The following is a 72,089-nucleotide window of genomic DNA, read 5'->3' on the forward strand; positions in this document are numbered from 1 at the left end:
TGAACAATTTCATGTCTTTTGCTCGATTAATTTACTATTTTCGTGATTAGAGGCACGGTGTGAAAGGAGGAAAAAAGGCAGGAGGAAAAATACAGGAGGAAACGGATGATTTTCGGAGGAAGGTGGGGAGACAAAGCGATATTCGCTTCCTCTTCTTGGAAGTCCGCAGCGTGTTCGGGGCGGATAGGACATCTTCGTTCCCTAATGTCCCTCCATAGACTCGCCTGCAACCCGAAAATATTGCAAAGAAAACAATTAATGCTCCTTTCCATTGAATTATTATGAGTGAATTACTGACTGTGATTACATTTGCTACCGGCTCGCTCCCGCGGGCTCCCTGCGGTCCCCTCAAATCGTATTTCAGCCCGATGCAGGGAAACGGGTCCTGTCCTGGGCTACGTCTGAAAAGGAGATGTGACTGCCCCAGGGCGTCCCTTTTCGGGAGAGGGGGATTTTTCATTGCTAATGAAAAACATACATTCCCATATTATTATTTATATTTTAACAATTATCCTGGTTTGTTAAATTTTTTTTTTAAATGACATGTAGAAAGAGAGGGGGAAAAAAAGGAAAAGAAAAAGAGAAATTGTGTGAATTCTATTTGTAATATAGGACCAGGTTAGATGTTCTGTTCCTTTTGTTATTCTTATCTATCCATCTATCTATCTATTTATTATTAGTAATATTATATCCTACAGAAAGGGCAAATCTAAGATCTCGCCAGCGTTTCCCACAACTCCTGACTTTTTCCTTATTTTTTTTTCTTTTTATTCCCCCCCTCTTTTTCTCTGGCTGTGATTCTTTCCATGGAGGCGCCGAGGGGAGCGAGGCCGGGGCTGGCGGTGCTGGCAGAGCTCGGTTCCCGCTCCTGGACCCGCGGCCGCCCGCGCGCAGCTCCGCGGGGACCGGCGGGGACCCGGCCTGGGCTCCTGCTCCAAAGCGCCATCGATTTTTAGGCAAACTCCCGCGTCCTCTCCGTCGGAGAAACGGGAAAGCGAGGGACTTGTGAGACAAGTTTTTCTGCTACTTTAAAGGTGACCTTTGGTGACAGTTCCCTCACTTTCTCTTTTCCCACCCGAGGACTTTTTTTTTTTTTTTTTTTTTTTTTTAAGTTACGTGGGACATTAACTTATCCCCAAACGTGGGCCTGTCTCTTATACTGCTCTTCGCAAGTCCCTTTAGCCTAGAAAAGATTGCAACGCAAAGACATTTTTCCTTCTTTAATGACAAAATAAAACTGAGTGTTCCTCATGGCGCTCTTCCTTGGGGAAAAAAAAATCTATGTACAGAAACGCTTTGAAGAAAGGCAAAATACTTCCATACCTGTCGAGAAAAGCGGGGTGCAATTTACCCGCAAATTTCGCCTCTTCTACCCGCGCCCCTCCAATTTATAATAAATAAACAATAATAAATAAATAAATAAATAAATAAATAAATAAATAAATAAGCAAGCCCCGGGCGCCCCCTCCCTGCCCGAGACCCAGGCGAAGAAGGGCACGGAAGGAAACTTTCCCTTCTCTGCTTGTGTTACCTTTGCCTGGATGTGTAATGAAAATCCTCGGAAAATGTTACATAACACGAGGATACCCTTTTGGACCACAAGTTTCCAGAAAAGGCTGCGGGGCGCCGCGGCGCTGAAACGTTATCCCAGGGGGAACGACAGCGCGGCCGCCCTGATCCCCGCCGCCCGCCGGGACGGGCTGCGCGCCCGCGGGACCCTCCGCCCCCGCGCAGTCGGAGCCCTGGCCCGGGCGGGGGGAGCGCGAGCGGCTCCAGGGCCCAGGCCGCTTCCCGCGGCMGGGACTCGGACTGAGCTGGTGTGGGATATAACGGGGAAAAGCGCGCAGGTTGCCCCGTGCGCAAGGCGGCCCAGGAAAAGGGGAGCCCGGGAAGGGGAGGAGAGCTGGAGGGGGGCACCCCAATTCATTTCCCTGTCGTTGTCCCAGTGCAAGCCCATCGCAACTCGGAGGGGAGGCGGGTGGGGGGGCACGAGGGCTGTGCAACTCCCCCCCCCCCGACCCAACTCCAGGAAGAACTCGGGGGTGCGTTATATTATATTTTATTCATCCCCCCCATTATTATTTTTAATAGCCCAGATCTCGCGATAAGGCAAATCTGGCGAGAGCTGGACTCCTCTCCCCTCCCCCGCCTACACAAGGAAAAATTAAAAAAGAAAATAAAGAAAAAAAATAAAAGAACAAATAAATATCCTCCGACCCCATCAGCTCTCGGTATCGCGGATGGCACCCGCGAGGGCCAGCAGGACACGGGGCACCGCTGCCCGGGGAGCGTGTGGAAGAGAAAAGGCTCGAAATCCACTCCCCCTCTCCAATCATTCCCAGCTCTTCCCAGGGAGCCGGGCCCGGCCAAAGGCAGCGCGGGGACCGCATCGCCGGGGCCCGTGCCCTTGTCCCCAGCGCAGCGGCCGCGGCTGCGGCTCCTCGTCCTCTTAGCGCCACTGCGGGCAGAGGGCAGCCGGGGGGAAGGGGGCCRTTACAGGGGGAACATCGGGATTTGGGCCATGGATACGAAGAGGGTTGGGGGGGGTGTCAGAGGACCCCCCCGCACCGCTCCGCGCCCGCCCGCGCGGCCTCGCCGGGTGCGCAGCGCCGCCGCGCTGGCGGCCGCGCAGTTGGGCTGGGTGGGTGGGAAGGGGTGCTGGGACGGGGGGGTGTTGGTGTTGGAAAACGGTCCAGTTTTTCTATGGAAAAAGAAAGAAATAATGAAGGGGGAGAGCGGCTGCGGCGCGGCGGCGCKAGGGAAGTGGGATTATTGCCTTAATTTCGGACAATGCAAAGCGGAGGAGGTAAAAACAAAACTCGCTCCATTCTACACAACAAAATGTAATTTATACCCGGGGATGCCTGTCCACTGAGATTTACATCATTTGCTGATAGCGATCACACTTATTACTTTTCTTCAAAGACTTCCCCCCAACAACTAAAAAAAAAAAAAAAAAAAAAAAAAAGAGGGCATTTGTGCTAAATTGCCCAATGCTAGTGTGATAACTGTCAAAAGTTTGACATCAAAGGGAGCTAATATTATTCAGTTACCAGAGGAGCTGTCTGTCCAAATAAGAATATCTTAATTACTGAATCACAACGGTAGAAAAGGGAACAGATCTGAAAAGGAGAGGGGTTGGGGGGGGGCAGCTTTCAGTCTGTTCCTTTTTGATGAACCATCTATATTAGGCCACTGTGCGATTCTTAATCATGTTTAGTGGTTTATACCCTTTCTCTCTCCTCATCGGTCCTCTGAACTTTATAACTATATGTAAACACGTTGTCAGTTTGAAAATAATCTTCTCTGGGTTCTTATTAGAAGAAATTTCAATCTTCTTCAGTTCTAGATTAGGCAGTCTAGTTTTCTCTATCGGTGAATGGACTGGGGTTTCTTGGACAATAATGTGCCAATTGTTGATGGTTTGTGACCCATAAAATGTGAGGGTGACTATTCTGGCTTTGGTATGTAATTATGCAAAACACTTTCTATAAAGGCTTGCCATCTGATCTAATGACAGTCCCTGCGGTCTATTTCAAAAAGGGAGGGTCTCTATATACAGCTCCTGAGAGAAAGAAAAGTAACATTTTGTTTTAATACAACTTTTATGGGAAAAAATGGATAAATACAGAAACAGCTGAATACATAGGCAGGCGTGTTCGCGGCGAATTAAACTAATGGCGAGTTATTTTAATAAGTTAATCATAGCAACACCGTGGGGCTCTAGGAGAGAGGTAGGAAAAACAATGATATTAAATCCCTCGACATTATACATATATACTATATGTACACATGTAATATATGTTTAACTTCTAAACATCTCCAGCGAGCTGGGCCAGGGGGCCGCCCGCTCCAGCCCTCCCAGCTCGGGGGGTCCCCGCTCACTGTCGCTCACTATGGATATTTCCTCCTTTTCCTTTTTTTTTTTTTTTTTAGCTGCGAGCTCCTACCTTGGCTAGCCCGTGCAAATTAGCCGGGCACTTGCAATGACACCTATCATGCCATTAAATAGACGGGTATTTTCACCTGATAAGTTAACGCCGGCAAAATAAATAACCAAGGCTGGCGCGGGCAGCTCCGTCCCCCTCCATAGAGCCTGGGGACAGACAGGATGTCCTACAAGCAGGTRAACGGGAAGGCGGTGGGGAGTCTTGGAAGATCTTTTGAAACAGAAGCGAAAAAGTTAAAAGTATTTCATTTGCCCCATTTCTCCCCCCTGCTTATTTATTTATTTTCTCTGGAGGAGGACCACGAAGGGACTTCGGCTGCTTCCAAATGACATTATAGCTACGTCACGGGACAAAACATAAACAGCGCTGCCAATTTAAATTGATGTATAAAGATTAATGGGAGATGAAGCATACTAACAACCTGAATTATAATGGCAGTAATAGTTGTTATTTCTCCTAGGCATGTATACAGATAGCCATGGGGAGCAAACCCTCCATTGTTAGAATTTTATCTCGCCACATAGGACGTGTGTGTCCATCGTGACATGTTTAATTCCCCCGTGGACTAAACTAATATAATAGAAAGAAAGAAAGAAAGAAAGAAAGAAAGAAAGAAAGAAAGAAAGAAAGAAAGAAAGAAAGAAAGAAAGAAAGAAAGAAAGAAAGAAAGAAAGNGAAAGAAAGAAAGAAAGAAAGAAAGAAAGAAAGAAAGAAAGAAAGAAAGAAAGAAAGAAAGAAAGAAAGAAAGAAAGAAAGAAAGAAAGAAAGAAGCAACAAAATATCAACATGCCACAGAGCGAAAGGAGGAATAGATAATTAGAAGCAAAAGAGGCGCAGGTAATTATGATCTGAAATTAAATATGATGTTTAAGACGTCTCCTTTGTACTGCGGTGAAGATTTCAGATTCATACACATAATAAACACTCAGGTTGTCATCTGGAGGTGCAAATCTGAAAGATATTCCAACAAATGAAGTGCTGGCAGAGAGAGGTATAAAGAGATCTCCGCCTGTCAGGGGTCAGACAGCCTGAGATTGCTTCTGGAGATCTTTTGAAAATTTCACACGATTGAAGGCTTAGGGGCTTTGCTGCGTTCGCATTTCAAACTCAGATCAGCGGGATCACAATCAAAAATAGAGGTCTGGAAAATTTTGATGCAAAGATGGCCACAGGCTTCAGTGATTTTTTTTTCTTCCCTCCCAGACAGACACTCTGACACGACTATGATCCCTGGGATGACAGAGTTGTCAGAAAAGAAAGAGAAAATAGCATCTTGTCTTGTAACTTCCTATCAGTCAAAAGGAATTTAGGATCCTCTTTCCAATAAAAGGGAGCGAGAGGGAGCACGAGGGGGTGAGGGGGAAGACGAGGCTTTCTTATCAAGCAGAGAAAAGTGAGGAGAGTCCTGTGTTTTATAATTAATACAGCTCACCTAAATGTTTCTGATCTCTTCCTTTTACATTCCTCCCACCCCATCACCTCCTCTCCTCTACAATTTCAATTTTAGATCAATTCGTGTCCTTCCAGAAAGTGTGGAGAAGTGATACAACATTGACGACATGTATATTCATGCCCAATATTGTATCATTCTAGCTTATATCCTCACATAAAATAGATTACACTTTCTTTCTTTTCTTTTTTTTTTTTTTAATTCAGCTTATTGTTTTTTTCTTCAGGGTATTTTTTTTTCCTCAAAGACTTTACTGATTTATCTAGGACATTAAATCGTTCTGAGAAATTTGTTTAAAGGACAGAAAAAAAGTCAGAACAACAGACAGAAATAGAAAATAACAATAATAAAAAGTGTCGCTTCGAGAACTGAGGAACAGCACAAGATAAACAAGTGGGATTTGTGTTAAAACATATTCACTACCTTCTACCTATAACTCCTTTGGAAAGGTCAGGTGCGACAGGAAGTGTTTTATCATCTTAGCTATTTCGAATTAATTGCTATTGATTTGTTGACCAGGCTGAGGAGTAGTTAACCGAGCTCGGCTCTAATTGTGGAAGTGGCTGAAAGGAGCGACGTGAGCAACTTTCGGAAATGAACGGGCAGGATTCGGGAGTTGTAGCTTCGCAGGATTTTTTTTTCTTCCCTAATTAGCTCCGAGGGGAACATTTAGGCGCCTCAGATCAGAGGGATATTTTCGCCCCCGTATTTTACTCTTAGGTTCTATGGGAGACAAATTTTAAGAAAGAGAAAAAAAAAGACTTCCATATTTCTAGATTGATTTATATTTTTAATTATTTAACTAACCCTTTCCAGACATCGGGTGYGGTTCCTCAGGTAAAGAGAGGCAAAGAAGCAGCAAAAATGCATTTTGGCCAATTGATTCTAGATATTTTCTTCTCCGTGAAAGAGAATGATTACTTGAAAAGAAAGATGAAAGTACGATTTTTTTTTTCTTTTTTTTCCCCCGTGGAAGGAATGAGGCAGAATTTAGGCTCAGTTGAGTAAGCGCTTAAATAAAAGATAACCACCCCGCAGCTTTGGGAGGAGAAAATATTTTCTCTTAAACAACTGAGATCAGGAGATTTGCATTAGTGAAGTAATGATAAGTTATCCAGTATTCAAAAAAGAAAAAAAAATTTCMTTCCCCTCCTCACTGAATTTGACAGCGGTACCTTTGGTAAATGACATCTCAATAAAACATCTTTTCCTCCGTGCCATCTGATGTAATCAATTAATTATCAAATAACCTTCCATTTCGTGCGGATCCCACCTTCTCAAAATGAAGAATTATATATATTTTTTTTTAGCAGAAAAAAAAAAAAAATCGACTAACTCGCGGATCCTAAGAGAAAGTTTCGAGACAGGCGTTTCAAGTGCCCTTGCTCGGGTGTGACTATTTCACTATGTTGTTGCAAAAATGATGCCTCTCGATTTGGGGGGGGTATTTACTGAATAAAATAAACAACTCTGCAGGACTTAAAATAAAATAACTCGAATTAATGTGTTGGTTTAAAACACTATCAAAAACATCTTTTTTTTTCCTGTCTTTTTTCTTCCTTGTGTTCATGCTTTCCTGTCYGTACCTGGATTGTGACGCGTTTGTAAATCGGGTTCAATGGAGAAATAAAGACAGAGAGAAGAACGAGGGAGTTATAAACAAGCAAGATTAAAGACGTTTGAGGTTGAGGGAGAAGGGGAAAAATCAATATATAAGAACTATTTTCCGCCTTATCAGAAAAATAAAGTTTTTTTAAAAAATTATTTTAGATATGTACAACATAGAATACAGTTCCTGCTGAGTTTCCGCTTTAAGATGAATCACCTATATTTGGGAGAATAAAATAAATTTTTAAAATATATTTTAAATAGCCCTGTGTGTGTGACTATCGAGCTGCCCTGCCCCGAAAAGTAGCACGTCTCTACGCGCATCGTCTATAATAAATATATATATGAATATATTTATGTATTTATTTCTGAATATGCCCCGTCCTGCTCTGGGGAGCTCGTACCCAGCGAGAGGCGAGGAAAAGTCGCAAACGAAGTTTGCAGAAGGGAAGCATTGCGATTCCGGGCGACTGCGCGAGGCAGAAGTTCAGCTCGCGAACTGTTGCTTGGGAATAGATAAAAAATTGAAATATTAAACAGATGTCCTGCGAGCCGGCCGGTGGCTGCTGGACTTCCCTGGCGAGCTCCCCTCCTGCGGATTTTCGCCGAGGCTGGCAGGGGGGGAAGGTGCAGAATTTGTATTCCTCTCACCCATGGGATGGACAAGATTGTCCTGACAACTGCAAAACGTCGGGGCTGGGACCTTTGTTCTGGAGCTGGAATTGAAATTTGGGGATGGCGACTTGTGCTTTCTTTTTGAAGAGAAGCAGGACGATCTGCTGCTGGCGAGATTTTGCTCAATAAAGTTTCCAAAGATGCAAAGACTTTTTTTTTTTTTTTTTTTTTTTTTTCTCCTAAACGTTGGAGGGACAGTGTCGCTATTAGCTCGCTAATAAACGTGGAAATTAATGAAAACCCTTCTATTATATCCAGTCCGTTTGGCGAGGGCATCCCTAACCCGAAGCAGGAGCGAGCGAGAGAGCCCGATACCGCCTCCCTTTCTCAGGGAAATCCACCTGGATGTCCCTTTCCTTCTCTTTAAAAAATGTATAAAGGARCGTATATATTTTTTATATGTACATACACATGGAGTGGTTTTTTATTTATTTTTATTTTTTTTTGAATGGGGTATGTTTTTAATACCCCGCAAAGGGCTGCGCCCCCACGCAACCCTCCTCACCTGCCGAGGGGAGCTCCGCGGCCCCCAGCGGCTCCTCGGCCGGGTGCAAGAAACCCACCGATTATTTGGATTGGGCAGAACCCGCCTCCTTTAACGCCCTTTCGCATCCTGCCAAATAACCCAAATCCTCCTTAAACCTTGAATTGCAACGGGAGGCGGCAGGTAATATTGCCATTAACGGGGAGAAAAAAAAAAAAAAAAAAAAAAAAAAAGCTGCGTTTGAACTATGTGGGAGATTTCCTCGTGTTTTTTAGGTGGGGGATTTAGGGCTTCTCTCGCACCCAAGCTCTATGCCCACACCTTGCAACCCTGCTGAGCAGGATCCTCTCCTTGCCCGCACGCACTTCGTCCCAAAGCATGCGTAACATACGCCTGCGCGTATGGCCTGTAACGCACGCACCGCTTCGAGTGGGCTCATCACGGCAGCGGGGCTTCTTAAAAACACATATAGGCAGGGTAAATATAGGTTCAGGTGCGGCTACGTGCCGCTCCGGCCCCGTGCGCCCGCCCGCGGAGCGACCGCACCTGCGCTCGGAGGGGTGCGCGGGGCTGGGGCTGGGGCTGGGGCTGGGGTGAGGGATTTGGGGGCTGCCGGAGGGGGAATGGTCAGAGTTATTCCCAGGCAGCGAGTAGCGCTGCGCAGATTTCACATGATCTCCCTAATTCCGCGCTTTCTATTTTATGATTTCTTGCCAGCATCTCAGTGTGTTTCTGTTTAGATATACTAAGCTCCTTGAAATTAATTAACCTGTGGTCAGCGACAAAAAAAGTAATACTGGTTAAGCTATATTCCTTTACAACGTTTGGTCACAGTTAGTTACAGAATTTTCCAGCTGTGAAGATGATGTACACTATTTACTGTAATTGAATTGCTGTTATAACACCTTTCAAGAGGAAAAGTGATACATGACAAAAGTTTAGCCGGCGCGGGGCCCCTTTCCCCGCCAGCCCAGGTTCTCTGCAATAAAAACCTGCGCTGGGCCAGGACTCCCTGGGGGCGGCCGGCCGGGGGGGTCCCAAACGGGGAACGCGGCAGCTTCATCCCGGGGGATAGGGGCTTTTTCCCGCCCCTGGGAAGCCCGCGGAAAGCAGCGCAGCGGGAGCCCGCCCGTGTCCAGCGCATCCCGCCGGGAAAGGCTGAGATCGGTCCCCGGCTGCACGGGGCAGCCCAAACACTGCCCATCCCCGCGGCATCGCGGCGTTATCCCAAACCCCGCTGCTTCCCAGGCTCCTGCAACCCGGGGCGTGCTCTGAGCAGCGGGAGCCGGGATCCATCTCTATCTGGAAGCAGGAAAAAAAAATAAATATATAAATAAATAAAAGCAACCCTTCTCCTGTTTGGGGAGGCAATCGGATTTATTCCTTTCCAACTCGTAATAGATTCTCTAGAGCATCAGAGCGATTATTTTATAAAGTAAATTCAAAGCAGGCTGTTCATTAAATCCCATTATTATTTAAAGGGAACGATCAGTTGGGAAAAAAAATCTATCTAATTTGGAGGAAGAAAAACACACACACACATTTTAAACAATTTCTGTAACTTTTGCTACCTTTGGCGTTTTTGGCAAGAGAACAAATAAAACCACGGACTAGTTAGAAGTGTTTTTTTCCCCTTCTCTCTCTCTTTTTATTCCCCCTCTTCTCAGTGCCACATAACAGCCTTTCCTCCTTCAACTTCAAAGAGAGCTGAAAGGACAAACATTCTGATACAGCTAATAATACATGGGGAGAAAGAATTTGCATTCCTTAGCAAATATAAGTGCTCATTAATAGAATCTTGTATTTGGCTAAGAACATCTTGCCGGTACTGCTGGGAGACAGAAAAGTGTTCACGCGGGGAGGGGGGGTTGAGGAAGAGTTTTGATTGACGGTGAAGGAGCTGCATCTTCCCCCTTTCCCCCAGTAACGTATATTAGGTCAACGATTACTATTAGGAAAATAATAATAATAATCGTAAAGGAACAGATGGGGACAGAGTGCCCTGCGACTTCTGAAAGGCACAGCAAGGACTTGCTTCCTATGAATTCATCGAGATAAGGTGAATTGGGCTCTTAGGCCGTGTGCCTGCTCTCGGCTGGCTCCGAGGGCAGGAGAGGGACGGGACGGAGGAGCAGGGACTGGGACCAGGGGACTGGGACCAGGGAGCGGACCCAGCCCCGCGCTGCTGCCCTCACCCGCTCCGAGTCCAGTTTCCCCCTCTCTGGGCCGCACAGCCCTGGCTGGAGACGCTCTGCAGCTCCAAGGCTTTTGCACAGCTGTGGAGCCCCTTTTCTGGTGCCATGCCAGGGGCACAGCCCTCTATCGGAGCTGCACCCCTACTATGTGCCCCCTGGCATTCTTATTTATTTATTTATTTATTTATTTATTTATTTATTTATTTATTTTCATCAGAGTTTCGCACACATCCTCTCATCCTTCGGATACTACCACTAGGAGCTACTTTTCTTGGAGCAGGGACTTCGGTAGGATCTAAACCAGGTTACTGCTCGTGGTTAAAAAGAAAAGTCTGGCCGTGGGTCCATGTGGCTGAGAGCTCACTGGTGGAGAAGCTGGACCTGAACTGTAGCACTTAGTTTTAAACATCTTGTAATTGGCAGCATTGAAAAGGCAGAAAATTTATGCTGAACTATTATTTTAAAGGATCTCTCCAGTTTATTATCATTTCAGCCCTCAACATCAGGTTTGGATATCTTTCTGGTAACTAACCCCTAATTCAACCCCAGGGTTCACAGCAGAAGGTATATACTGATTAAGAATATTGCCCTCCCCTGAGTGTTATATACAGCACAGCAAACTTTGTTGCCTTTAGCCCCGTTCTGGCTTTCACACTTTCAGGTTTATTTAATGACGTTATCTTTGCCTGGGAGCTTCTTTAGCTTTGGTTAGGCTAGGGAGGAGTGTTTTTTGGACATGTATGTGAGTGTATTTGCATTACCCGAACACAGCTGAACACAATTTGCCTGTGACTTTAGTGGGACCATATTTCATCAGAGATGCACATGAATGTCAAAGGAGCCATGCTAGTAAAGCTTCACATGTGGTTCTCGGGGGGAGCAGAAACTTGGGCTTCAAAGAAATCCTGTGTTTTATTAGCATAATCTGTAGAAATTGTCTSCCAGCGGCTGCATGTTGGTTTAGGCCTAGCGGTCACTGGTCTAATAACCTTCTAACTGAGGCTGGGATTAAAAAGTCAAAAGTTTTTCGTTCATTCAGAAAGCAGGACCCTCCGCCTGACCACACTGATGTCCAGGTTGACCTTTTGCTCTACCCTAGTGGTTCCCAACCGGTGCTGGCCCAGAGATAACAATATCAAGCAAGGAATATACTGTCTTTTTTTTTTTTTTTTCTTTTTTTTTTTTCCCTCTCTTCTCCCCATCCTTTTTCACTCCTATGACTGTGGGTCACCTCAGAGGGTCCATAAGGTTGACAAATTACCAACCCTTTTGTTTCAGGGTCTCCCCGAAACCTGCCTGTCAGCTTTGCTCCGGGGCTGTGCACCCAGGAACCCTTCCTGGTGGGCAGCCCAAGGYCCCGGAGCTCCGGAGCAGCTGCAGCAGGGGACAGCCCCAGGGTGAGGAATGCACATCCTCAGCCATGAAAAAAAATGTTTCAGATGCAATTACTTGGACATCTGTTTCATCAAAAAAAAAAAAAAAAAGCAATTCTAATGAGACATGCTAAGAGATTTTAGTATGTTGATAGACTACTTCCTGCTCCTCATACCTGGAATAAACACACTCCCAAGCTATTGGCCTCTAGGAATGACTTTTTCTTTTYTTTTTTTTTTTTTCCCCTGGATAATTCCTTTTCTTCACACAGAGCACTGGAGTGTCAGTATCGTGCACTTGATGCTTTTCAGTGCTCTCTAACAGCTTCGTGCCATTGCCAGCCTTTAATTTACCCACAGATTCCTGCTTCTCCAGGCTGCAGGTCTGTCTACACTAGGTTCCCTCAATACAACGACGTCCTTCTGCACAAGCTATCATTTTTTAATGTAACAGTTCTATGAGGGCAAGAGTCTGCTTTGCTTCCTGCTTAATCTGGCCAGGGAATCTGTTTTCCCCCTTGGGYTTGTACTGTAAAGTTTATCTCCTCCAAAGGTCTCCCTGTCCTTCAGGGAGCATGCCAGGGGAGCCTGCTCTGCTTGCTCTTTGGCACATCAAGACCATTTTGGCATCATCTGTCACCTGCCCTAACCTGCTGCTGCATCCTGAGTCATAACCACGTACATTGGCTGCCTTGTCAAGTGATGCTCTCCCTAGCTTTTCATGGGATCTTCCTAGATTTTTTTTTTTTTCTCATTTAATAAGCAGTGACCAGAGATGCTGCATGTGTGGTTGGGATTTTAACAGATGAACTTCATAGCAYTGCCTGTGAGTGGGTGATTGCCTTCCCCCAGGCTCTTCCCATCCTGTTCCTCGCAGCTGTCGGGTCTGGTGCCCTGAAAATGGCCCATTTCCAGAACTCTTAGTCAGTATTGGTCATGGTACAGTCTCTTCTGGAAGAGGGAGTCCAAGCTGAAGCAGCTGAAAACAGAACTTGTTTTGCTGTTGGCATAGTCATGGATGTGGACTTCCCATACTTTGTTTTTAGAAGTATTTTTTCCAGCTCTCTTGCTATTTTTTCTAAGCCTCCCTCTCACAAAATGTGCTGATACTACAGGAAATTGTCACCCATCTGTCCTTTYCCTAGACAAGGAATATACATATAGATGCTTATATGTATATGTAATTGCAAAAAGGAGAAGAAAGGGTCAGGTGTTGCTATGGAAAGAGACTGTTAATCTGCAGCAGAACTGGTAGCACAGGAGGTAAGAGACTTCACCTGTGCAAAATGAGCCTTTAAAAGGAAGCTGGTGACTAGCTCAGCCTTGCTCCAGGAGACACCTGCCCCAGGTTTGATAATTTGATAATTTGTTCCTCTCATTATCTCCCTTTGCAGATGGCTAGGTTTTCGTTTATCAAAATGTATCCTTCTCTAGGACTAATTCTGAAAGCCCATTTTCACAAGGCATTGATGTGAATACTTTGCAAAAACACTTAATGTACAGATTCCAGGCAGATATAAATTGCTGCAACTTTCTCCAAAGTCCTGTGATGATTTGTGCTAGCTGAGCATCTAGGCATGCAGATAAAACACCTTTTCACCCCCTGTTCCCTTTTAAAAATTGTATCCAAAAGGTAAGGAGTGGGAGGTGTGGGGAGAGAAGAATCTGTTTTTTTCTGCCCACATCTGTTCTGTTAAAATTACGTTCCTGTAGCCCTTGAAGCTTGTGCTGCCGTCTCTGTGCCATCATGTTTCCGAGCTGGACTTCCTCTGGCATCCTCAGTGCCACCAGCCTGTGGCACGTGAAACCATCTCTGCTCCTATTTACTCCCTGATAAAGGGAACTTCTTCTCTTCTTTACAGGGCAAGACACAATGATGGCAAAGTGATGAAATGGAGATGCCAGTCCACCCAGTGCCAAAGGTGGCATGGGCTTTACCATCAGCTGGCCAAGGGAGCTGCCTTTAACCCACCGATTGGCCTTTCTCCTTTTAAACCACGGGAGATGCATTATCCAGCAGCCACATCTTGGCTGCATTTAAAAGCAGGGGAATAAAAAGCAGATTCCCCAGCAGAGTTGCTTGCCTGCAAAATTCAGTTTGTGTCCCGGTCTGGCTCTTTTTGCATCTGACAGAAGTTATCTTCCCGTATGTGCTCTTCAGCTGCCTGAGAGCTGTGTCCTGGGATGACTCCTCCCGCAGATGGAAAGTGGACTTAAATTTTTCCTTTAATACAGGCYTTTCCACTCCCTGCTTTTTTCTTCCCTCATTGACATCAGTCTTGACRTTTGGTGATACCTTTCCCGGTCCCTTTGAAGATGCCCCGTGGACCACGCAGGCTGCTCGAGGGGATGTGAAGGAGCTTGCCCAACACCATGTGCATCAAGGCCACAGACCTCGTGTTGCACACACATGTATTGACTCAGGTATGCAAACAACATTTTATTTTGCTGCCACTCTCCATTTCAGTGTGTGTGTATATATATATCTATGTATATTTGTTATCCTTTGCCAAGGAAATATGAGGGTCACTGCCTGAGGGAAATATGRGGGCCACTGCTTATAGAGAATAAGAATTGGTGGCTTGGAATTAAGTAYTGACATTTTTATTTGTCTCTCCTATCTCTGGCATAGAGGTTTTATTCAAAATTAGCTGTTTATAGTATTTTTATATAGTTGTGAACTATAAAATCATGACAAGAAATCATCAAATCTGCTTCTTGCCTCTTTTGAATTTTTTTACACTCTCAAAATATTCCTTTCTCATCTGTATTCACTTGTAGGCAAACACACAGATATATGTTGATATACAGAGGGGGAAAAAAAGAAAACACGGAATGAAGGTGGGATTTTGCTGCCTACTCAGAAAGCACAACTGGAACAAGGGACATCTGCCTAATTCTGCTACAGCTTCTGGGAATAAATTCAACTAGTTGCCCATGACTCCTCACTGTGTGTCTGGGCTGAAGAACCAGCATCTGGAAAACAGGTACAGAGTCTCCAGCTACACTAGCCCAAAGCTAACTTAATGGTTAGCTTCTCCGGTGACTGCTACATTAAGGCTCTTCCTCTTCCCCTCTGCTTCAGGAGAAACAATTTCAGTTGAGCACAAGGAATGCTGAGAGGCAAAAGGCAGAACACTTGCAAATATGTGAAGGGTTTTGCTGATCAGAGTTCATCGCTCCAGTTAGTCATTATTTCATAGCTCAGGAGAAATGCAGCCTCGGTGTTCTCTAAGTGATGGGCGCGGGGTAGCAATCATAGGGGCACCGGTGAACTTCCTGATATTAAGACAGCTAAAGTGCTGTTCAGCTGTAATCCAATCAACAAGGCACTACTCTTAAGCCAGCAGCACAGCAAGGCAAGCTGAGCTGATGATCATTCARGGCAAGCTACCTGCAACTCGGTGAGAACCAATAATAATAATAAAAAGAATTCACCTATCAGAAATTTGGGGATAAAGGTCAAGATATTTTGTGATGTGTGATTATAGGTGGTCATTGGTGGTAAACACAGGATTGGTGGGAAGGGGAGGCAGCTGATGAGCAAGAGATCATGGTGTGCTTGGGGCAGACAAAAGAAGAGCCAGGAGGAAATGCATTTTTTTGAGCAGAAAGATTAATTAGTGAATGGAGCTGATTTTTTGCAGCACAGAACATGTTTTCTTTGTAAATGGACCTGAAAAGAACCAAGATAGAGTTGCTGGGCTATGCCTGTCTCCTGGTTTGTTACTGGGAATCTGTGTCTTATTCCCTAGAGATGTAAGGGGGCTACAGTGTCCTTAGTCCTATTGGTAAATGTGTGCCCACTTGAAAAATAAAATAAAAAATTAATATATGGGAAACTTTCCCTTTCACCTTTCCATGATAATGTATGGCTTGTTAAATAGTTTCCATCCAGATGACTGGGAGCCCTCACTGAGGACAAAAACTTTAGCAGTCCAGGATAAAATTAGAATGATGAGGGAAAGAATGTATCATTATCTTCTACCATTTTATACAATAGTATAGAATGATGTACTTATACTTCACATCCAGTGTCCATTTTAAACTGGGTAACAACCTAGGAGATATATAGATGCTGCATTTAACCTATTTGGGATCATCTTGACAAATTTTCTTTCTTGAGGATTGTCCTTGATGYGAAAAGGAGAGATTGTTGAAAAGGAGAGATGTTTATACTGAAGGAATGTCATAAAGAGAGGCCAGTAAGACTGGAGGGAAAATAGCATTGCAGATGATGCAGATAAAGAAATGGTCTAAGACGGTMCCTAATGAAAAAGAAACTGAGATATAACATAAAGGAATGATATATATATATACATTAAAGAAAGCATATGGACAACAGGAAAGTGAAGTTGAGAGTTATGACTTTGAAGGATGAGAAAAGGCAGCACAAAGGATGTTAAGAAGACAGGCACAAGATGTCGAGAAAAGTGATTTGTCATTTGGTTTTGGGGATGGAGTGACAGATGGGAGGCTGCAGTGAGGAAGGCTGAAGCTGTAGGGAGATAAAGGGAGCATATATGAGTTGTGTGGAGTCTCGAGAGCAAGCTGGACCTCTGAATAGTTGTGAAGGAAAGTGATGGTCATTCGCCTGTGCACGTGAAGCGGGAGACTGCTAATGTCTATGATGACAGATGATGGGAGCTGGATATGGAGAATATCTGAGAAGAAAGCGTGCTCTGGGTCCTTGGTGTGACATGGGAGGGGTGATTTTGGTTTTGCTCTCACCATGCAGCCCCTCAAAATCTGGGGGCCATCTGGACATTAGTCCTGTCCCTTGCACAAGCTGTCGGTGGCACCGAGGGATTGTTCTGGCAGCCAGGACTTGCTGGCGCATCCGAGAGCTGCTGCGCTCACGGCCAGGAGGGCAGATGGTGTCGGATCCACCACAATGGCTCTGCACCACCTGGTGTCCCCCTGCACGGGGGCTCCCACAGAGCCAGGTGAGCCTGGCTTCGGGCACGGCTGTGTCACTCAGTCGCATGGCTTAGAGCTTCTACACTGTGTCGTGACAAGTGTGACAATGAAACACCTTTGAGACTATGAGCCTTGGTGCAAGCATTCATGACAACACAGTTGGCCAACAAGGGACACAGCCGTCTCGGGCATCACCAGAGCAATGGACGGAGATGGCTGCCAAGCTAGGAAAGGGCAAACTTGGATGACATAATGTCCTCCGAGACACAGGTATTTGCAGTGATTTGTTTCTTCAATCATATCTCCTCAGCATTGCCTTTGATAAAAGTAGACCTAATGTATAAATTAAAATTTGGGCTGGTATTCTGAACTGCTCAAACAATAGATATGAAGAGGCATCATTGGCAAAGTCAGTCGTTCCTGCTCATAAACACCTACACATCAAGAATTAGTTTATTATATGTTATCTCTTGATTGAAATAACCCAATATCAATATAAGTTTGTTACAGTACATATGGTAATGAAGGTCAGAAAATTAAATACTTGCAAGGAGCAAGGTGACTGCATGAGTTTATGAAAGGTTTGAACATGAATTTTCTACATGATAAATCAGTTCCCTAAGCATCAATTTATGGAGACATTCAGTAAGGGAAAGACAGGAGGAGAAAAAAAGATTCAGGACTGATGAATGCACAGCTTTTATTATTGTTTTTTGATTACACACTGTGAGACTCTACCTAAWATGCCAGTATTTAATGCGTTATCTATAAAAACACAAATATATATGTATCTGTGCTGGACTAAGAGAAGACAGAGAGTGGCTAAAATTTAGGTTAGAATTTAGTGGACTACAAAACTATTTCTCTTTATTCCAGAAAAAAGGGATCTGCCCATTACRCAGTGTATGGTTGTATACCCTGCTTTGGAACTGCACGAATATGACAATTTAGGAAACCTATTTAAATGAATTATCTGACATGTATGGCATGTATACTGGTCATGGACCACGCCAAATCTCTCCTGTGGATCGTGAAAAAAAAATACTGACATGATAAATGGGATATTTTACCTGAAAGAACACTGTAAGTCTGGTGACTAGACTGTGGTTCAGGAAAGAATGTTACCATCACAAATATTATTAAAGTTACTTAAAAATGAATAATCTGAAGAGGAAAGAGAGATGTGGCAAAACCTGCTAGTAATAAAATTAGAAATAGAAAAATTGCTTATCCAGCTGGTAAAACCCTGATGGAGGGTGAAACCTAGCAAAAAATAAGCACCAAATTTAGAGGCGCCCTAAATATATCTGGAATATATCTGACAGACAACAAGAACTAGTGCCACTAAGGAAGATCAATCTATAAGTGAATTGAAACTGTCTAGTTCTACTCCGTTCTAAATAGATTTATACCCTGCAGAGGTTCCACATTGCTGGCACCACTGCGCTGAGTGGTGACCCAGTCTTACCTTTGTTCACACCAGTAAGGGAGACTTTCAGAACAGTTTTATTTTGTACTTCCAAGATATGTCCCCTCCAAAGGGACCAATGGCAGTTCTATAATMATTAATAAACCAAGTTTCAGTGGTATTAAATGGATTCATGGGTTGGGTGGCTTCAGCACTCAACATTTATCAATTTCAAAACTTGAACTTTTTAAAGCAATGCTTGTGATTAACTCCTGTAAATACAGTTTCTGGATGTCCATTAATGAAAGACATTCTGGTTCTCATTAAAAGCAGGGAAAGTGTGTATGCAAAGCAAAAATGTACTAGTGGAACTTCAGTTTATTCATGCTTGTCCTGCACAAGGAGATGAACCCAGCTTTTTTCAGTTTGAGTTTTCATGCACTCGTGAARTGCTGTTGCATCTGGAGTTAAACTTGGCATTGAAGACCCCAAAATGTGTATGTGAATTTCCTCATGGTTAGTACCGAACTTATGGGTCTCAGTTTAGAGAYGCCTTTGAGAATATGAGAATATTGAAAAAAACAGCAGATCACTCTCCTACTGAAATTTCCAGTTAGCAACGTGCCTAGAGGCTTGGCTAGCTTGCTGGAATTCATTTCTGGGTTTTAAAGACAGCAGTATTGCTTTCCACTCCCCCCAAAAACCCTAGGCATAAGAAGAGAGATATTTTCTTTTTGAGAAAAGAGAGTGAACACAAATTCAGCATTGATAAGCTACCCTATCTGACTTGTGTTGATGTGTTCACAAGTCATCGCGTGCTCTCCTTGTTAAACTCAAGGAGAATCTCCTCTGATAGAATGTGGGCCTATCTTTTTTTTTTTTTTTTTCTTTTTTTATTTCATTGTTTTGAGTAGCAGAATTTCTACAGATGCTCGCTTCTGCCCTGTTTACTTCAGAAAAAAAATTGTCTTATTGATCCTGAGTACACACTTCGTGCAACTTCTGGTGGTTCAAGGTAAGGAGCTTGTGTATCAGACAATACACCTTGCTTCAACCCACCCTGCTCTGGAATTTCTGTTCACATAGAAGGGCATCCTCACACCAGAGTCAAGTCTAGTGTCTCCTTCAGTTGTCTGAAGACACATAGTAGAATTTTTTTCTTGAGCTGTGGCMAATTAAATTCAGTTTAATAGCTCTAACCATTTATGTGACAGGTTTAATGTTCAAAGGGCTTATAAATACACTAATTGCTGTTCAGAATGCTCCCAAGGGATATCTTAGCCTTATTACATCCTCATTTTATTGATAGGGAAACTGAGGCAAAGAAGGGAAGTGATTTGCTCAGGACAAGTGATTGGAGTCCTCGCCAAATTGCCCAGGAGAATTCTAATGCTGTGCATTTTAAAGTATGGGAAAAAAACCCTACATTTAATGATTAAAATAGGSGAGTAACTAGCTATATTAGGCTTGTCTTCTGAATTTCAACAAAATAAGCAGTAAGGACCTCAGAGGTGACCATTCTTTGAATCTCTGCTTCATCCTCACATTTTGTTTAAGCTTCCTCCTATTTCTATTAAGCTTCTTGCATTTAACAGCATGGTGCTATTACCGTGGCACCTGGAATTTTGGCAAAAGTGGATGCTACACTCAGAGGAGGCTCTTTTATTTACAAAAGGAATTGCCTGTCCCGTAGTGACTTCAGGGAGCATTCAGGGTTGGAGATGGGAAGAATTAGGCCATTCCCAAGACTCCAAATTGAGTTATCTGGCCATAATGGCCATGCTCCAATGCCAGAACCATACAACTATTACMTGCCCTGGAGGGATTTGCAGGAAGATGTTGAGTTAAATGAAGTTATCCAGGCCGCAATTGCTATATATGTGTGTCTTCTGGTCCTCTTCTGGGTACCATTCATGAAATGCCAGTGACTCTTTCCCTGCTYGTTCTTAAGAGCAAAGCTTTGTTGGGTTCAGGGCAATATGCATTAATTTGAGAAATGTAATGCCTTCGAAGAATCGCCAAGGAACAATTAGAAAATAGAGGGGCAGAATGGTGAGAAGAAGCCAAAACAGGAGACCTATGTATGTAGTTCCAACATCAAAGGAGTATTACCTGGGCTTTTATCTCCTCTCCCTCTTGTGAGTCAAAGGTATGACATGTTACTGCATAATTTAAGCATTTTCTATTTTGAAAGCTTAAACGTCAATGTAGTTCATCTGGTGTTCGTTTCTGTTGTGCCATTCCAGGCTTGTACTTGGGCAGTGTGTCTTTCCAGATTTCATGTGGTTATTGCCCTCTTGCCTTTGATAGGTATTTGTCTGAAAGCCTCAAGGATTCATTTTGGATGCAAATTCATGCATATGCTGTGATGGTTTGCTTTGAATACAATGTCCAATGAGGTACAGTACTTTTATATATATATATGTGTGTGTATATATATATATAGCATTTTTATGTCCTACTTTACTGTGGTTTTACCATCCTCTTCTCTGTCAGGTGTAGGATGGTCTGCTTGCATCTAGACACATTGCAGTTTTTGGAGCTGTCTGTAAAGTAGCCACCTAGAAAAGAACATAGCTCTYTTCTTTTTCCATGTTTCTTTCTTTAGAATGAACTTTAAGGATTATTGACAAATCTGTTTGAAAAAGAAGCATGAAGAAAAACCTTATTGGTCCATCTTGTGGCAAAAAGCGGGTATTTCTTTGCTCATTTGAATGTTAGTGGATTATTTACGCTGGTGCAATGTTTTGAAGAGATAAAATGCTCCCCACTGTGCTACATGCAAATCTCTGGAATGTAAACATAAATAGTTGTTGAACATTCATAATCAAAGACATTTTTTATAATTATTGTTGGATAGTTCAGTCCTCTAATAGCATCATCTGTTGTAAATCAGCGTAGCTCTACCAAAGTCTGCAAAGCCCCTGCTGACTTGTACCAGATGGGACTCAAACCCTTCACTCCAAGTTGAGCCCTTCTGGAGGGAAGGAAAAAAATCTGATAGTCCTTGAATATGAAGTTCTCTGTTAATTCATGGRAAGGTAGAGCAGCAGGGACTTCATCCCCACCTCTATCCCAGCCCTTACATGGAGACAGTATTTCTGTGCTCCAAGGAAACAGTTTCTCTGCCAAGTTAATCCTTGGCCTGTATGCTCAGATTATCACCGAGATTTGTCAGATAATGAATGCTCTTTATAATGTGAGGTCTGATATTTGGACAAAGACCACCAGCTCTTTAACACAGGCCATCAAACAGCTGTTGGGTGCTAAGAATTTTCTGTGATTCACAGCCTGTGCTGTATTTTTAGATATCTAAAGGTGAAGGGCTTGATATCCTGTTTTCTGCTCCTGGTGCGATCTTCTTTTACTGTCATTCAGCATTATCTTTTCTCCAACATTTTACACTACATAAAGCATTTTTCTAAGTTATTCTAACACCTGATTCTACTTCASCTGAAGTCAAAAACTGGAATCTTATCCCTTTGGTACTCTGCAGACCAACTTCTATCCAAGTTAGTATAATAGATAATATTCAAGTAACTTTTTTTTTTTTAACAAATGGACTTAGACTACATCATCCTAATAGCTGTTGGTGGAGACTGCCCATTAGACATATGCTTGAGCTATGACAATATTTCCAAATCAGCAGTGCTATTAATTGGCATATAGAGTATTTTGTCTAATGGCTATAAGACAAAATGTGTTTGCATAAAATAGAAGATGGACAGGTAAAGGATGTTTTCACGTCTTTTGGATGCTGATAGCAAAAATATCTGATAAATACTGATTAATTACATCTTAAGACTGCTCACCTAAACTTCATGGAGAAGTAAGATTTTAGAGAAGTGAGGAATATCCACATACATTTTATAAATGTATTCACCTTTCAGATAATTAAATTTGTATCAACTTTTTCAAGTTTGTTTGCAAGTTTTTTTTCCCTGCTGTGTTTTTGATGAGATCCTCCAAAAGAGACGTCATTGTTCTGTAAGCTTGCGGTGGAGTGAACTTTTTCGCAAGAAGTCTGAGCTACTGTTAGTAGCTACTGAGGAGCTTTAAGTCCGATGTGGGTTTAATGTTGTGATGAGTGCCATGGCAGAACAGTCTAACAATATAAGTCTGTTGGACATGTCGTCTGGGCTGTCACGTTCAATTTGCACATGACCTCCTGGCCAAAAAATGGGAAAGAAGTGGTAGAATGTGGAACTGAAAGCTTATATTATTGCTTTGACAGCTTCACTCATCTAGAAGTAATGCAAAATGCAATTTATATTTATACTCTCTGACCTTCTGTACAGAGAGGGAAACTATCTAATGATGGGCCATGGTAGCAGAGAAAGAAACAGATCTCAATACAGCTGGAATTTGTCTACTTTTTTTTTCTTTTGCTTTTCAACCATTCAATTACAGTCAAAAGATAAATGAAACATGAAGAGTGCATTGGTTAGGTAGTGACACAATTATTTTATAGTGAGTAGCTTCTGGCTTTGAGCCTTGGCAAAGGTTGCCATGCAYGCCTTGTTTCACTAGATACAGATAATCTGCTTGCTCCCACCGGACATATCCCCTCTGCTCATAGGTGTGTCATCATAGAGAAAAAAAGACACCAGCAACTCAGCAACACTCTTCTTCTGTATTTAAATATTCTTGAGAGAGACTGACACTCTAATCCTATTAAGTGCGATAAATCAAGTCAGGTCTAATTGTAAACATGACTTTTTTTTTCCTTACTTTTGTGGAAAACAGACAAGCAGGGAGAARGCACCATCTTCTTTATCCAAGGACCAGTACATGGGTTTGTATCTTCCTAGGAAGAATTAAAAAATGGAGAAACATAGCAATAATATCAAGATAGAGCAGACTATACTTGAGGACCCATAGCAAGATCTATCAGGGCAGGTATCCACAACTCGGCATCCTTCAGAGGACTTCAGTCATGGCAGTTTGTASCAGCTCCATTTGGCTCAAAAATTCAGCCTCCAGCTGCATCTTATTTAAATAGATACAGCATGCAAAGAGAATTTATTTTCAGGACTAGGCATGAAGAGGATATAATGGACACAGAAAGCAGGGAGATACAGTGTTTATACAACCCAGTACGTTTTGGACATTGCTCTGACTTGGACACTTCTTCCTGCTTATTCATTCTACCTTAAACCTAAAGTTCACTTAAAGTCCATTGAAATCAATAGTGAGAGTTTCACTAGATTGTTGTAGGCAATGAAGCAAGCCTAGAGTTAAATGTTCACATAAACCAGTTGTCATTTTCTTTTCTGTCTTTTTATAGTCTGAAGTGACAGAATTCTATGGGTAGTTGTATCTTTTGGTTTGTTTTTATGATTAAAAAGGACTGTTATTAAACAAAAGTTTCAACCATRTATCCAACCTTTAGGAAATTCTTTTTTTGTAAATACTGTAATGATGAAATGCTGACTGATTCAGAATAGTGGAGATTCAATGTATACCTCCTCTTTCTATAGGACTGTTTCCCAGCAAGAAGTAGTACTTTGTCCAGACTATTGAAGTTATCCTAAAGGTTAAAAGCCTCTTAGCTCTGCATTCTTTTGGAGAAGAATATAATTATAATATACATATAATAAGGTGATATGAACGCTTATAATATACATATAACAAGGTGATATGAACACAYTGCTTTCTGGTGGGGGGATTTAGGTGAGCTGGGTTAAGCAATGGGCCGCCCATGGGGCCTGTGATCTCTGGGGCAGCTCTGGGCAGCAGTGGGGCAGGTCTGGGTGTGGGGTGGGTGCATAGGGACCCTTGCCACAGTGAACCCTGTGGTGGGTGCCCAGGGTTACGTCAATCCCCACATCCTCCTGGGCTCCTTTGCCTGGGCAGCTCTGGAGCTGGGAGCGAGCTAGACACCAGCTCTTCCTCTTCTGCTGTTTTTCTTTTTTTTCCTCCAACTAGAGGAAAGAGAATGAGTTATAAATAAATAAATAAAATGCCTGGATCAGAAAGCAAGCTTAGGGCTGACTCCTGCTGCTGTCACCAGGGGTTTCGCCCTTGGAGGAGAGGGACGAGGCCTTTGGTGGGGATGGGAGGGAAAGGTCACTGCGGGGGGCCTGGCAGCCTCTGGCCCCGCGGCTGGGGTGGGAAGCGCTGCCCGCGGCCTCCCCTCCGCTCGCCCTCTGTGCTGCTTTTTCCAGCTGAGTCACTGAATCAGAGAAACAAGCGGGTTGAGCTGGCATTTTGGAGAGGAAAAAAAGAAAAAAGCAACCCCGCTTTGTCTGTTCCCTTCGTTATTTTTTTTTTCTACCAAGCTGYTGGAGTGAAGCAGTTAATAGTGATTTTTTTTTCCAAGCGTTTTTAATCCACAACCCTGCCCTGTACCTGCCCTTATAATCCCCTAGCATGTGCTGGTGACATCACATGGCCATCAGCTCCCAGCTCCCGTCCCTGTGACTGTCATTAACTGTTGCAAGCAAATGAAAAATGACTGGGAGACTCGGTGGCTCCCACCAGTGACCTTGGGTATTATTAGAATGACCTCTCTGTGGCTTGACCATAAAAAAAGAAAAACCTTTCTTGATATCATCACAAGGGCTGGGGCCGAGCCAAGGCTGTTTGCGGCAAGGAGCGGAGGAAGCAGTTAAAGAAAGCGGAGTAAATGTTATGCAAAGATGCAGCCACTATAAATACTTGATGAGAGGAGCGTCCGCGGCAATGGACCCCGTGCCCAGACATGCCAGGCAGCATGTACCTGCCTGGCCTTATTGTTAACCCACCTCCTGTTTGCTGTTGATTTGCTTGTATTTTTTTTATTTTTAATTATTTTAGTTTTGAAAATAGAATCCCGCTTTAACCCTTAAGCACTCCTTGGCCTCACACACCCTGTTCTGGAGGACTTTTTGCCTTCCTACACACACCTCTGTGAGCAGAGGGTCTAGAAGAGTGGGGAGGCTGCACGCTGTAATGCATAAGTCTTTTCTTTATGTATCTATCCGTACACCTGCCTTATGTGTACATGTATCTATTTGGATACACACTCATGTATATATGTGACACRTGGTTATAAATACACGTGTTTAGGCTTTTCTATTGATCTGCATGTATACGAGCATGAACCTGTTAAGAGARCATGCCTAATATTGCAGCTGTCATGATACCTTCTATATGACATACACATAGAGCTAGCATATGCATCTAGCATGTATGCATATGCATCTAGCATACAGCGTATATAAGCAGTGTTTCCTGCATCACGCTCTGATAACCTTAACTGTCGCTGTAGCTGGGCCCATAATTATGAGGCTGTTGGCCATGCTCTTGATGCCATCCTGGCAGTGGCTCAAGGGCAGGCAGGGATACCGAGGCACGAGGCCGAACTGGGATATCCCCTTGTCTCTGGGGAAGGGACCTTCTGTGGCCATATGGGTCCCCAAGGGGATAGCGGGGACACACCAGCTTCTGACCACCCCCAGCAGCTTTGCTATGAAATGGTTAAGCCTCGGGAGGTGCACAGAAGCTATCCTCACCCTGCTGTCCTGCCTCGCTTCGCTGAGATCTGATGTCCTCTAGACTTCTGACCCCCCCCCAAAAAAAAAAAGCACTTTACACTTTATTACAGGTTATGAAAAGTTGCAGAAAGACATGGAGAACCCAATAAGAAGAAACCGCAAGTGGACTCGGGCGGAGGTGGCGGAATGCTCTAGATGTTTTGGAGACAGAGSGAGGATGACTTCAGATGATAAGTGTGAGCAGAAGCACTGATATGATCGACTCGGACCAGCACTGCCTGAGCTGAGCGCAGGCACCGGCACCAGCACTGACTCCCTTCAGTACATGTGGAGGAGCTGCCCTCCTTCAACTTATTTATTTATTTATCTGTTATTGAAATTAGGCTTTCTAACTTTCCAGAGAGCTTTTTCTCCATCTCTCCCCTCCCCATCCGGCTGTGTGTCCTGGGGTCCTTCCTGAGCCCAGGACAGCCTGTGTGTGACTAAGAGGATAAGGAAGAACCAGCTGTAGCAGCAGCTTCACCATCCCCAGCTTCRATCCCATCCCCATCTGGGGGCCAAGAGGGCACCTGCTGCTGCCCAGCCCTCGGTGGGGAGGCACCAGGGAAGGAGTGAGGGCCTCGGGAGAGCTGCGTTCGCATCCCTCATCTCTKCCAGCCCTTGGACCCCTCACATCACTCAGGGGATGTCAAGAACTTTGCAGAGTCTGTCAGGCTCACAGTAGTTCTGTTTCTCACAGCATCCTTATAGACAAACTTTGCAGGTGCTAAAAAAAAAAACTCAGAAAATAATAATAATAAATAATAAATAATAATAATAAAAAAAAACGAGATAACAGCTGCTCGAGGACAGTTTAAACCATCTGATTTTGCAGGATAGGGTTTCCATCCTAATTCTCCCTGGCAGCTTTTCAAGTGYGTCTCTTTGCTGACTGCCAAGGGAGGCTGGTCCAGCCTCTCCCTTGCTGAGTACGGCAGCAGTAGCTCTGGCACATGAAGCCTCCACTTGGTCACAGCCTGAGGATAAACTCAGATCCCGTGAGCCGGAGTGTGGGGTTGGAAAAAAGAGGGGCTTCGGGTCTGGGAAAATGAAATAAATAAATAATAATAATAAAAAAGTCRAACTGTAAATTCAACAGCTTCAACTAGGGCATCTTAAGGGAGATGTAGGTGAGGACTGCCCAGGGATCGCACCTCAGGGCCGGATTTGGGTGGCAGGACAAGTGGCCTCTTTGCAAGGGATGAGGTTCCCAAGGAGGAGCCGCTTGGCACCTCGTCAGGAGGGCTGGAGGTGGCAGCGCTCGGCGCGGAGCGGGGGGGACATCGGCGGTGGGCAGCCCCGGACAGCGTCCGAGCTCGACGCTTGTTATTTCTCTTTGGCTCATGAGTCTTTTATCTCCTTTTTTCTCCTTTTTTTTTTTCCCTTATTTTCTTTTTTCTCCCCCTCCTCCCTCTTTTTTTTTTCTTTTTTTCTTTTTCTTTTTCTTTTTCTTTTTCTTTTTCTTTTTCTTTTTCTTTTTCTTTTTCTTTTTCTTTTTCTTTTTCTTTTTCTTTTTCTTTTTCTTTTTTCTTTTTCTTTTTTCTTTTTTCTTTTTTCTTTTTTCTTTTTTNTTCTTTTTCTTTTTCTTTTTCTTTTTCTTTTTCTTTTTCTTTTTCTTTTTCTTTTTCTTTCCACCAGGTTTTGTTTGTTTTTAAAGCCTAGAATGCCCCGTAACATGAGAGGTTCCTTCTGAAGGAAAAACAAAACCCAGCGAAATCCCAGAGCAATCTCCATCGAGCCCCGGAGCTGCCGGTTTCCGGGAATGATGCCTTCAAGAAAGGATGAGAGTTGCAAACCTCTAACCAAAATGTAACAAACCCCGGCCAGTATCACCAGGGCTAATTTCTCCTGGGCCTCAAGGCTTGCTCTTATCCTGACTTACACTGATAAGTTCTTTTGCTAAATTCCCGAAAGTTACTTTCTCGTCCGCTTCTCGTATAAAGTTACCGAAATCTGACAGATAAAGGCATATGCCTTTACTGTTTCTGAATGGGAGTTGAAGCCACACACTGCAAAGGCTACAGTGCAAAGGCTTAGTTAAAAAGCACTGCTGCTTAAAGACAAGGCTTCCAACAACAACAATAACAAAAAGTGTAGTACTTTAAACAATAGCACGAACAAACCCATAATATTGTAAATCCTAATGCGAAAGAGTCAGCCTCCAGAAGAGTGAGGGCTCTATCTGTCTTGCTGCCCCTTACACCTCCACCTATATCTGTACTTTCAGGAATAGGCAGACATGGATCAGGAGGTCAGTTCTCTTCCCTTTTCGTTATTTTTTTATTTCCAAACATACCTGAGCGCTCCCCGATACATGACACTATTCTGCACTCAGACTAACAGTGGTGGGTTTGGGGAGTGTGACAAAATGCTAATCAAAGTGAGAACTATGGAAAAAGATCYTAGAACTTCTAAAAGAGACCTGGAATGACAAATTAACGGGGACCACAGGGTTATGAAGTATTAATTTTATACTCCTTTCGATGTATAATGTAAAGAAAGATGACAGCTTGGAATAAACAACTATTTGCATCTTTTGCTCAGAGAACATTTTGGTTTTTTGCCTGCATTTAGAGTCGATGAAATTTTATCGCGTCTCCTGTTTTCGGGAGCACAGCCCTGCTCTGCCTCACGTTAGTTACAACACCTTTTCCCTGCATTTAAAACTGCTTGCATTTATGCCGGTGAGCCTTCCAAACTCTGACAAACTTGTAGAGGATGATCGCCCACGAGGAAGAATATTATAACTGGGGGATACAGTCAGATCACATTGCGTGGGACAGCAGAATAGTATAGACTCTCACTTCAGACAATCTGTAAATTGTCACTTTATATATGTATACATCAGTAAAAGATATGAAGGAAAGATTAACAGCTTTAAATGTAAACAAGAAGGAGAGCTTGGGAGGAGATCGCTGGGAGAGCGCGGCGTTTTTTGCAAAGTCGCAGGGAGSGAGCAGAGCAGATGGCAGTGCGGGATGTGCCCTTCGCGCAGAGGAAGAGGGGGCATCGCCCTGCCCCGGATTCCCCGGCCCTTGGATAATAAACTCAAGTGCCTGCCTGTCTCGGCCCTGCCCGTCTTCTTTAGCCAACTTGACAAAGTGGAAGAAATATGACATGTGAATTATTAAAGAGGAGGCAGTTGACTCCTAACCTCTGTTGCTTTTTCTCAGAACCCATTACCTGAGAATTTATCTTGCAGGAATTACAGGGTCTGAAAGCTTCGGCTAAAGCAAGGAGGAAGGGGGGCGGCTGAATAAGAGTTTCGAAGAAATTCCACTGAAAAGCACCGGGTTTCACCTTAGCATTTGCACCACTCAAGAGATGGATAACGTGTTAGAGAAAACAAGCCATTCCTCCTTAGAAGTGGATCAGTTCACCACAGGGAGCCGGAGAATAAAATCCGGGCTGAATTTAAAACGGCTATCACCACTTAAATACCTTTAAAAGTAGGAAGGGGAAAACGGAGAGCTTTGCCAAGAGTGAAGTTGGGTCCTTTCGCCCTACCCTTGAAGTTAAGAGGGGCATTTCCTGGGCGCTTGATAGCTAAAGCTCCAAGCCCGGTTGAACGCAGCGGCTGCGCAGGGGGGTCCAGGAGTCTCCCGCCGATGCGGACAGGAGCAAATCCCTGTCCCGGCCCAAAGCGCCGAGCACCCGCTCAAATCCTAAAGTAATTTGGCTGCAAGTAACTCTCAGGCCGGGTGATACCGCAGCTCATTTTCTTTTTTCTTAAAAAAAAAAAAAAAAAAAAAAAGCCACTGCAGTGGGGCATATTGAAAGGTAAGATTTATTTATTTATAAAGCGGAAAAAAACACTCCTGGTAAGGGGGGGAGGGATGCTTTTTTTTTTTTTTTTTTTTTTTTTTTTTTTTTTTTTCTCCTGGTCCTTTGGGCATAGATTTGTATCTACCGCTGCCAAGCTGAATGTAATAATTGAATCTCTCCCAAATCTTGGTGATAGAGCAGTCAGAAATGACTCCATCTGACAGCAGAGCCATGAGGCAAGTGATGGATACTATTGTCCAAGGCTGACCCTCCATTAACACCACCTATCAGCATCTGTATTCTGTCACCAATTCCCATGCCGGAGCCAAGAGGGGTGACTCTAATATTCTGAGCACATTGAAGGCTTCCATGCTGAGTTCAACCCTGCCTCAACTAAATGGGTGGAGAGGATGACCTAAACCTTGCTCTCTCTATCTCCACTCGCCTTATTACCCCTCTCCAAGCCCATTGTTTTGCAGGTGCCTGCAATTTGCTCCTTATCTTCTCACTGTTTATGAGGGCTCCTTTTTTATTAATACAAAAGAAGAAATGTTATTAATATTAATTAACAAAATAATAATAATAATAATAAAGATGAAGCAGTTTTGGGAACCCACCAAATGAATAATCTCATCCTCTAATTGGAGATGAAGTGGTGGGGGGAGGGAGGAGGAGGAAGGAGGTGTAAGAGAAACAGATGACCTACTGGGTGACAGGCACAGGTTGGAAGGGTGACATTTTATTGTAAGCCTCCCTATGAAAGGAAGAAAAGGAAAGGACCAGTCAATTTAATGCAGGGACCAAGAGTGCAAGAGTGTTGCTAAGAGACAGAGATGCTGCTAAAGTTCTGTGAGAAGCTGTACCCTGACCTTATGCAAATGGAGGCTTCCAACTCTTTGTGGAAAGGCTGCAAATTCCACCCACTGTGTCACCAATACCTGGCATCGAGCCTTTTATTCAAATGTTCTCTAAAAACACACACGCAGAGGATGTGACAAAGCATGACACATTTAGGGCTGGAAGGCGGGAGGGGAATGGGGGGGTAGGATGGATCTCATGGTGGAAATGTCACCCATCCATATCTTTCAGAGCCTGTCAGCCTCCTGAGCTGGGAGCCCAGCCTCGGGATGCCTAAATTGCCTTAATCCAAACCTATTAAGACATATATAACGAGTGCCTGTCCCGCCTTGGGGAGGCAGAAAGGGCAGCATATTCTGCTGCCCAAGGGGACAGCTAGAGCCACATSTGCAGCATCTGGAACCGCCTGGGGACTCCGAGCTGCTTTAGATTTCCTCGTATGCCCAAAACACGGCCAGATAAAATCAGCCGGGGGCACAACTTAGCGAGGGCCACGCTGATAGGAAACCCTTGAATCTGGCAGAGGACGAAGGTGAAACACTCGGCTGAGTTCATCCACAACCTTAACCAGGGACCGAAGATGAAGCGACTGACTCCGCAACKGCTTTTACTTACTGCAATCAGCAGAAAGCAAATGCCCCTGTAGATCAATGCAGACCRGCTCCTGACAGAAAACAAGTTTATTATTATTTTATTTATTTATTTTTTTACTCCCAGTCGCGGACTTGCATCTGGGCTTTTAAGATGTTATTCTCAGGAGACAAGCAAACGCATACAACTCTCAGGTCCTGCCAATTTTCTTCCCAAATATTTTAACACCTGCAGATGCTAGCGGGAGACTCCCTACGCCTTCCAAACCTTGGGAGGAAATCCCTGTGGAACCGATGGCAATCCGAGCCAGGCAGCGCTGCGCTCCAGCTGTTCTGCAGCTCATCCCTTGCCCTCCCCATGTCTTGTTCAGAGGCAAGCAGCAACTTTATACATACATACATACATACATACATACATACATACATATATATAATGATATATATTATGTATGCATGTTTGTATGTATGTGTGTGTGTATATATATATATTTTTAAGACAAGTAGATTTACTATGCATCGAAAGGAAAAGCTATCTCTTTTCATTGGAAAAAAAAAAACCCAGAACGATGCTGGAAAGCTTCCCCTAAAAAAGARAGCACAATCAAGTGCTGCAGGAGAAAGTTGTCCTGCTGCTCGAAGTTTGCCCTGCTTGGATTCGTTGTTGCTTTGTTTCCACGCGTCTGGGAATTATCGATTTGGTTTCATTTCGGTCGCTCCTCGGGGCAGTTTTGGGACCCCCCTGCCCATTTTGCTGGCATGAGGGATAGGATTTCTCCGAGCGCCCTAAGCTGCAAGCGAGAGGTGACTCAGCTGCGGGCTGCAGAGTAAACTGATGCTCGATTACTCATCTGTAAGACATACAGAACTGGCTTGAGCCCCAAATACGCTCGAAAAGCAGAGCATGGGAAGCAGGTTAAAATAAAAGAAATGTAGAGAACCACCTACCCACTCTCTCCCATCCTTCCTTCCTTCCTTCCTTCCTTCCTACCCCCCGTCCCCATCGGATACCCCTGAACCCCTTGGCCAAGTAAAGCCGCTCCTAGACACCTCTTGCTCCCAGGATGTCCCAAACCGAATGGAAAAAATGATACTTTCAAAGAAAAATGACTCAGAGCCGTGGATGGAGGTGGCCCTGGGGCCAGGGCTGGGCACTTCCTCTTGCAGGTGCCTGCGCTGTATGCATTAGCCCGTGCAAGCTGCCTGCTAGCTTCTTAAAAATGTTATTATTTTTCTTAATAGTTAGACTTTTCATAATGTGCACTATACTATTAATATTTCATATTAGCAGTGTGTGTATGGTGAACTTTGTAATGGGAAATTCAATCGCTGCTGTAAATATTAATGGAATATGAAATGAAGCCACAGCTTCCATGTAGCACTGACAGTAAAACGGAGTGAACATGTGGTGGCCCTGGGGCAAGATAGGCCTTTCCTCTTGTCTCTCTCGCTTTATTACATTAGCCCGAGCATCTCCTTACAGTTCTGGGCTCAGAAACTGAAGTTCACAGGTCAGCCATGACAAATGTCCCCGCGTCTAGCCAAACAAGACCCCCTGGCCTTGCCATTACATCTGCCCAACAAGCCCCTGGAGAGCGCTCAAGGGTGTCTGGTGCAGGTAAAGAGCCCTTAAAAGCAACTTCCCAAACTCATGGCAGGTGAGGAGGCGCCCGCAGCTCCCCCAGCGCTGGCCGCGGGGCTCCCGCGCGGGGCCGCGCCCGTGGCCTCGGGGCGCTGCGCTTGCTCCCTTCGCGGAGCCCACGCGGGGTGTCGCGGCGGGGCTGCCGCATCCGCGGGCGCGGGGCTCCGCGCAGGGCCGCGCAGGGCGGCGAGCAGCGCGGCCCGCCGCGCAGATGTTCGCCAGCTGCAGCGCGCGGGGAGCGGCGCGTCGGAACGGCCGCGCGCCGAGCGCGTTTTGGACTCATCAGTCATTTATTTCAACACTTGGGATGACATCAGCCTCTGACTGTCAGCCTTGCGGGTTTTTTTTTTTTTTTTTCTTTTTTTTTTTTTTTTTCTCGTTCCCCCATTTCCAGGATTTCTCTTGTATAAACAGCACTTACAACCGCTTCCTTTTTAGAGTGGGCATTAATCTTCATTTGTTAGGGAAAGTCTTGTCAGAATTTCCTCCTGGCTTTCCCCTCGGAGGTTTTGGCTGCCTAGTGATTTATGCCTTATCTCCCCGAGGTTCGGTGCGAACTTTCTCCCCTGCTTTGAAGGGATCAGAGAACACGGGAGAGCGGCGGAGCAAGTGCGGGGGAAGGCGCTTCACTTTCGACTGCCCCGGCTTCTCTGCAAAGTCGCCGGGGGCTCTGCAGCCCCCCGGGGAGAGCCGGGCAGGATAGGGGCTCTCGCTGGGCAAAAAGCGGTACAGGGCACTGGAGTGGTAATGGGGAAAAGAAAAAAAAAATYAAAGTAACTGGAAAGTTGGCAGGTAACGAATGAACATGAATCAAAGTGCACCTGGGCGACAGCATTTTTTTTTTAATTTATTTTTTATTAGCAACTGAACAACTTCTCCCCTGATACAGAAAATTCAATGCATCTAATTAGCCCCATTCTTTCTTATCAGCTGGAAAAACAAACAACCCCCCGCCCCCCAAAAAATCTTGAGATCAGCCACTGCCATCAACATTTTTTGTTTCCAAAATACTCYGGAGAACTAATTTCTCCTGGGATTTTTTTTATCCTCTTTTTATTTCTCCGACAAACTGTATGAAAAAGACATTCGTATCTGCCCTGGAAATGTTCTCCTTCTTGTGCTAGTCCTTCTTGCATGCCAAGAAGAAAGCAGTTCTCTGGAGCCTTTCAGCCACCGGGGTTGTGAAATCATGAATGAAAAAGAAATAAATCCTAAYGCGCATCTTGAAATCGACTCTGGCCACTTCTACATTGACTTGTTCTTTTAACAGCTTCTGTATTTTTTTCAGCGTCGTGGCTCATGTACTTTGTGCAGTGTCTGTGGCTTCATTAAAAGCTTTCTATTATATCCCCCAGGAAAATGTAACTGTCACCTCTCCTTACCTTTTTAAAAGAGTTACACTTTCAAAGAATATATTTTTTTCTCCCCTTTTACTAAAAGAAACAGCACTGGATTCGGGTTTTGTAAGTGTTAAATAACTTTCCCAGCGTGTATTAAAGGAAGATTGTATTTTATCAACAGCTGATTGATGCGGCCATGTGATCCTCTCGGTTTGTCTATAGTATCATATTTATTTAACCTGCTGGGGGACTGTGTTCAGGGGCCGCTTGCTCCCGCTGGCAAGAGCACACACATTACACACTACCCCAGGTATTCTGATTGATTGTTCCCACCCCACAGCCTTTGGATCATAATTTAACACAGCAGGTCCTACAGCACAGCCTAGGTTTTCGGGAAATRCAGTGAGGGGTTTCTATGAACTATTACTGCACAGCTACTAGGCTTTTCTCAACTAGAGATTTTATATATGGAGATGCAGGAGAGTGTTTTTATTATTATATTTATATATTTATTTATTCGCGCCAACGGTCGCACAAATAAATGCCTTTACTCTATTCATTTAATCCACCCCTCTCCTTCCCCCTCTCCTCTCCCCCTTTTTTTAACAAGTTCTTGATTTCTTGGGATTTTCAAAGCACCACCGGCCACGCCAAGTATCAGTGGCGAGCAGCGTCGGTCAGTTATATTGAGGTATATTTAGGATGTCGAGGGAATTAGTCATCAGCTTTTTTTTCCCCATTCATTTTTTCCAGGTGAGATAGTTCYGACAGTCGTTCGGCTCCTTGTTGCAGTTTGCCCCGGAGAGGGCTTAAAATATCTAAGCAAAATAAAAAAGAAAAGAAAGAGAAAGCAGCCCAGAGCCTTCCTGCCCCGCAAATTGTTTCACAAGGTCCGCGATGAATTAATTTAAGCAAGATGCTTTCATTGCAGCTGCTTGGGTCCCCGGCGCTACTTTTAGCCCCTCATGTGCTGCTTGAACCAAGGTGCTCTTTCCTGAGCGGTTCTTCCACGTGAAGCCACGCTGGGCTCTGGGCTAGGGGAATAATTAATTTTAAATATATATACATACATACACACATATATGCATATGTACATACATAGAGAGAATACCTATCTATACATTTTTATATATATATATATATACACATATATATATATATATACACACACCTGAGCATCGCAGCCCCTGGCTGCCCCCGCGCTTGGCACCAGGCTGTGCCCGGCATTTGGCCCCGGTCTTGGCAGCGGCGCTGGGAGGTGCCAGCCCGGGCGGGGACCCCGGGCACAGCCTGGCACCTGCCAATATTTACCCGTGACTCAGGGCCAGGCGAGGGATGCAAAGGCTCCCCAAGGTGAGGGAGATGGCAAAGGAGGTGCCAGCTAATAGATCGGCTCCGGTCCCACGGGGTAAAGGCKTGTTGACAGATCACGTTAATCAGTAATTTATATTTTTTTTTCCTGTGGGTGCTTGTGACAAGTGGCCCCAGACGCTGGGCTCGTAACCCCTTCGTCGCCAGGGTCCCCGCTGATGCTCGGGTGTACCCGGAGCCCCCAGCATTTCCAGCRTTATTTTCCCGGACACTGCTCCTGTTCAGAGGGTTTATTACAGTTTTATGGGGCCGGATCCCATCTTTTATCACCACCTGTACTGGGACCCACTCAGCTGGCCGGGAAAGGTGATTTTATAGCCCAAATTCCACTTCAGGAAGAAAGCAAGGTGCGCCCCTCGACTGCACCGCGGGGGCTTTGCCACGCTACCTGCTCTGCTGTGACGATAGGATAAACCACGCTTAAAAACACGATTCCTGGGCTCGAAGGGAATGGAGCCTATATGTTGTTTTAGGGCTTATTAGTGCCAGGTCCTACAGCCCGATTCCTGAATAGTTTGCATTGTGCGAAGGAGTCCCGAGCAAACATTGCCCCAGGAAGGCCGGCGGTTTCCCTGCCACAGCCTTGGCAGCCTCTCCCTCCCCTCCCTAATCTCTCCCTTTTAAATTTGTTTTGTAAAGAAAAGGGGGGAAAAAAAAAGATAACTCATAGKGAGGGAGAACGGATCAAAGAACTAGTGAGGGGTAATATATCTCSTAGTCAATCACGGGACAGGCGTCCCTTGGCAGCAATAGGAAAGCGGTGCGACTTTCCCGAGGAGGGATGCGGGATCCCTCCGTGAGGTACCTCCCTGTCCGCACAGGGGGTGCAAACCCCTTGCGGGACGTTTGCGGGTCCTTCCCCCTCGCCTGGGCACCGCTGGCGCGCGGGGTGCGCGGCGCTGCGCGGGCCRGGAGGCACCGTCCCGTTTCCAGCTTCCCTCCCCTCGTCCCGAGGCTTCGCAGGAGGAAACAACAACGTTTGTTCGTGCCGAGCCTCGGCAAACAACTAAACTAGTTTACACAGTTGGTTATGACAAACGAATAAATTGTTTTCCTTAAGTACCCCGTCCTAGGCGAGCACACACTTTACCTCGCTTTCCTATGAGGCAGCTTTTTACTAGATTGCTTTTTCATCGCGTGGCTATCAGGAGGAGATAATGACCAAAGAGGTGGAACCTAATCAGCCTTTTAGTTGAGTTTAAAGAGCCTAGAGGTAGTTTAAAGGTAGCTTTGGTCATGTTTGCTGGCCAGCTGCGATGTTTGCACTACCACGTTATGATGGGGAGAGTAATGTGTTTGACAGATAAGCGAAAGAGGCTAGCCAAAAAGCAAGGTCATGTGTGATAAGGCTTGACACTTTTACTCATTTTTCATACACTTAAAAGGAAACTTTAAAATATGAAGTTAAAAAAAAAAAGAAGCAAAGGCTCGACATGCTAACATCTATCATAAGAAAAAAACCGCACATGAATAAACCTTACTTCCTATTTAATTAGCCCAAAACCTTATCATAGTTTGGAACATGTCATGCCATAAAAAATAGGAAAAAAAATCAATGTTCTTCTATTTTGTTAGCAGTGGGTTGGTTCTCAAAAACACACTGTTAATGGGATAATCACACAATTCACTTTTTCCTTTTTGATCTTTTATCTTCATTTTTAAGTAGTGAATAAAACAACTTATAAGCTGAAGATAAGTCTGCGAGTGTAATCAATAGCGAAGGGAGTGTCTAGGCTTTTAACAGAAGAGAGAAATGGTAGAGAAAAGGAAAAATTCCTCACTCTGGAGTTTAAATCTGTACACAGTCAAAATGCCAGGTACCAATGAAGAGCTATAAAGAAAGTGAAATGTAACCAAAAAATCAACGRCAAAGCTCTCGTTAACTTAAATATGGCCTGCTGTGAATCGAATGGTATTTTAGAAATACCTATGTACAGAAACACAGCTACACATTATCGATCTCTTATTCTATACACATGAATCGATTTTTACTATGTACACAAGAATTTTAAACCAGAATTGAACACATTTTTCTTACAGCAAGCATTTCTGCCATCTTCAGTTGCAAGCTACACACTGAACATCGCTATCTGGCCAACCCTCACCTTTCACAAACAAATGGCTTTGGACCCCACTCCACAAAATGCTAGGAAGAGAATATTGCAAGCCTTGCACGGCTTGATGTTTTCTGCTTTTTTTTTTCTAGGAGCTCTTTCCAATTGAGCCTCCACATTTGTCCATGGAGACTTGTCTACAGGGAGTTCTCAACATGTTGAGCAGAGAAAATAAACTGGGTGAGAAAAGGAAGCTACTCCGCTGTCTTGTACCTTCTGGAAGAGGTGTTTTCCTTGCCTCTTCCTCACAAGTCCTTGTGGAATGCAGTAAGCCCACAGAGATGGTGATCTAGGTTCCAGGCCCTCTTCCATCTGAAAGGATGTGAGCTCCTGCCCCGGTGCTGGTGGGAGGGGAGGGAAGAACATTACCTTTTCTTGAAGTTATTCCACGTTACAGATGAAATTGCAATGGAGAGAGCATGCAAGCATGGCAGTGGTTCTGCAGCCTGGTGATGAGAGTGCACACCAGGAAGCAGAAGAGAAAATGGAAGTCCTGGGTGAATCCTACAAGCCCCAAGCCCTCTATGGAGTTGGACGCCTAGTGCATTTTTGCAGCAAAWCTCAGTACTGAAACACCAAGCTCCCGATGTTTTTCTGGGTTTTAGAGCATGCGACTGGATATTGAGTTGCCCATTGAAACCCACTACATCTTGGGTTCCTGAGAGTGGTTTCTGCCTAACTGGAGCCATGTGAGGTATCTCCCAGACCTCAGTGAGACATCTCATGTCCAAAACAAAACATGAGACTGAATGTTTTGCCGAACAATGGTGAAATCACTCRCATACTCGGGGTCCCTACAGTGCCTAAACACGTTGCTGAATCAGGGCCAGAGCAATAAAATTACAAAAAGGATATTTGGGATAAAGAACCCAGTATCCTATGCAAAACCCACTTAATTTCCAGCATAGGACTAGCATGAGAAGGAAAAGGGCTTTTCCATGTCCCCATTGCATGGGACAACCTTTCATTTCCAGTATTCCTTGCCATTCCTGAGTCCCACGGGCAAATGACTTCTGGATGCAAACTTTCCTTAGAGCAGGGGAGAGGCGACAGTGGCTCCATATGGATTCCATTTTTAATACAAAAAGGGAAACACAGATCTTCAGCAATGTTTTTCTTCCTATAGGGGCCACCTTTAACACTTTCTATGTCTCATTTTAATATTCTATATCAATGTTGTTTTTTTAGCTGATTTTAATGTCAACTAGGGATTAATGTGCATTAATTAAATTGACTGTATTTTCTTTAATGAGTACAAAAGGATTTTGTGTTAATGCTGATGATCCTAATAAGGATTCCGTCTACTTATCTGTATTTTYTCAGCAACCTGAATTATTTTATTAGGAAATAAATTAATTTAGTTACTATCACAAGGTAAAAACAAAAGCTATCAGGTGACTGCTAACTGTGTGTGGCATTAGCAAGCACTTAGTAACATAACTACTCATTACAGCACATTCTTTTAGACCGAATTTATGCCTTTTCTATTTCTTGTTTGTCTATAAAACCAAGCTTAAGTGGGCACTGAGTAGCCCTAACAGGGATGTTTTAAGTGAAACAAGAGCTTCATACCCCTTTATGTGGTGTGTGCAGTTGGAACAAAGGAAAAAGAAAGAAATATCTTTTTGTAGGAGGCTACAAAGTTTTGCTTAAAACACTATAGGACTAGGACAGGTAGTAACATATGTTCTCTTTCTGCAGTTCAGGTTAATACAAATCAATTTTCAACTTTCAAAGAAGCTATAATATAGCAACGATTGTTCACAACAAATGAAAGAAGTACATTTATTTGCATGCATGAGTATATCTGTGTCAATATATTTTTATACATTCACAGCTGTTCCGAGCTTGAAAGGCACTTGACTTGCTGAGCAAGCGTTTAATAAAAAGCCTATGGAAATGTTAATTAATGGTGTTTGGTACTAAATGCTCACTTTGGTGCTAAAATGTTATGCTGCACAGATTTAAAATTCATTCTTCATTTTTTTTTTTTTGCCCTTGTTACCATCTGCAAATTTCTACCCCACACCCCCATTCTCACATCAGGTTGCTGTAATAATTTGCTTGTTTGCTAGCATATGTCAGTAACCAACACAGGGGATAGATTCTGATCTCACCACACCTGTTTGATGTAATGGCTTTCACTTGCATGATTTCCCCATGTCATCCTTTAAATGACCACCTTGCTCAGAAGGTCCTGCTTTGTCCGTGGACCTAGGAAGGTTTGTAGGAAGAGGTAATGACTCTTAGAGGTTCTCAAGAAGTTTGGTATTAGTATGTTCCTCAGCAAGGTTATTTCTATTGAATTCGGAAAGAAAATATTCTGGTAGGGCAAGTTGTTCGGGTATAAAGTAGTCTGTGAGATTTGGCTCTAAGTAGAGAAGTAGGAGATGCAATTGCTGCTGTGGTGTCTACTGGGATCTGAGGGCCTCTGGAGACTTGGAGCCTTCTTTGTCTAACTTCAGCCATGGATAACCCACGTGTCCGAATCCCATTGGAGGTAACTCTCATTTCCTAAGGCTTGTGGTACTCAGAAATACAGCTCTGAAAAATGCAAAATATTCCTTTTAGAATTTATAACAAAAAAGTGCAAAATATTTGAAAACATAAAAACTTGATTATATTTCAAATGTTAGTTTTAAATTATGCTTCTGGAAACTTTACTGATGCAATTTGAATTGTTACATATCTGCAAAAGCAACTTTTTTTTCTGTGAATAGAGTAGCAAAAATAGTTTAAACATTAAAAAAAATCTTTTGGCTAACATAGAAAAAAAAAGAGTTCAAAGGGAAAAAATAAAAAAGAAAAAAATAACATTGAAGCAAAAATAATGATTGGATAAGAATCAAGCTGTTCTTTCATATGAGAGGAAAGAAAAAACTATATGAAATCCAGTTGCTTTGAGATCTTCTGATATGGATGTGTGTATAGACAATATTTATGCATTTATTTTTGTATATTATTTCTTTATGCTTAGTTCAAGTTTTGAATTGACTGTTTATATAGGGTTTTAATAACCCTTCTGTTTACCTTGTATCTTTCTTGACAAATTAACCTTTCCCAACAGTAACTATAAATTACATAATTGTATTACAGCTTTAATTAGTTGAAGATATTAGTTGATGACCTATAATTAATATTAAATAATTACAGAAATTACTGTTAGGTTTGACAATCTGGAGCTGAAATGATGTAATATTGTGCGCTAAGACCCTGCGGTTTAATTACAATATATGTTGTATTTAAGCATTTTATTATCTTTTTGAATTGAAAGTTAATTTTTTATGGGCAGTGTGGTGGTACTGGGGAAGGCTGGTCTGAGTGCATGCAGAGTGGCTGCAAGGCTGGGCTCAGCTGTGCGGTGATAGGGGGTATCGCTTGCCCCTCTCTGCCCTTACTAAACCKGTTCTTGAAATTTCTGAGGACATTTCTGAACAAATTATTTTTATTTCCATTTTTTAAATAATTTTGGAATTAAATCTTATTARAAGCCAATGAAAGCAAAATCATGTTCAAAGAAATTCCTTCAAAATAAAAGAGCCTGTTTAATTACATGTCACTGGTGGACATTTAGAAGGAGAATAATTAATCAACTTATTTTTATTATTATTAAAGTTACTACTTATGACATTTCATAATTTGACAAGTGGGAATTTTCCTTTCTACAGAGGGAAAAGCCCATCTTCCTCCAGCTCTCACGTTAAGTCTGATATAACACTTTCCACACAGTCATACAGATGTGTTATTTTTATAGCAAAATTATTCTGGGGGAATATTCCTGGAGCAGGCACTCCACTCCTATGGTGCAAATTAGGGAGCAGGAGCATGTACATTGGTGTCTGTAAGGAGGCCTGAAGTAGGATATGAGATGGCACCATCCCTAGTGCTGTGCTGCCCAGAGGTTACCTGAGCTCCCCAGGATTCAAGAGCTTATTTCCTACAGCTGAGGGAATGTAATCCATTTTAAGAACTCTCCTTTGCTCCAAAGCAATATTTTTCTTGCTGTTGTCTGTGCAGGTGGTTAGGCTCTCCATTCTGTATGATTGGCTCTGGCCTATGCTTGCTGCCCAAGTCTACTCTTTTGTTCCTGGCAATTTTAAGTGTCCCAAAAGTACTGGGCTGGGTGTCTGAGTGCAGTAGCACTCAATGTTGGATTATGGCTAAATTATACTGTGTCTTGTCACATTGGCAAAAAGATATGTAAGGTATTAATAGTGTTTTTTTAAGTATTTTTTTCAGACTGTTTGCAGTGTATCTTAGCCTACCTAGCAACTGGGTTTGGAAAGCAGACAGCACCCGATGTGAACTTGAGAGACCACCTCTAGCTATCCAGTGTCTTCCTATAAAAGAAAGATTGATCATAAACTAATCAAAACCCAGCAATACAGAACTGTTCTTCTAATAGTCTTCTAAATTTTCCCTTTCTTGTGGGTTGCTGACTTTGATAAGATGAATAACTTAACCCACTTTGGTTCCTGGCTTGCTTGGTCACTCATGACTTTATTATTCCAAGACGTAAGGTGAAACTTGTCTATCGGGGATAAGTTTCCCAATTCCAAGCTGTGGTCCCTTTGCTGTAAGGAGTGGGGAGAAGAATTTACCTCGTGGTAATGCTTTTTCTATTAAATTCCTATGTATCTTGAGTGACATTTTTAAAGCTGTTGCTTTGGTTGGACGAGGACAACATTTGTGTGTGCAGGGATTGTGCTCAGTATTGACATGTGCATAAATGGAGGCTGTAATGAGAAAATACAATCCATAAAGGTTTAGGGGATGTTGTTCAAAGCACCCCAATCTATGCTTTGTTCACATGCATATATAAATAGCTGCGGAAGAAAATCAAGGCATTGGTGACCCCAACTTAGATCACAGTCTTATAAAAGCAGCGCCTGTGCAGGTGTATGCTTTACGATTTCCTCTCCTCTAACCACCTCCTTTCATTGCTAACTTAATGAGTGTTTTCAAGTGCATGACAAAAAATGAGATGAGAGCGTTTGGGGACACCTCCTTGTCAAGGAAAAAAAACAACACCTTGAATTAAAGGTGTCAGAGATTTGGGCCTTTGCAGTCAAAGCTGTATTTTCAGAGTGTAAAACTAATAATATGCATTGCACTGCTGAGATACTATAAAAAAAAAAAGAGTAGTCCAGTAAACATAGCCCCTAAAGCTGCCAACAAGATGCTTGCTTTTGATCTGCAGGACTCTCTGCTTCTTAATACTGTATAGGAAGAACCACTCTGCTTAACCTGTGGGTGCTGCCTCGAGCAATATTTTGGCAATTTGATATTTTTTAGCAAAGCTGCCATTTCTTGGGACTCCTCTTATCATCCACTTTCCCCTGTGTTTTCTCATGTTATTAAACTGAAGAACAATGGGATTTTTCCTCCTCTTGCTTTCTCTGTAAATTGATTTATGTTACAGTGCATAGCTGCATTTCACACCCTTGTGTAAAACATGCTCAGCACTAAAGAATATCTGGCTATCTACCCCTTGAAGATTAATCTTTTCTCTGTTGAACACCTGAAAACAGGGCACTCGCAGCTGGAAAAGTACATCCAGCCACAGGTCTGTGTTTGTAATAGCCTGTGGAAACTGTCATCAGCTTTTTCTTGCTGAAGTTATTTATCTAGCATCACAACTTTGATGCTTTGTAGTTCTACTGCTTGTTTCTCCAAAAACCTTGGAGTGCTTTACAAGCAGGAATTATGAGATTCAGCTTGTGCAACATGCAAATAGTGAACGGCAATCATTTCACAACAGGTAAAATGAATGAACTGTGAGGTAGCTCTATAAAGGTTGCAAGTTAGTGATATGTGCCCTCTGAATATGTCAATTGTAGGCTGGTGCAGCTGAAATGGACAGTACTCAGCTGAAGTAACAACCTGATGTTAGCAGGCAGAATTAAATTATAATTTGGCCATGCCAGAGGATCAAAAATAGCACCCAGCTGAGAATCTTGCTGAGCTATAAGGGTACCCCCTTCTGCACCGATGGTCTAGGCATCTTTGTTTTCTCAGTTCAGCAGGAATGATGCTCATTGATGCAGGCTATGGGAGGGGGGGGGAAAAATTTAAGACAGATCAAGCTTATATGTTTTCTCTTAGAAGTTCAGGGAGAAGAGGGGACTCTTAAATGCTGAGGAAAACAAAACCATTCTTAGTATAGTCTATTCACGTKGTTATTGTCACACTCTCTCTTCTTCCAAAGACATCTCCAGTAGCACAGAGAATTCCACTACTCTGTCATTTAAGAGACCAGATTTATTTAAGCRTTGCAAGAAATACTGTTAGTTAAGCTATGGTTTACAGGCTTTTTATGGGTTTAAAAATGCCTTTGTGATGACAATGTGAATTGTACTGTTATTCCCAGGATGTATTAAAAAGTGCCACTACTTCCTGTCAGCTGTTTAACTCCAAATCCTTGCTGACTCTGACATTAGGGAGCTGTTGCTATGGGAAAGACTAAGTTGACTTTATTGTACATGCTATTAGTTTAAAACATTGGGAATAGAAAATCATGGCTGAAGAATATCTAGACATGCTGATAACTAAGGCTAGAGTAAGCACCTGAGCAATGGGAACTTTTGTACATCCTAAGATCGGGATGTGCTATTCCCAAAGGAAGCAGCTGCTGAAGTTTAGGAGATTATTCCCTCCTGGATGCTGTAGCATGGGTCCACCAGCCTGGGGGGGGGGGAACATCCCAGAAGGGAATGACACCCATTCACTGGCAGAGTATGTGGCCCTAACATCGCACTTGGATGACATTGGGTGGCTCTGTCCTCTGTGCTTTCAAGAAAGGTAGAGTGATAATGTGTGTTCTTGTATGGGTATCACTGCAAAGCATTTATCAATAGGGTTCAAGTTTAATGTTTATTCCAAAAATGAGACATGGCTAATTTACTTTGATTCATGTGGTAGGAGTTAAGCAGCAAAGAAGGGGTTAACCATAAAGAATTTCACCTTGAACCTTGCCCTCTCTTTATCTAGCACACCATAATAAAAGATCAAGAGTTCCTGCTTATTATCTTATTTTTCCTCCTTGTTCCACTAGGCTAGGGCCCAGACTAGTTATGGATTAACACTGTGATCAATAGTAAGCTTGCTGTCTCACTCTCGGCAGGGGAAAATGAACTCAAAATGCAGTCAAACTCTTATTGATCAAGGATATAGGTCTCACTTTCATTACCTCTGTCTCCTGATAACCCACATATAATGTGATGAGTTGCTAATCTCTCTGATTTTTCAATGGACCCTTCACCCCTCCTGTCTGCACAGTAGAGCTTTTATTTTTGTCTCTTCTGTGTAATGCTTGTAGCATTAWCTTGCACTCTATTACTTGGTCAATCAGGACTCATAAAATGACTCTTAAATAGAAATGGGCCAGCAGTGTTAAGATTATATTTGGATATCTCCAAGCAAGTGAGCTGCTCTCCAATAATAAACAGATTGGTTAAATGGAGAGGACATCTACAACCCTGGCAAAGGTCAAGCAGCCTGGACTATCCAAAACTGTCTCAGATGATGTTTATATAGATGCTTGTTCTTGAAATGTGCAWAATGCACTTATGGCTTTGGGAGGATGCTTATTTCTGTCCATTCTAGACAGATTATCTCATGTATGTTCATCTGTTCATCCAGTTTATTTGAAATTTTGGAAACTCACAGAAAAGTGCTTATTAATCCATTAGAATAAATTCTGTTGGTTGTATGAAGATGACAGCAATTTATATACAAAAGTAAGATTTGCTGATCTTTCTGCAGATAAAAGACTGAAAATGCAAATTTAGATTACTCATCAGATAATGATAGTTTTAAGAAACATTTTCAAGGGTTTCTTAGCTGAAATGCTGAACAAATGAATGCTGATAACAAAATGTCTGTCAGTCTTGGCATATCCAATGCCGAGTCATTTATGTCTAGGATAAGTGTGGTGGTATCACCCAGGTATGCCTCTACATGGAATGAGACTTGCTGTGAACTGTAGTGAGCTGTGGAATAAGTTTCCCTGGAACAAGCTGTTCAGGTAGCAAAGGGAGAAGGAGATATTGGGTAAGGCAGTTTATTGACAGTGATACTGACAGCCAGAGAAACAGATGTTTATGTCATTTCCACAATTTTAGAAAGCTTGGAAGTCATGCACAGATTAGAGTTTTCAAATCAGTCTTCTTTTTCAATATAATGATTTGCTTTGTATCTTTTTATGATTTGTGTCTTTTTTAACTTCATTTATATCAAAAAAGTGGCTAAATCTCCTTTTTATTTCTTATTGACATTAACAGTTGTAATGATAAGTTGGAAATAAAAATAAATTCTAATGACATGCTTGAATGAAAATCCAAAATCAATTCTTAAAATGTATTTTTCCTTGTTTTTCTCCAATTCTGGAGAAAAAAGGTTTTGAAATACTGGAATTCCCTGAAGGATAGAATTCCCAGCGTCAGCTAGTTGTGTTATCTCAAAACAGACAATTTGCTGGTGAGCTAACTCACTGGATTAAAGTAATCAGAAGTGTGCTAGAACGTGTTAATCGATGTTCCCTAAGCAGTGCTTTTTCAGTTTTTCAAACAGACTGCATACTTCCATCAGGTAATTGAACTGGGTCCTCTCATAGTGTCACAGGAATTCAAATGACAGTCCTTGTAGATCCAGTCCTTGTAGATCCTACAAAGCGAGTCATTACTAGCATAATTATTTGTGTGATCTTCAATCAGGGATGTCATCACATTTTCTTAAACATAATATAGATTAAAAATAAGGCATTATTGATTCTTTCGGAAAGAGAAAGGTCTCAAGTTTCACGTGTAGTGTTTGCTTTCAGTGGTAGTCTTCTTTATACACTAGATAACATTCATAACCTTGTAGCCATTGTGAACACTGAGTTTTCTTTTGAAGCTCACATCAATCATATAATTAAGACATCTTAGTACTACTTTAGCAATCTAGCCAGATTGCAATCTCTGCTCCCTGGGCCTGTTTCTGAAACTTCAATTCATGTTCTTTCTGTGTGTGTGTGCGTGCATGTGTCACATAATTACTCCTCTTCATTCTTTATGGTTCTTCTAGGTACTCTTTGCGGTTGGTCCAAATTTCTTTAGATTAGCCTTCTTTTAGCTCTAAGTCTTTCCATTTTATTGCAAAGGAAAATTAATTGGGTTCTAATAATGAGGTAGGCATGCAGGGCACTTTACCAGTGAAATACAATTGTTTGTGCATAATAGAAGCTCTATGGTGGCATCTGCTTGAACAGTTAAATCAAAGACCAAGCAAAATCACTGGTTTGAGATAATTAACTTTGCTGTAAAACATGCTCAGATCTAGATATTAAGATAAAAGCTCACTTGTGGTATCACTAGCTGTTAAATCTTTTGGGCACTAATGTCTTGGTTTAGGGGATAAAAAAGGAGGAGGAAGGGAAATCATCTCAGACCAGTTCTGAGATGGTACCTGTAAAATACATACATGCCACAACACTAAGGACCTGAAATTTCACTTTAACAATTAAAAAAAACTTGGGGTCTGAACTTCCAAGATGTTGACTCTTCATAGTATCCTTGCTGCTATGCATCCTTTTGTCTATCCACTGATGTCTTCTGATACCTGCCATTCTCCACCAAGCATGGCGTATCAATGTTTGTTATAGTTCAAGTTTTCTTAAAAGAAAGTCTACTCTAGCTTAAAAAGCAGAAAGTCTACTCTTATTTAAAGGTCTTGGACATTCCCATGTGATTTTTTTCACTGCTTTAGGTCTGGATTGAATAGGCATGAATATATGAGGAGAATGGAGGATGTGAGAAAGCAAATGCTTTATTAGGGAAGAGATTCTTGGAAATGATTGCCTCCAYCCCAGAGTCAGATCTGGGCATAAGGATCATGAGTATCAGCTACCTGTTTGACCTAATAAGGCAAGTCTAGTCTTATTTCAAAAACTATTTGTCACTGACCTAAAGCACAACTCAAAAACGTTGTTAATAAAGCAAAGTAAATTTAGGGTATAATTTTGCCTGACACTAATGCTGACAAGATCCCTAAACATATAAACAGTTAAATAGCTAACAAACATGTTTACAAGGTTTAGTGGAATAGTAGCAATGATGTAACAAAAAAAAAAAACCCCGAATTTTAAATATAGAGAAGATTCGGGTTTGGTACTACAGATGTGCCACTTGATCCAACTCTAGGCCTAAGCTTTAAATTTGGTAGTTATTCCCTCTTTCTCCTGAGTGACAAACAGGGCCAGACCATCACCCTGTGGATTAATGAGCTGCTGGAAATAATTACAATTATAGTTGACAGTTGCACTGCAGTCAGTTACCTACTAGTCGAGATGCTCTAAGCAATACCTGGGAGTAGGAAATATATTCCCTAGAAAGTGAGGAATGGGTTAAAAAGGCACATGGAAATTTACACTAGGGATAATTTAAAGCAACTGCTAAGATTAAAAAAGTATAATCGCAAAATGTCCACTAATTAAGTTTCAAGAAAACGTTTTTTTTCTAACTTTTGTGCTTTGTGATGGAGATCACCCTAGAGCACTACATTTCCATTCATGAGCACAGTACATACATAATGAATACAATCTGCTGTCTGTTATGACTAGAGATGACAGAAATTTGTGACAGCTACCAAATATGTATATATTTGGTTGTTGTGTGTCTGGCTGTTAATAGGTCTGCCTGTATCTGGCATTGAGAATGTGCCACCAGTGCAGGGAAGTTAAACCTATCCCACGTCTTTCAGAACTGGTGTGTGGTGGGGCTATCCCATTTGAATAGCTCCTTTATGTTCTTTTTCAACCTGAACGTTTTTATTTTTGTCAATAAACTGTGTCATTTATTATAGTTAAGAAAACTCATGTTGTTTGAGGTCTTTATCAGAGTTCCTACAAATCAGGTTAATTGGTGATCAACAGAGCTTTTCTGCCTTTAATGAGGCCTGGTAGCCCAAGGCAAGGCCTAGCTCTTGATAAGGGACTTTCCCTTTCCTTATTCAGGACTCTTTGATCACTTTTTTTCTTAACTGGGAGAACAACCGCCGGGAATGTCATTGTTTTTTAATTGCCTGATTACCAAATGTTGGAGATAAAAGATAGATGTTCTCAATTAATAACATTTACATAGATTAGCATCACTAACAAGCCTCATTAGTAGCTGCTGACTTTTGTTTAGACTGTGTCCCATGTCAGTTGTGCTCCGATAACGCAATAGTAAGTGCGTTCTCTCTATTAAAATATATTTCTTTCTAATCTATTTCCATTAATCAAGCTTATATATGACACTTTTAAAGCACAAACAGGCTTTGGCTAAAGAACTCTTACTCCTCAGAATATCCAGCCCAAACTTGGTCACATTAATGGGCTTTGCATCAAAAATGCCCTGTTTTTGGCAATGGTTGTCAATCCTGAGGTCTGTTAATGTGTTTAGCATAATAAAGAGCCAGGTGTGAGAGTGTTTCTCAAACTTGTTTCCATTCATTTATTAATGTTGAACTATGAGACCTTTTGTTCTTGATTTACCTCAGCTTATTCATCTATAAGCTGTATAGAGTGATGTACAYTTCATATTTTGCATCCTTCCCTTCAAAGCACCTATTGTTAGCAATAAGCAGTGACAGAGTATATTTAATGAATAATTGTACCAAGAAAACAAATCTCTCGCATCTTTCTGCTAGTGCAAGCTTGACCCCTGAAGTCTGACCTGCTGTGGAGGCCATTCCTCAGCAAGACACCTGCCCTAATGAGTAAATCCTGGAGGAGCATCAGCAGCCTTCAGGTTTGAGCTTTGTGCTGGGATTGCCTTTCCTGTAGGTGCCATGTACTTGTCAGCCCCATTGGGGCAGCAGGAGAAATCTGGCTCTTCCTTCCAAGCTGTCTCTTGCTGAACTTGTTATACATTAAATGCAGCTGATTTAGGGAAGCATAAATCTCTTCTGGAACTTGTGCATTTCTACTTCAAGAACAAAACGAAACACATCAAGCAGAAGAAATAAAATGCAGCACAAGAGGGCCTTTTAAGAAAGGCTTAACTCTTATAGCTTGCCACAAGGGAAGGGAAAATGGTATTTTGACTGAAACATCAAAGAAGCTGAGCTAAGAATTGGGAGATATGCATTTATACATACATATATATAAAAAGATATTGAATACTTGAAGATACTGATATGTGCTTATGCATGTCTTATATTTGGAGATACAAACATGTATGGACTTGTGCAGATTAAAAACTGCTTCTATCTATTATTCTGCTCAATGGCCCTCCTTTTTATATTTTCAACACCTACTGCACTGATACACATGAAACCAATATTTTTTTACTGTCTACTTGAAAATCTTTAGTGTCGTGGCCTTTGCTTCAGTGTTGAAGCTGATTTCAGGGCTGCATAAAAAAGTAAGCTCTGTAGTTCAGTCAAGCATCAACTGTAAAGTGCTAAAGCAGAAGCTTTTGTGCTATCAGTGGATGGATTAAATAAATAAATCAATCAATAGTGGATGTAAACTTTTTAAATCTCTTTTCAGTGGAAAACTAAAGTATAGATTCTTTTATCTTTATTCTTGAAGACAGAAATAGCTTTAATCGCCATTAGAATCTGCACTGTAAGGTATTTCTGCCTTGTCAACAAAAGACAGACGCTAAAGTCAAACAGCTCAGTCATATTAACACGCTTCTATTTCTTTCAGTCCTTTGGCCTTGCGTGTTTTATTACTTTAAAAAGAGAGAAAATAAGCACTTTTTTCTTCACTTTATTGATGCATATGTTTCATAGGGCTGTAGAAACTATGGAGTTTCTAGGCCAGAAAGATAAAGGAATTGGGTATTCTGGTGTGCCTTTGCAGCAGAGGATGATAGAAGTATGATTACAGGTAGGCATATGTGTTTTTTATGTTTTTTTTGTCTATTGAAAAAGTACTGAATCTTTAGCATTTGCTGGATTAAAATTACTAAGCAATATCATGTGTGGCATCAAAACCTTCATGCGATGGGTATATCCTGAATATGAAATTCATCTTTGTTCTCAGGCCACTACAGAGCCCACGATCCCCTTAAAGGCTGTTACAAGGGATGGGGGCCACAAATTCACCTTGCAGAGGCCACTGAAGCTGCCACCGCTGCTACCTCTTGTTGGGTTTAAGCCAGTCCCTAGGGAATAATTCCTGTTGCTTTATCAGTCTTCAGGACTCTGCAAATACTAGGTGTTGTTGTTTATATTCTAGCTCCTTTTTGTTTTTCCTTTTCTGACTTTTACCCTTTCTTTGCAACCAATCCCAAAGAAAAATAGAGGAAAAAGGTGAGTCGGAATAAGAGAGCTTCATGCTTGCCTATATTAACTTTCTGAATCCAGGTAACTCCAGCATTTTGGTCCTTCAGACTCGCTGACTTATGGTCAGCCGACCTGACTATTTTTCCCTCTTGACAAGGTATAATTCAATGGAGCTATGTTTTGTCTCTGAATGCTGCACTTCATGTTTTTCATGCTTCTGCTTCCCTCATGCAATACTGTCAATTAAAATGATAACTACTTATGTGGGACAATAAGTGACGATAAGGAAAGGGATTTGTGGAGGCAATTTTCAACCTCTAATTCAGCTCCAGGGATGTGCTCTGGTGCAGCTCCTCCTCGATGGCTGTGCCAGGTAATTTGCTGGAACGCTCCACAGAGGCATCAGCCTGTTGATTGCCTGATGTGTAAGAGGCCTCAGATGGGGTCATATTCAACAATTACTTTCAGCTAAAAAAGAAGAAAAAAATCATTGGGGAAATTTCTTTCACCCTTTGTTTTGAAATACATTATTTACTTCCCTGTTCTAAGGGTTAAAATATGCAGAGGGAGGGAAGCTTAAATAAAGTGCAAGAGAAATTAAAGCACTGTTTTGGCTGGAACGAAATATTACAGATTAACCTGAGATCACTTTGTTCACTGCATTTCAATAAAACTTTGCATCTGCACTTAGGTACTATGTAATCCAAATATTAYTTGTGTCTTTTGGTTCAGCTGCAGACAAAAAAAAGCTGTTTATCACCTAGATGTTAGCTTCATCRCATTTGCTTCCTAGCTAGTAGAATAATTTAAAAAGAAACAGATGGTTTTAACCATCTTTCCAGTACCAAAATATAAAACTAGTTTAATTAGTATGTAAGCAGTCATGGCCATGTACTATGTGCCTGCTCCCCCCAGCAGATCTCTCCTCAACCAGGAAAGCACTAAGAAATTCTCCCATTCCTGTAAGTCTTCAGGGCAATTCTTCAATGTCACCCTGCTGCTTTTGATGGAGTTGTTGGCCAAGCCACAGAAGTCAAGGTTTCATACTTGTATCTTAATATTTGTATGGCTTTTTGTCTGCCAAATGTTAAGAAAGTAGATGACTATAGTGGAAATAGTTTCCACTGATAGTATCCATTTGTGCTTTGTCTCTTTTAACCAATACAAATGCACCAGGCAGTTATTGTTTTTCCAAATACCATTCCAGTTTTATACTACATAAACAGTTTAACATAAAATAGAAGCTTTGCTAAATACATGATGCAATGAGAAATATATTCTTCCAGGATCTACCTGAAGGAGAACAATGCAATGAAAGTGAAATTCAAATAAAACTGCTTTTTCTGCTGCATAACAACTAACTTTTGTAATTTAATTGATTTTTTTTCTTCATCATAGCTGRATGCCATTCTGATTCCCAGGGAAATCATGATTTTTGACAAAAACAACTTGCTCCTATTAAAACCGCCCCCTGCTCCAGGGCAGCTTACCGGATAAAGTGGCCAGAGTTCACCTGTGGGACCTCTGTTTGAGCCAACTTGAGGTTATAACCTAATTGGCTTCTATGGCTTGGCTCATCAGGGCAGGGGATGGATCATTGCCAGCGCATTAGGAAACCTGCAGCCCTGTTGAATGGCCTGAAGAGAGAACTCCAGGTACAAGCTCTGCCGGTCCTGACCCTTGTCCTCTCTTCGCACAAATATTCTCTGCTTGCTTAAAAGAGAGAAAATCTGTGCTTTTCCTTTAGAGTGCAGTGCTTATTTATCCTTATCTTGCCAGGCGTTTGGGTGGAGGAAAGGAATAAAGGGAAGGTTCTTGCTTTTGGTCTGAATAAGGATAGAGTTATAGGAAAGTGTTGTAGAAGCTAAACGAAACTGGTTCAATAATAATGTGTATGATGCAGGAGCTCAGCAGCAATTGGACCCAGGTGGTCAAACAGTTACAATTTCTGGAAAAGAAATAAAAAAAAAAATAGGCCTAGGAATTAGGACTGATCTGGAGTCATCCCATTATCACAGCTGGGGGAGATTATTCTTGTTATTCAATTAACACAAACCCRAAGAAGTAGTTAATTCTTCAGCTTGAATTTCACCTAGACTAGATCCATGATGGAAGTGATTTCAGTGGAGAATGAAATTGCTCCTTTAATATCAGAGTATTGGAATGAGAAGTCAAAGAGGTGTTTGCAGAGAAGCACCCACAGTAGCCACTGCTTTTTGAAGAAAATGGTTATTTAAGTGCCCTGAAGATTATCTGTTTTATTCATCAGTTCTCCTAACTAAATAGATATTTAGAGAGATTTTTTTTTAAGGTTTCTTCATGGAGAGGTCTTCTCTTAAATATCCTCCACTATTTTTTGACTGCTGTGTATTAAAGATATCAGTTCAGTATATCCACTGAAAGAAAATTTAAGCCTAAGTTATATTTTGGATGTATTAGACCTCTTGGTGTTTTTTTCTGTTGCCTCAATTTGTAGCAAGAACTGTTTTTAATTAAAAAAGAGGGAGAAGTACTTGTGGGTGAACAGGTTGATAGTTCAAGCAATTCATTTTCTACAGAAGAAGTGTAAAATATGCCCCCAAATAACTTAGCATTGGACTCTTTAGATCTCATTTTGGAAAAGGTTTTTTAGAAAAGGTTTTAGAGTTTTACATTTCTTTAGGGGATATATGTGCAATAAAAAGCTGGCTATTTAATTTTTTCYTCTTAAACTTTTTTCAAATTTCCTTTTGTCACTCCAGAATTTCTTTGCATTTTCTGACCTTTGGAAAATGGCCAAAGGAAAATGGGACTCTGCTGTTTGGTGAGAAACTGATTTTTCCAGAATGCAGAGAGACATTAAAATTTACCAAACTGACAAAGGGAGAGGAATAAAAGTAATTATGTGGAACCACCTGAGCACAGCTGGGGCTGCAAGCCCGTATGGGCTTTGGACATTGCATCTGATCTCAGCACTCATCTCTGCTCCAGATAAGAGGTGAACTGGGCCCTATAAATTTTTATTTTTTCTTCCAGAAGCCAAAACTTGAGAGAATTCTTGGTGTCCTGCTTGTGAATGAGGAATGATCATCTCAAGGATCCTCCAAGGTTATCAAAGGTTTAAAGCTCAGGCAGCAGTGTTAAATGCTGGGAAAAATCGAAGAATTCTTTAAAAATATAACCAATAATGTTCTAAAAAGTTTCATCTTACCCTGAGAATCCTTTGAGTATCTTAAAAGCAAGGAGAGAAAAAAAAGAAATATGCTAGAAATCAATTCAGAATAAATATAATTTTTTTTTGGTAAATCAATGTGCATGTTGCATAAATTTAAGAGATGCATCTCTCCATTACATGTTTTAAACTATACAGTGCTGCATAGAAACTTCATTTTTCTTTCCCTATCGCATTACAAATGTTTATGCTTGAGATTTGCTGCCTTTTCCTACAGTGTACATAAACAGTGCATGTTCCTTTCTGCTCACCATGTTATATGTTATAGAAACTTCCAGAAATAAGTCAGAATAGCAATATTTATATAGTTAGGCCTGGCATATTTGTGTATATTAGGTAAACATGGTTATTTGGAACCAAGCTGTGCCTGTATGGTTTCTTCATGCTGTTTTGTTGTCTAAAGGCAAAACGAGGCCAATTTTTTAGAAGAAAAATGTGCCATATAATTGCCACTTTGTGATKCATTCAAGTAAAATTACAGGAAAAAAAAGAATCTCAGTCCCCGCTTTGATGTATTGTGCTGTTGTTCCACTTGTGCTTTTACAAGCTTTCCGATGCAACCGTACTGCTCAGTAAGAGAAAATTTCTGAATTACATACACAAGTGCACACAGATACGCACACGCGCATACTGATAAGGTTTGCCTAACCCCTGACTTGAGCACACATTTCAAAAATTGCCATACAGAAAAGGACATACTTGTTTGAAGGGGAAGAAAAGCAAAACTGTTGAGAGAGGGGTGAGTTGACATGGTAAATAAATGCAACACAAGCAAAGGCACAATTGGAGGCAGAAAGAGTCGGGAGCTGCGATTCAGCGCTGSGGGATTGCATATGACATGAAGAGCAGAAAATGCAGGACAGCTCCTCCTGCTCTATATTCATCTGAATGTCAGATGGATGAACGAGAGGCTTGGCTCCTCTGAGACCGGTTTCACAAAGGGGAGCGCAGCCGTATTTCCAGGTTTTCACATATTTCCATTAAAACTGTATGAAATCTAAAGGACACTATTATTGGTGCGGCAAATCACTCAATAGGCCCACGGAATATTCTGTGCCACCAAGATAATAATTTAAAAGGATGCAGTCATTTTTCAGTATGGACTTCTGGGGACTGTCTATTCATCAGGACAAAGATGGCCCTTTGGAAAAYGCTGAGCATGGGGTTTTAGACAGCACCACAACAGAAATACAATAATAACTTCTTTGCACTGCCTGTACAGTGTTTGTTAATGCAGAGGAATATAGAGGAACAATAGAATATTTATGCTTAAGGTTAAAGAGAAGCTTAGTTTAGGCTAGAACCCAGGAAAAAATGGGCAAAAGCTGTTCATTAGGGAAAAGGTATTTCCAAGGAGTTGTCCAAAGCAGTAAAACATTGCTTTCCTGGGCTGCCTATCTGAGCAGGACTGATTTACCTTGTGTGCTCCCTTATTTCTACAGAAATCAGGTTGGGTGTTTGTGAAGGTATTTCCTTCTCGCTTTTCCTGTTTTCTTTACCACTTTCCCTTGCAGAGGAGATATGGGGAAATGCATGCCTATAGTCTTTGTTATAAATGGCACAGCAGAGGATTCTTCAAGATAGGTTGCATGCAATTTGYTCCTTCAGTATATTCAAAGTTGGTGGATAACCTCTAAACTAAAAATTAAAGTATAGTGTGYAAACCTAAAATTTAATTTTYAAAATTTAMCTTACAAAAAGCTTCTTGGAAAAAAAATGCAGKTTTTTTTGCAATTGATTCTTAGCTCKGAAGATACTGAAGCAAAAAATTTCACTACAACTACTGAAGCGAAACTTTGTCGAAGGAAAACATGTTACTTAAATGCTTTGCATTGAAAAAGGGTTAGAATGTACTTTGATTTCAAAGTATTTGAAAATTCTATGTATAAAATGTAACTTGTTGGTCATTTTTGAAAAATTTACTGTAGAAATATTGAAACAGTGTTATTTCATGGTGCTGATAAAGGAAAAGAAATCTCTTCTTGGGGCAACACTTGCCAGAGGATATGAAATTTAAACAAAGTATTCATATTTAAACAGAACAATAAAATCAAAATGAAAGAAGACAATCTCAGGTAACACACAAGGTAATACACAAGAATAAAAGGAAGTAAGATTCTATTTTATATTGCAACATCAACAGTTTTGTCACAATTGGTAAAGATTTTACAAAACCCTTCAGCTGAAATGAAATGATGCTTTTTTTCACTTTTTTTCCTGATTTTTTGCAGCAAGTTAAACTAAAATAATTACATATAAAAGCTAGTATTTGCTTAAAGCATAAATGCAGCTTTTATCATGAGACAGCCTCGTTAGAAGTCACGYGCACATAAAAGAATCATCATAGAAGATCATCACACCAGTTCTAACAGCTAGAAAGTTCCTCCAGTGCTTGGAATCTGACCATGGGAAAATAGAGCAATACGCCTGTGCCGCTGCAAGAATTCTCCTCTAATAAACTGGGATTTCTCTCCTTCCCCAATTACCTGCAATTTTCCAAATGTGAGAAATGAAAACACCTTCCACTCTTTGCTATTGGACAGGAGTGGCAGGTATGTTTTAATTTTKCAAGCAGCATGGCATGAGCTGTCTGCCAGTAATTTCCTGGCTCACTTTAGATCAGCCACATCAAGCCTATCTTGTGTTCAGATTATTTTTCATTTTTCGAGAGACAAGGTTTACAATACCTCTTGTTCACAGGTGGTCAGTTCAAGGACTCATTAAAAGTTATACAAGTTWTCTATTGATAAATATGTGGAAATGATAGTCACAGTGTCTTAAGAAGTCACAACCATTAAAGAACATGCGCAGCATTAAAGGGAAAGAACAAATTATTATTTAATGAGATGACTAGTCTTGCTATTGTTGCTTTATTTCCAAGTAACACTGAAATGGGCTCCCTGGTGTTTGTAGTTTCTGGCTATCTTTTTTTTCCTCCTCATTATTAATTCTTTTTTTCTCCTTGCTAATCAGCCCAAGTGCGATGTGTTGGGAAGCCTGATTTTTAGGCTTCATTCCCTTCGGATTTACAGGTTGCTCGTAGGCCTTGGCAAAGCTCCTGCGAGCCGTTGAAGTCAAGGGCACATCTCCTGCCCACTGTCTCACGCAGCGGCACGTGGAGCCGAGGTGGCTGCTGCACCTTTGGGTTAAAGTGCACGGAGGATTTCCATAAATCCACTGGGTAATGTGCCAAATAAGATTAGAGAAGACTTCACATTATTGCACAATCCAATGAAAATATCATCTGCTAAGCTCCTTCTGGTGGGGACGGCAAGGAGGTAGCTAATATTAGCAGGTGTTTGTCTCAGAGGCAAAGAGGAGGCAGGAGCACCTGCGAACGCCGGAGCAGCAGCAGGYGCTGGAGCTTCACCTGGGGCAACAGCTTTTCTCAAAAAGCAATTTTTTTTTTAGGGTTTGAAATTCCAATCCCCACTCCATTTTGTTGTATTCTTCTTGGTTACATTATGTTTAATCTCGCTGTTGTTCATATTCCCAAACGTACCTTTCTTCAAAATTATGTTTAAATTTACTGAGCTGTACTTTCATATGCTACCTAATTCCTGAAGTTATATTAATGCATGCAGAACCACATTAATAAATGGRGCAGGTGGATTTTTACATTTGATCTGTGCTTGTTTTATTTATACACATATTTTCCTTTCAAACCTTGACCTGCAAGGAAACAAGAAGGAAGAGTGATTTTTGATACTTACATCCTGGCACTGACACAATAACCATTCAATATGTTTGTTTTTGAGAATAAAGTAAAATGAAATTTCTGTTGCATACAGCAACAGTGAAAGAAGCCTTAAAGACGCAGGTGCGTTTGCATTCTCTATTTGTCTCTTTCATAAATGTGGTTAACTAATTGCCTCTCCTTTCATCCGATCTCGCTCTTTTGTCCCCACATACAAGCAGAATCAGACCCTGATACAGTGACTGAAGTTGATGAGCACCTGACTCCATTAGTCGTCCTCTTGAACTCAGCGGTCCAAATTCTTAAATGGTATAAATCAGCATAGCCAAAGCCCGTAATTAAAAACACTAACCTGAAGAGATTATCTGTGGAGTGAGAGTGAGGGAATGTGAATCATAACATTAAGAAATTGTATAGAACATCCTTACCTAGAAGGTAAAGTGGGAATCAAAATTTTTGGAATGATCAGCTGTGTTATTCTTAGATAACATACTTTGATGCAACATGATTTGCAGTTTTGCTTAGGAGTAGAAATGAATATGCAGCGTTTGAACTGTTTAAAGTTTGAACTGTCCAAGAAGATTTTTTTTTTTTTTAATTTGGTCATTATTCACAATGTTGGGGAGCAAATTTAATCCTGGGTGTTATCTGTGAACAATTCTAAATGTTATTCGGGATCTGCTTACTGTGACTCACAATCTGCAAGCTGAGATGTATGATAGATCCACAAGAAATGGTGGTGTTAGAACAGCCTTCCTACGTGGACCTTACCTTTATAAACTACCATGTTTGCATGAAACAAGTTTTGCTTCATTGCAGAATAAATCTGATTTCATGGTGTGCGCTGGCTGATTACCTTGTGATGCTCCCAGAAATACATCTGCAGTAGACYTTACAAAAAGTTGAACGAAACAGATGGAATACAACAAGATTCTGTCTAGAAGAGACCAAGACCAAAATTTTGGAATCACGATAAATGAAAATATAGGCATGCCCAKCTCTCAATGTTCTGATGACAATGCGGAAGAATGCGCAGTTGGGGTGCAAAAGTGATGTCCCTGACCACGGCCTTGGCAATCAGTCAGCCCTCAGAGTAAATGAATGCAGCCAACAGCTGTTCTAAATTTTGACAAAAAAACCCTACAAACCAAACAAAAATCACAGAAAACCCCCTTGCATGTATCCCATTTCTGGCTTGATTTTCATTTGTTTGTTCTCCTTCTGGCTCACTGCCATTTGCCTTCCAGTGACCCTGTTAACAAGAAGGCATCGAAAACATCTCTCATCTCTGCTTCTCGCAGATCTTTTATAGCATCGTGGTTAGGGAACACTTGCAGGAGGTGAGAAACTGGAGTCTGCTCTCCGCAGGCTAAGGAAGAAACAGACTTCAGATCTCTCTTTCCAAGTGCCTGGAGCATGGCTGGTGTAACTGGGGCTATGGCCAGAAGTACACGGGATCCAGAGCTTCTAGGCAACCAGCAAACACAGGGCTGCTTTCACTAAAGCTACAGCCATAAGAGTGTCTTCAGTGAATTAGGGGCAGCAGGGAATCCATCTCATAATGTTTCTAACTTTTGTAACATCCTTACGTGATTCTACTTCAACAACTTCTTTGGAAATCAAGTGAAACCAATATTGAAGTGTTTTTGAAAGACCAAACTGATGTGCACTGAGGAAATACTATAAAAATGGACTCTGCATTGTGCAGTTGCTTTCCAAAAAATCCATCCTATTGCTGAAAGTGAGAAAGGTCTGCTAAGGTAATACATCCCATACCAGCCAGAGATGTAGACGCATGGGGGAGAGGATGAACTTTAGAAAACACTTTTAATCTTTGGCCTTTAAGCAGTATAGTCAACAACAGGTTCACATCAGGATAGTGGCATTAGCCAAGACAAGTTTACAAATCCCTGAGTGTGCTTCCATCATCCTGAGCTTGAGATATCTGTCAGTCCATAGCAGATGCTGCTGTTGCTGTGCATGTGTCATGTTACTGAAACCCCTAGATAATGATTACGACCGATTATACAAGATGCCATGTTCCTTAATCATATCACTTACATTTCTGCTGAACGGCGCTGACAAGGTTTTGAAAGGAGAAGATCACAGCTGTCCAATAAAAAAAAATCAGATAAAACAGGCAGTGTTTGCAGACAGAAGATTATGCTAACCTGAAAAGTAGCTTTAGTGCTGTTGATTTTTGCACTCTTCCTAACTGAGCTGAGCCCTCATTCATCCTCTCTGTTTGGCATTGCATGTGAAATGTAGGTGATTGATGCATGAGCATGTATATTTCTGATTTTTTTTTTACATGGCTTATTTACAATTTTCTGTTCTCCAATTCAGCATTTGAAAGTCTTTTTTTTTTKTTGTTTTTTTTCTCCCCCCTTCCTCCACCAAGATTACAGGTCTCAGAGCACCAGGAGCTGACTACCAGTTCTGATGCAGACAGCTGGAGTGAGAAAATCCCCTCCTTGCCCTAGAGGTAACCCCAGCCCTAAGCTGAAGACATTCCCTCCCTTTATATGCCAGCTCATTTTGGAATCTCTCTTGTGCAGAGACTGCCAACTGTCCTGAATTAAATGCAATGCATTTTGATATGAGTTACTGCCTACTAATGACAGAGCAAAAYCAGAGCATTCATTTAAGGAAAGAGTTCAAGCAGCGTTCCAAGAAGGGAGAACCGGGTGCCCTAGTAACAAAGCTATCTGGCTCAGTGCACCATCTGTAAAAAAAGAACCTTATACTTTTAAGCAGTTATCATGTGGTAGTATTGCACCACTTTGTTTTTTGGTGGAGAAGTCAGATGTAATTACTGTTTGACATAAAGGGATTTTTTTTCCTGAGCTCTGCCAGTTTTCCATTTTAAACATTTAAAGGGATAATTTAGAACTTAAATTGATCATTTCAACAGATCTGATCCTGCCCTCAGAGGCAGCCAGTTATGTCATTTTTAAACTGTTGATCAGCCCAATGTCAGTGTTTCTCCTTTATTAAGACTTGTACCATCAGATCTATAATTCTTTTTCACTTATGATGGCAGAGCTCCAACATGGGTGTAGTTTGACCCAGGTTAAGCTGATTTAGCTAAATGCATAAATTGTTCTTATTCTGTCATGTGAAAGATATAGACCTTGAGCCAATGTTTGGAATATAATAGATAGAGCACCCAATAGAGAAAGTAATGTATATATGTAAATTTTCATAGATCCAGGTGTCTGGACATTATCTTTGCACTGCTAATTGTCCAAAGAAGTGAGTAGATTGGCTATAATTTSCCTTGATTTTCATGATAGTTCAGAGGATTGTGTTTTCTGGCATTAACATTCATAGAAAGCAAATTTGAAGGTTATAACTCACTGAAAGTGAGCTTTCTATTTCCTCCCACTCTTTCTGGCCCATTTCCACCATTAAGAGCACATGAAGAATAAGCCCATAAAAAGAATTAAAGAATAGGTCAAATGGCCTTCATGGTATAAACCACAGATCTAACAGGACACCAAGGTCTCCCTGAAGCTACCTGGGTTTCTTGTGGCATTACATGAGTTTTGGTTTCTAGTCCCCCATGTCCATTAGCAGCTTTTGTAGAGCTCTGCTACCAGACATGTCCACTAAAGTATTATCTTTTCAGATTAATTTTCATTAGGTAATGGTATTTATCTATATGGCAGAAATTTCGAGTAATGAGAACTGAGCCCTGGAAGTGCCTTGAGCCTGTGCTTTAACCAATACTTAAGGAGTTCCTGTATCTATCATTTTCCGTTCTACACAAATTATTAAAGAAATTTCTCCAATAAATGTTCAAGTCTTAATGTAAATGTCTAATTAAATAATAAATCTATGTTTAAGCTGTAAGAACTATTAAAATAGTCCCTCCAATAGTCGATATTTCATATAGCGGAGAAATGTGYTTGCTCCTTTTCCCTTCAAAATATCCTCAACTCTGGATATTGGATCTCACTGCAAATCAGGAATATGTATGCAAATTAAGATATATAGTCCTATAATTGCTGCTAAGGTAACTTATACCCTCCTAAATAAAGATGATTGCCTAGGCTTTGACTAAAACCGCTAAGATGACATCTATGGCCCATATGTGACCACATGTGGTATAAATAAAATGGAAGTATAAAAGAGAAAGAGATAAACATATAATTAAAAACAGCGTAACAAACACTTGTGCTCATTCATTTTAATGACTGTATGCTGCAGTTTATAGAGCAGTTGCAGACCCATGCTGTAATAGCTGTGTTGACCACATGCCATAAAATACATCAGTATAGCCTTGGTCCAAATTATTCAATACTTGTAGTAAATCCATCCCATTAACTGAATAAATATGCACAAATGACAATTCTGGTGATAAAGCTGGAAAGTGGCATGCTGTTATTTAGTAGCAATGCTAGCTAGCAGAATCCGGTAAACAGTAATACTATGGCCTTTTAATAAGAAACAAACAAAAAAAAGATTAGCTCAGCTTTTAAGACTTTGTAACTATGTCTTTCCTTCTGTTATCCATAATTTGAACTGAAAAAAAAAAAGAGAAATTGTGGTCCTGAAAGCTTCAGTTCTGATTACTTTTGTAAGCCTAGTAAAAGGCATCGGTCATATCATTTATTTGTGAAAATGAAATCTTCATATACTGAAGGTCAATTTAAGTTGAACTAATATAATCAGTAAAAGTCAAGGTTCCTATACCATTAAAATCATTCATGCTATGAGTCTTTTGACATTCTATGCTTAACCTTGAATCACGCTGTGTATGTTGCATGAAGGAAACACAGTGAATTCATGTTACAGAGTAATGACCGAGTCATCTTGGCCTTCACTTTCAGCTGCGTGAAGCAGGTATCCAGAAAATATAAAACTTCTTTAAAATTATTTGAAATTAATACACTCTAGAAGTACCTCTCTCACCTCAGGATAGGTAGCAGTCACTTAAAATCAGCTTTTAGTTACAGCTTTATGAAATATTTATTTTTGCTCCTGAATATATTCTTTTAAGTCGAAAGATGGTTGCATATAACTCGAGCAAGTATTGATATTGAAAAAGGCTTTGAGGTCTCCGGATAATTGAATATTCCCAGCAACGTGCTATCCAAATGCACCCAGCACTGCCGGCTGGGCGGCTCTCCCAGGTGTGCAGCCCAGCACTGCTGTGCAGGGAGCCGCCGTGCTGGGCTGGGGACTTGAAGAGCACCGTGAGGAGCATTTGTGTAAGCAGTTCTCTGCACCCTGCCTGTGCACGAGAAGTGGCACTCAGGGTGCCCTGCCTCTGTCAGCACAGCCCAGAGGAGTGGGAGCCCGAGGTGGCTGGGGCTGCTTTGTGAGGACTAGCAAGGCAAAGCTTGTCAGGAGATACACTGGCTAAGGAGCTTGCAGATTATGTGCTAGGAAGGTTATTTCTCTTAGGAAAAGGGAGTGGAATAACATTAGGAAGAAAACTGTGTTCTTTGGTAGCAGTGCAAGAGATATGCTTGCAAACCGGGAGCTACCGTTCTGAGCTCAAGCTCCATTTGGATAGAGCATGCCTAAACTTGAGCTTAATTTTATTTAGTGGCCCAGCTGATGAAACACACATGTGCCTTCAAGCATGCACTTCACAACCTCTGGAGTACAGTGAGAACGAAGGAGGTTGTCCTGCTGTTTGTGAGCCTTACCGATACCATTGAAAAGTCATGCACAACCCAATGGCCARTCTACCCCTGATGTCACAGGACCAACAGGGAACAGAAATGATGAAGAGAAACTATTCTCTAAAAGAGGATGTATGTAGCAAGCAAGCAGCTGTGGGATAATTCAGGCAGGTGTGAAAAAAACCATTGCAYGAGCCAAAACCACACTGGGGTCAGGTAGAGAAATATGCACTTACCACTTGTGCTCTACTTAGTAAACTAACTATAAGACCTACATAGTTGCTTAAAAAGAAGTATATCACATTTTTTAGAAATGTTGTCTGATCATTTTTATATACCGATAAGCTGGTAACAGAACCACTTTGTCAGTTTAACTGGCGTGGTACTTGCAAGCCTCTCAATGCATTTTAGATACATGTAGTGTTTGGTGACTAAATAGACCCATGAGAACACGTACTCTGAGGCAGGACTTTCTAGACCCAATTCTGGCAGAGTGGTTTTGTTGTCTTTCTGCAGCTCCAAAAGATGTGAAGCTGGGACCTGCCCTTGATGTGTTCCAAAAGCTTTCCTGCTCTCTGCCTCGTCCCTTCTCAGCCCAACCGTAAAATGTGTATCTGATCATTTGCACCGAGGAACAAAAAGGCAAATAAACGTGGAATTACCCATCCCAGATTAGGGCAGGATCAAGTTGGATGGATGCTGTGCACGTAACATCGAGTAGAAAGTGCTGGCAGGATTGTGCTTTTCACAAGCATGACTACCATGTGATGAAATTAGAGGTTTGATTAAAAAATACATTCAAATAAGAGGCTCAGACCTGTGTTAAAAATGTCACATACATAACTGCCGAAAGTAAGAAGCAGCACAGATTTACAGCAGTGTCACCCTGCTTACTCCAGTGGAATGATTTCTAATTTTGATCTGTGTAAATGGGATTAGACTGAGGACTATGTCTTATCTCTCTGGAACTGGATATCTGGAGATGACTTAAAAATATCTATTTTGTGTTTCTAAAGCAGTCCTGCACCAAGATAACGTRCAAGGGATTTACTTTCTGAAAGACCATAAGATGCACAATAGAAAGTGAAAGCTACATATAAAAATAATCACGGATGTACAGTTCAGAAGAGTCTTTCTATTCATGAAAATTCTGCTCCAGCAAAAGCAATTTTTAACCTGCGGATTCCTTAAATTTTTTTTTTCTTAATTCAAAAGTCATTCTCCTTCCTCCTGAGAAATATATTAGCTAACTGTAAAGGACATGTCGATTATAGCATTGATTATTCAGCTCTGAATTTTAATTTTGCAACATTTCAAGCTTAATAACTGGTCAAAAGAATTCCCTAATTGCAAACTCCATGCCATCAAACCAAAGTCTTTGATGGTTAAGTGCAGGACTTCAGAGCTGGTCTGCAAAGTCATCCCAGCACTGCCTATGGAAAATAAGCTCTTTAAAACCTTCCTCCAAAATATTGCAAACTGATTTTTTTATTCTTTATTTTTTTTTCCCCAGAATCTCTGCATTAAAGAAGCGGCAGTTTCAGGCAGTCTATAAATAGAACAGTACAGTATGAACTTTTGAACTGTGAAATCTAGGGGATGTAATCTTCCTGCTAAATAGAGGCTTACAGCAGATATTAAAGGCTCCGAGAGGAGCTCCGCCAATGTTTGAACTGTCTATTAGAGGCAGGGAAATTGTGAACTGTTGCTACAACCATGCCCTAGCGCGTTAGCGTTAAGGCCGTTTCAGAATCAAATAATTTCTCCTCCTCATTGGAATAGCTTAGTTTGACTGTTTTTTTTTTTTTTTTTTTAATGTGCATATGCTTGTGCATAAAATCCAAGAGGCAGTGCAAGAGCATTATGCTGAAATAAAGTTCAATATGGTTTTGGAACTGCAAAAACCAGTTAATGCACACTTGGATTTCATGGTGCACTCCAAAGCAACAAATCCCTCAAAGAGCCTGGCTGAGTGACCATGTAGGTGGCTTTTAGTGGAGCAATGCTGATTTTCCTCAGGTGAGACTCTAACCCACCTGAAGTACTATTAGTAGTAGTTTTTTCCACAGCTTCACAGGTGCTGCCAAACCGTTACCTTTTGTTATGGAACACATACATGCTTTTCTGCTAGCACCTATGGACACATGGGGCCCTTCAGCCATTGATGTGTTCAAGAGGCCACGTTTAAAAGGGGAGGAGAAATGTACAAAAGCCAGGAGTAGGGATTTTAAGATGAAAACAAAACCTGCTTTTTGGTCATGTTGAGGCTATGTAGTGAAGGAGGGCAAGGGTGCTGCAGGCCTACAACCAACATGAGGCTCCTCAGCCTCCCCATATTAGCTATTCTGATGCAGGTGGCAGTCATTTAGGTGGGACGGCACCTCTGAGCCTGCCTGCCTCCCTGCCCTGCTATAAAAGAGCGGGCAGGAAAGCTCTTCAAGTTTGGCTCCTGAAGAGGGGATGAGTTGTTGGGTGCTGATTTCTCCTGGCCAGCAGTTGGAGTCTACTGGGGCCTGGCTGTAGGTGCCTATCTCCCATCAGCTGCTTCATAGGAGGAGAGTTGCGCATGGGGAGACTGCTCTCAAGGGTGAGTGCTGGTGCTGGTGGAGGTATTGAGGTGTAGTCTTGACTGCCTCATGTAAGTGAGGTCTTAATCCATTCATGCCAGCCCCATCCTGTGCCACTAGGCACTGTTGGYGATGGGCTGGCTTGCGCTGGGTGGTGAGGATGTTTGCTACTGCCTTTCATTCTCCTTGTTTCCTGAGTGGCTGCTTTGCTTTCCTAAGCCAAAGCAGCTCCAGGCTGGTTGCAATCAGCAAGGGCCTTGATCTTGCCATGGTGGTTGACTCTCTACATACAGTGACCATGTCTGAATTAACTCAGGGGGCTGCAAGTGGGAAAACAACCCAAATGTGCTTGTGGTTTGGGAAGCAGTACTGGCTCCATAGACCTCCTCTGACTGAGTGTAGCTCTCCCCAGTGACATCAGTGTGTAAATTACTGYTGACATGGATTTCAGTTACTTTATTTCTGTAGATAACCTAATGTATTGATTTTTTTTTCCATTTTTTTTGTGCTATCCTTCTTTAAATAGGGAGAAAAAAAATTCAAGTAAAACCTAATTATGTTTCTTTGTTTCTGAACAGTTTTGGAAATTGTAGAGCAATCAATATTAAGTACATTTTACACCAATTTAGAKACTGATTCTCTACAGACATGTGCTTGATAAGCTTTGTTTTTTTGTGTAATTTAGGCTAAAAAGCAGGGTAATGTGTTTTTTCCAATTAGCTGGTGGTACATCAATGTCATTCCACCCAAATGCTKTTATTAACTCAATCTTCAGAAGCACGGGTGTGTATATATCCAGTGGAGGAGAAGAAAAAGGAATGATAATCTCTTCAGATGAATGAAAGACAATTGGATAAGGTTTTAGATTTTTGGGGAGAAACTGAGGTGTGTAAGCTGCGGGGAGAGCTTCTGCTTGCTAAACTGTTGCTAGTTATTTAAGTTAATGTCTAYGGTGCTCTGAAAACTTAAAGCATTATATAAGTGCTAAGCACTAGCATTAATGATGCTGAATTTGACTGGTTTACTGGAATAGGCTTTGCAGCATTATATAAGTTAACGWTCTACTCATTTATGGTGACACTGTAGGAAAGAGTGAATGAATGTTGTTGGAGTAGACAGGGACCCTGTTCTGTGTTCTCTGTAAGCATTGCCTAGTCATAAGGTTAAATCAAAGTGAACATTGTGCTACCTTTCTGTCTTCTGGAACTTGCCATGGAAAGCCCCAGGTGCACTAGTTTGCTATGACTTCACCTGCTTTTTAAATGAGATCCATTGCCCCCCAAAAAGTGAACAACTTCTTTAACAGTTAATGGGGTTCTAGTGGCTAGGGTGTCACCTGAGTAAAGAGATATGGAAGTTCTGACTCAGCAAAGGGAATTGCTTTATTGGTGTATTTTGTATGGCATTTTTGTTAACTGCTGTAGGCAATACTTTCTTGAACAAAGCTTTTGGATCTGGCGTGTAAAGGATGGGATAACCCTAATCTTCAGATGTTTTTGTTAGATTCTCTTTAAATTACTCCTTATTACCAGGTTTAACGGTGTCCTGTCTCAAAGACTTTTAACTGATGTAAAAAGATGATGGAGACCAAGGCCTGGAGAACTCAAATCAGATATTTTTATATAGATATTTTTCTTTTGTGAATTGCTTTTCAAACTTTATTTATTACTTTAATTTCCAGGAAAGTCAGGTCTGGTAGGTGTCCTACTGGCATGGGCAGAGCAAGGGTTCATTTAAACTTAATTGCTGTAACAGAAGTTTATGGATTCTCTTGCAGCTTGGCTTGTCTGCTAATGTGTCAAGTGTGCATGCACACACACATCTACACTCAGCAGCTTCAGCCATATGAGATCAGCCTCTCCACTGCTTAATTAAATTCACTTGCTGGCAGACACAACACCTTCCAGTGCCATGTGGATCCTAGTTGCACTGAGAGATCTTCGGGACCAGTTGTTTGTGTGCTAGGGGCTGAATATCCTCATTTGATATGAACTAGTGATGCATTAGTTGAAAAGTTGCAAGGAGTATCTGAAGATGATGTGGTTACTTTGGGGATCTGGGAAATTTTCTTGCAAGAATAGCAGCAGCAGCAACAGGAGCAGCTTGTGGTGCAACTATTCCCTATCGTTTTGCTGTGCATTCAGGCAGCTGGCCCTTGTTGGACTTGATTAAAGGTTGCCTGAACTTGCYAGGACTCCATTTTCATGTGTTCAGAGAAGTTTAAAAAAAAAAAAGTACTATTTTTTTATTTTAATACTGCTACATAATTTTCCTATAAAAGAGCTCTTTATAACATGAATTTCTAATCTGGGTAGGAAAGGCCATCTAGAATCAATATTTTCATGTACTGAAGAATCTTGAAAAAGTGACTGTCCTACTCTGCAGGTAGATGATAAGGAATAGCACCTTGCAGGGAAAGTTTATTCTGTGTACTTGCCCATCAGCCAGCTATTTAATCACTGGGTATTGTAGTCCTGAAACATTATATAGAGCAGCTTAACATTCCTGCTACTCAGGCTGAAAGGTGCAAGGGGAATTTCAGCATTGGTCTTCTCTGGGTATCAAAAGATGAGCCGGCTCAGATGTCTCCTGAGTTAGTTGGTTTCTTACTGACAGAGTGGCAGTCCTGGGATTTTTAAACAAAAAAATAAAATAGATTCATTCTATCAAGACTTYGCAGGCTGTTATGCAGAAAAGAAAGCACAAAACAATACAACAGGAATAAAAATAAGATTAGACTCCAACAGTTGATGGAGTTTTTATATGCTATGGAGTGATTTAAAAAGCTAGGAATGCTGTGACGATATGTTGCTACTGGGACTGTTAAATGTGTGTTTTGTTGAGATTTGAGTTTTTTTCAAGACATAACTTTAAAAGTAACAGCCTTAAAAGAAGAGACAATTCTCTTGCCCTTATTTAAAGTGCAGTAGTATGTTGTCATTTTAAAGCAGGTATGTGGATGTACGCTCTYGATGCTCTAGTTACTGAATGCAGTGCAGCTAGTACATCGACCGTGTCATGAAAGCACAAATAGTCCGAATGGGGTCCTCAAGGTATTGTTGTCTGTTATAAATCAGTTAGAATAATTCATGCTATAGATTTCTGAATGCTGAAATGCCTCTTATTCTGCAGAGTATAAACATATATCACATCTGATAGATTTTTTTCACCTCCCTTTGTATGAGTCAGAGTTAAAGAATTCTGCAAGGGTAGAATTGAACAATGCACAAAACAGACAATTTCCTTTAAAAAATATATATAAATAAAAGATGGAAAGCTGCTAGGATAATTTTCACAGTTCTGGTCACACCTTTGCTATTAAGTTTGGTGCACATTGGGCAAGACTCAATGTTAAGCCTGTATGTACAGCCCACAGGGGCTCTGTCTGTGGAAGTGGGCTGMAAATGCAAACAGGGCTTTCTTTTCTGGTTTGGTTCCTGGACACACATTAGAGCAGCTTGCACCAACTGSTAGAGGCTGCAAAGGGCTGTTTTGCCAGCTGGGAGGTGCAAGGGTGTAATAATGTGCCTAGCATGCTGCCTGTGCCAGCCAAAGGGAGGAGAGGGCTGGCGGAGTTTGGATGTGTCTCTGGGCCACCTAAGGAGAGATTTCCCGCAAATAAGACTTAAAGACATCTTGTACCACTGGGAGCGAGGCATCACGGATCTAAAATAACCAAASACTTGCTGTGAAATATTTCCTGTGACTCCCTGTGTAATTTATATTTTTAAAATCATTTCCAAAGTCACTAAACTCCTTTGATATGACTTGAGGGGCTTGCTAGTACAAAGCTCTAGGTTCTCGTGGATGGCACTGGGAGTGAAGGAGTTAACTGACCATCATCAATTACAGCATCAGAGGGGGTGATTAGGACTGAAATTGCAGGGAGGTTTTTAATTTAGCCGAGTAGAGGAGACGCCCCCAGCTTAGCCAAGCTCATCAGATCATATACTTCTTACTGCTTCATCCGCTTACCACGCGCTGCCACTCAGGGCTGTTGTGCATGGAGAGGGCACTGAGCAGACACAGCAATATAACATTATTCTGCTGGCCAGAAATCCACCCGAGACTCACTGTCACTTTGTCTACCACAGAAGTGCCTATTGTACAGAATTCTCATAAAGACCTCAAATCAGGAATCAATCAGCAAATTATGTAAAGGAAGAAAGAGTTTTTGAGGCTAACACAAACTAATTTGTTATCTGCATATTTTTTTCCCCTCCAGCAGAGTCCTGCTGCAGTATCTAGGATTAGTCCTAGGAGGAAAGATGCATATGGGCTGGTGTTAGTTGAATCAGGAATCAATCAGCTGGATCCAGACAAAATAGACATATCCATAGGCATTTGACAGAAATGAGGTTGTAGGTGTGTGGAGTGCGATGCGTAATAAGCTTTAACTTCTCCATGTATTTTCCTGGTAAAATTGATTAGCTAGATTGCTATGGGTGTTGCCTTTGGGAAAGGATAGTGAGCTTTGGCCTTGATAGTTTGAAAGAACTCTGCCTGGCTCCGCCCTGCCAGAGAGCCTGTATTTTGGGTGAAATTAGTTGAGCCTTTTGCTTCTGGATTTTTAAATTTCATGGCATTTGTGGGGAAAAATTGCGAGTGGATGATGTTGACAGTTAGCCTTCATGTTTCTCCAGAGAAGGGACAGRGGACTTCAGTGACCCTACCAGAAGGTGATAATTTTGAGCTTGGTGTAAAATTGATATGGTTGGACTTTGTGAAACTACATATTTGCAGGTTACTTTTGCATTTCCAGATGTTGAAGTAAGGAAGTTACTTGCACTGAAGAACTGAAAATATCATGGATGTGGAAGACTGAACCTCTATTGGCACAGCATTAGTGGTGAAGAAGGCAGTGGGATATTAAAGTATTCCTGCTCTCCAGCTTTTGTCTTTTATTGCTTATAATGTTGCAGAACTCCATCCACTGAAGTTGAAATTTTGCATACAAGCATATAATTAAAGCTTGTTTCCTAGTGTGCAGACATATGGAGGCTAAAAGAGCTGCTTGTGAAGCATTCGGCAGCATTTTATATATAGTGTTTGACAAACCTTTTTTTATTGTTGTTAATATGATAGTTTGTGCAATCATGAAGACATTTACCATAAAACATCAGTTGCCTGTAATCTTAATGAACTCGTGGAAATGGAAGTAAGGGCCTTTTGAAGAATATTAGCAGTGAGCAGCCATTTTTCAGTGTGCCAAAGATGCTGAAAGACTTGGCAGCCCCTTTAGCCCACTCTTCTGAGATGTGAGAACTTAGTTTTCACTGCTAGGAAAAATAGTCRGAGCAGTCCTTGAAATGCTCTATAGTGAAACAGTGTTTTAACTTCAGGGATATCAGTGAGTGAACCCTCCTTGTTACTCGAGCAAATTTCCAATGATTTCAGGGCGTTTTCACAATAGAGAAGAGCAAGGCTTGAGGAAGCCTTGGTGCTACTTTGTACTGGAACTGCTTTGTCTCTAGCGTGTTTGTACTCGTGAATTGTTGGTACTGAGAAGCTTTTCTGCTAAGCTTTCATGGATTACAGAGGACATCTATCAAAAACATGCCAAAATTTTCTGTGAGGGAAAAGGCATTTTTTCTATATGAGATAAACTGGGCAGTAAAATCCACCTGCCAAGCCTGTTKTGGTGACATGGTTGTGTGGCTTTGTGTCCTTGGAGCAGTGTCTCTGAGATTCTTTGCGGTGTTTTTTGTGCACGTGGTAAAGGAGATCCTTCCTGTGACAGGTGGAGTTCAAAGCAAAGACCCTTTGCCAGGTCTTAAGTTAGCCTGAGGGGACTAATTTAGGTTCTGCTATGAGAAATTTCATAATTAAAACATCTGGGAGTGCTTCTCATGTTAGAAATGGAGCCTTAATGCCATCAGAACGGCTGCAAAACTCCTAATGAGAAGGAGATGCAAGGTATTAAACTCAAGTAGAAATTAATATGTAGTGTTTTTAGGGGAGTTGGCCCATTTTTTTCCCTCCTCCTGCATGATATTTAGTTAGAAAACATTACTACGTTGTTCCACTATGCTCTTCTGGATCTTGTTGAGGGTCCCTGCCTTGCTAAATGCTTGGAAGAGGTTTTGCAAACTCGACCACAGAAGCTCCAGTGTTTGCTGCACTTTGATGGGTGCAAGTGGATCTTGAGCAGGTCCAAGCTGCAAGCTGTTGCTGCCTGGTTTTCAGCCGATCGGTTTTGTTGTGGACAATTTTGTTGAACTGTGAAGCTATTGTGTGCTACGTGTGTGCCACTTGTCCAGTATGATCATATTTCAAAGTATTTCAAAGACTCTAACCCTTTCCATGCTGCTGTGGAGTTGCAGGGAGCTGTGACATGGGCCAGAGCCAGTGGGCAGATATCCACAAATGGTTCCTGTGCATTGCGGGAGACAGTCTGKTCTAAATAAACACTAATTTTGCTGCAGAGGGGCAGGAAAAAAAAGTCCCCATATGCCCCAAAGTAT

The 72,089-nt window shown here is 41.7% G+C and overlaps 3 long non-coding RNA genes across 4 annotated transcripts; all 3 read left to right on the forward strand.

Moving 5' to 3' along the window:
- Positions 1-13,611: 13,611 nt before the first annotated feature.
- On the forward strand, positions 13,612-15,665 carry LOC112948370. Its single transcript, XR_003249609.1, has 2 exons — positions 13,612-14,159; positions 14,517-15,665. It is a non-coding gene; the product is annotated as an uncharacterized LOC112948370 (long non-coding RNA).
- Positions 15,666-18,996: 3,331 nt separating this feature from the next.
- Positions 18,997-21,400, forward strand: LOC112948371. Its single transcript, XR_003249610.1, has 3 exons — positions 18,997-19,078; positions 20,374-20,462; positions 20,672-21,400. It is a non-coding gene; the product is annotated as an uncharacterized LOC112948371 (long non-coding RNA).
- Positions 21,401-39,482: 18,082 nt separating this feature from the next.
- Positions 39,483-53,817, forward strand: LOC112948315. 2 transcript variants are annotated; one of them, XR_003249586.1, is made up of 5 exons: positions 39,483-39,757; positions 48,928-49,028; positions 49,934-50,116; positions 51,913-52,169; positions 53,530-53,817. It is a non-coding gene; the product is annotated as an uncharacterized LOC112948315 (long non-coding RNA). The 2 variants fall into 2 exon arrangements; XR_003249585.1 differs by lacking the exon at positions 53,530-53,817 and adding an exon at positions 53,256-53,306.
- Positions 53,818-72,089: the final 18,272 nt, after the last annotated feature.

This window comes from Nothoprocta perdicaria, unplaced genomic scaffold (genome assembly GCF_003342845.1).
Source record: "Nothoprocta perdicaria isolate Ctin4 unplaced genomic scaffold, notPer1 scaffold_26, whole genome shotgun sequence".
NCBI lineage: Eukaryota > Metazoa > Chordata > Aves > Tinamiformes > Tinamidae > Nothoprocta > Nothoprocta perdicaria.